This window comes from Ambystoma mexicanum, chromosome 5p (genome assembly GCF_040938575.1).
Source record: "Ambystoma mexicanum isolate Mex_15411 chromosome 5p, UKY_AmexF1_1, whole genome shotgun sequence".
NCBI classification, from domain to species: Eukaryota; Metazoa; Chordata; class Amphibia; order Caudata; family Ambystomatidae; genus Ambystoma; species Ambystoma mexicanum.
This window is the reverse complement of record NC_090930.1, coordinates 1,121,096,607-1,121,168,695: the sequence shown is the minus strand read 5'-3', so window position 1 is coordinate 1,121,168,695 and position 72,089 is coordinate 1,121,096,607.

Here is a 72,089-nt window from a genome sequence, read left to right as displayed (position 1 = left end):
CAAACCACAAAATCTTCAGAACATTGCCCCTGCTCCCAGCAGTCTATTAAGTACACAGAACCAATACGTCATAGTACAGTACTCAATAATCTGCGCAATGGCCACAATCTTCAGAACATTGCCCCTGCTCCCAGCAGTCTATTAAGTACACAGAACCAATACATCATCGTACAGTGCAGTACTCTGTAATCTGAGCAATGGCCAAACCACAACCACACAGTATTCCAACACATCACCGAGTAGACACACTGCAGAACTGTTGACTCCATCATGTCCAGCCATGCACCCAAAACTGTAGGATGTGCTAACAATCACCACATCCATTCAACCAACAATATGTACAATGCTGACACACCACACACACAAGGCAACAATGTGAAACCTACTTGCAACTAGTGGACATACTTTTTGGTGCAAGGCCTCCAGCCATACATCCAAGGCGCTAGGGGCTTACCACAAACAACACAGCATAGTACACCCTATGCAAAATAGTATACCCTATGTGAAAATGCTCATGTCATGTGCAATCCACTTCCCATCTGCAATGGAGCCTGCCAGCATTCACCACAGAAAGAGGTCGCCTCAGGACCTATTGTGCCATAATGAAGGCTGCCTGCAGTCACCATACAAGCTAGTCGCCTGAGGAGGTACCCGCAAATTGGCGCAGGACAAAAGGATACACTCCCCCACCCTTTCCATCCCCTCTTCCCACCACCATATGCCGGAAAGCATGTTTTCCAGCCTCTTCCGGCGCTGCACTATCCTCGGCTACAGCGTGGCGGCGTTACACAAAATTATGACGCATATCACGCTCCCCTCCAGCCAACCACCGGGCGCCTCCAATATCCGCCGACATCACGCCACACTGCAGGCCAATCAGACTTTTGACCAGAGTGAACAGGGAAATGGGACAGCGCAGCGGAGCCAGAGATCAGTAATTTCTTTACACATACATTTTACCTGCTTTTTAAAAAAGTACAGGACTGATTATCACCAAATTTACAAAAGCACGCTTTCGGGACCAAGCCGCCGCTCCTACCACAAATTTGATGAAAATCCGTCCAACGGTTTGGCCTGTACGCTTGCGCAAAGTTTTTGTCCATTCAGTCTATGGAAAAAAAAAAAAATTTGGGACCCCCCTATATCTTTGCCCCCCTGTATGAAACCTCACCAAAACAATTCAGAGCAGCCCATATACTTTATTTGCAAAGTTTTATGCAAATTCATCCAGGCGGAGCGAAGTTTTAAGCCTCCCAAACAGTGGTCTTCCTAGTTGAGCAACTTAACCATGACTACACGGCCGCCACCGCGTGCCGTGTAATTCACTGAAATAACCTTAGTTAACAGGCAGTTAAGTTGTGCAGATTTGACGCAACAAAACTCTTGAAATTCAGTGGATGTGGGAAGTCATGACCAGCTTAACTCGGCACGCTCGCGTTGATGTCCCCATAATGCCATTGTGTATGTCATTGTGAATCCCTTTTCTTATAATATGTATGTGCTCATGGGCTGTGCAACGGGAATGCACCGGGTTAAGCTGGTCATGACCTTCTGAAGGTGTCTCACCCACTAGTCCCCGGGGATCTCTCTCTCTCACGTGGCCTGGGTCCGGCCATCCCCTTTGGATCCAGACCCTGGGGGTGGACTGGAGTGGGAGTAGGACACCTGATGGCGAGACACGGTATCCCCCCTCCCTGTAACACCTTTAACCCATCCTAGCCAGTAGGATATTTAGGAACTCCAACCCCCGCCCCCTTTCCCTTCACGAACACTTTCACACAGACAGCCTGCTCTGGGAGATAACAGACACACACCCAAGCATTGCACCCGACATATCCCTGCTTCTCTTCATCCACAACAACGGACGTGCCTCGCTCCGCAGCATGACTTGGGTGGATTCCACAACCCCAATGGCCTAAACAGCTGATCCAAGGTAAACCTGTGATTCGCTGTATTTATTAAATTGGCGGCTCAGCGTTCTATGCAAAATAGGATTTGCTCATCTGTTTATTTATCCTACGCTTACACAAACTCCCTGCACTCTCCAGTGTGTTTAAAAACTGCCTTCTAGCAAAGAAAAATGTGCTTCTTGTGCATTTCTGACTGCACTTTTACAGTGCTCACGACTTTTAAAGATGGCTGCACTTGGATTCCGGTGAGCTTTGTTCTTCTTGCCAGGACCAGCTCTCCCTCCCATTGGCTGCCCTTGGCTTGATTAGCCAATCAGTGCAACCAGGAGGCTGGAGCCGGCACAATCATCTAAGGCCCACTACGAGGCCCTTATTTCATTCACTCTGCTTCTATTCATCCGCAACAATGGACATGCCTCGCTCCTCAGCATGACTTGGGCGTATTACACATCTCCAACAGCCTAAACAGCTGATCCAGGGTAAGCCTGTGATTCGCTGTGTTTACTAAGTTGGCAGCTCAGCGTTCCAAGAGAAAATAGGATTTGCTTTTCTGTTTATTTAACCTGCCCTTACACAAGCTCCCTGCAATCTCCAGTGTGTTTAAAAACTGCCTTCCAGCAAAGGAAAATGCATTTCTTGTGCATTTCTAACAGCACTTTGACAGTGCCCACGACTTTTAAAGATGGCTGCACTTGGATTCCGGTGAGCTTTGTTGTTCTTGCCAGGCCCACCTCCCCCTCCCATTGGCTGCCCTTGGCTTGATTAGCCAATCAGTGCAAACGGGAGGCGGGAGCCGGCACAATCGTCTAAACCCCAATACGAAGGCCCCTGTCTGCTACCTGTACGCTACCAGGACGCTTCAGGGAGAGAACCCTCAGTGTAAGCCTGTTTGTGCCTTCTGAATTGACATTTTGCTTTTGTGTGTGCTACCGCCCTGCAACATGGGGTTAGGCTCCATGTATCTGCCCTCCTAATTGACATTTTGCATTTGTGTGTGCTGCCATCCTGCAACATGGGGTTAGGCTCCATGTATCTGCCCTCCTAATTTACATTTTGCATTTGTGTGTGCTGCCGCCCTGCAACATGGGGTTAGGCTCCATGTATCTGCCCTCCTAATTGACATTTTGCATTTGTGTGTGCTGCATTACTTCTGTACATTCATCTATGTTGTAAACACCTCATTCGCTTCCTTTCTGTAACCTGAAGCACTACAACCATTCTCTTAAGTAACAGTCCCTATATACCCCTGGCTTTTGTGCGCTATATAAATGATAAAATAAAATAATAAAAATAAATACTATGCTCAGGCAAGGTCAGGCAATTACTGATAACCACTCACACCTGAATTCCATTACGCTTCCCCATATGGATAAAAGACGGAGCACGAGAGCACACCCTGAGCGAGGCAAAGCACTCGAAGGAAAAGTGGGGTACCGTCCTTGGCTCCAAGATCAAAGCAGTGCCAGAGAGATCAAGACAGCCGGTGAGTTGGGAAAACCAATGCAAGACCGGTCTGTGTTGAAGTCAAGGATGCAAGCGACAACATTGCATAAAGAGCGCAAGAACGAAGAATGGTAACACCTGTGATAAAAGATGCGCGGAAAGATTAATTGCTGATGAATGTTTGAACATTAAAGGAGAAAAATACAATACCAGTGACAGAGTGGTCCGGCACTGCAAGGGTGCTCAATCGAAGGTCTCTGTAAGGTAGCCAGTCAAGAAGTGGCAGAAACGAAAGTAGAAGACTGATAAGAATGAGAAGTGAATCAAAGTGGTCCTGCAACAGTTCGAAAGTCTTCAATTTGTGATTCAAAAGGGATCCGAGCCTGAACGAGGGAGATCCATGGTCTCGGCCTGAATGAGGGAGGCTAATTGTTAACATTGTGCTAAAAGGGAGTCCAAGCCGGAAGGAGGGAGACCCATGATGAACACTGGAAGCAAAAGCTTGTGAATGTGAAAACGCTGATAAGAAACAAACTTTAGTGCTTGTTTGTTACGACAAACATTCTATAATAAGAGACTCTTATTGAGACATAGGCTTTGGCAGAAGGCCCTGATATCTACGCTTTGAACTGTATCCTCGTGGCAGAGAAGCCGAGTGTGTGCGAAGCTCGAACGTGCTGCCTTGCCCTGTGCTGAAAATGTGGGGAAGTGAAGCCAACTACTCAACTATCCTGACATTTTATATCTTGAACACTTTTCTTTTTGCATACATTATTGTCCCACACCATTTGTTTGTAGAAGTAAGGATTGGTAATAGGTTTATTAGAATAGGCCCTTTTAAAAAGTCCACTATGGCTGCGTTATTACTATTTGATGGTCGTAGCTTGATCCCATCCTTACATTTAGGCTTAGATAGGCGTTCAACCAACCCATTGAAGTTCAATAAACACCCTTGAATCACACATTTTGCATTTATGGCACTTGCAAAAACCAGTGGAATTGCGTCCATGGAAACGCCAATTGCGGGATAGTTTCTCAGTATCAACGGAGCCTATAGATAGTATTCTTTTTAATTAAGGTGCTCTGGAAAAGGTAATCTGTGGAAGTTCCTCTAAGACGCTCTTCAGATCTCCATCACAGGTCAAGATATGCAAATGTTTAAATAATATTGTACAAAGGTTTTTAGCTTGATGAGTATAGCCAGTAATGCATCTGATTGTATCTTCCCCCGATGTATTATGCTTAGTCTTTAATAAATCAGTTCTGTCTGTTTCTTTGGCTTTGTTAAATTAATTGTTTAGAACATGACGAGAATAGGCTCTCTTCATGAAGCAGGCTCTAATCGATTTAGCTTCACTTTGATAATCACTCTCTCTAGTACTTATGCATTTTGCTCTAAACAAAATTCCATATGGGATTGAATTTATGAGGGTTTTGGGGTGATGACTCTTGCCATGAAGGGTGGAGTTGGAGCTTGTATTTTTATATATATTCAGTGAAACAACCTTGGTTAGGAGAGCGTTAAGATTATCAGATTTAACGCAACAAAACTCATGAAATTCAGCACTCGCATTTCAAGCAAGTCCACCTTAACTTTGTGCCCCCTCTTACTCAACGTATGACTACAATAATGGCATCACAGATGACATCACTGCTGATATCACTGATGACATTCATGGTGGCATCACTAAATACATCATCCATGACATCACTGAGGGTGTCATTAATGACATCATACACAACATCCTTGATGAGATCAATAATTCCATCATAGATGACGTTACTGATTATATAAGTGAGAATATTTTTGTTGCCCACTTTTGATACATATTTTAACGTATTACACTTAATAATAACAGCATGACATGGAACAATAAAGCCATACACAAGTATCATAGGATTATGTGTGGAGCATTCATTTGTAGTACTTAGTGACTTCTACAATTTAAAATAAAAATATGTAGCATTATACAAATGGTTTGAATTTCATATATTAGTAAGCAATTACAATACTTCATTGCAGGCAAAGGGACTAATCCAGTTAAATCTATTTCAGGTATTTCAAAGATAATATGATAAGTAGATGTAGTAGTAAAAAAGAAAAGAAGATGAAGAATAGATAGGAGTCAAAAACATGTTTAATAGTCTTATGAAAATAGTAAATGTTCACACTTAAATGTACAATTCGCCTTACCTTGATAACATTACATGAACACATTGCTTTCTAGATGACAAGTTTTATCAAAAATAATCTCATATAAAAGAAGCGCATCCGCATTGTGATAGTAGAGAAACTATGAATTTGAAGGTTTGGTTAATATTCAAAATAAAGCAGTTACTTATACTACATAAATGTATAACATATGTTACCTTTAAAGAAACATGGGCAGACTACAATGTATTGTCTAAGTATGACATATGTACATATATGGCATGTAACCAAACAGAGTTGTCATATTTCAAAATGTAAGGAATCAAACCAGTGATCATGGACGTAATTTGGGGGTCGCTGGAGGATGCAGCTGCGGAAAACCCCTGTTGAAAACAACAAACTATTTTTTTTAAAGCGCAAGCTCCATGCCTGTACGGCAGGCGTGGTGCTGGCACCACTGTGTCTCAGGTGCACTGGTTGCTTAGCAACCATGAGGTCGTTCGGCATCCATGCTCCTGGGTCAGAAAGCATTCCCTACTGTTCCAGTCTGCAAGAGCCCTTGGGTCAGCATGCTGCTACTCCCCCTCAAGGGCCCTGGAGGGTGACACCCTGTACTGAGGAGCTCTGCGACAGGGCAACTGTATGGCCCGCCTCTTCTCGCACAATTAATTTTGCTCAGGAAGCTCTTCTCTGCCTAGAAAGCAGGCGGCAGGAATCCGGAGAGGAGACGGGCAGAACTCCCTTCCAATCGCCAAGGTCCCCCAGACTTCCCTCGGACACGCGGGCATGCAGAGCCCAGGCAGCCAGGCTCTCCTTCAGTGTGGAGTCCCTTACCTCGGTCAAACAAGAAACCCTGTGGGACACAGCTAGGACGTGAGGTCCCCGCAGCCCCATGATATCTCACTGTCTGCTGATGGCACCTTTAATAATTTGCCAGCATAGTTATTGGAAATGATCCTCTCTCAGCTTATTTTTCCAGTGTTGATCACTTTTTTGTTTTAAGGCAAATACTCATTTGTCTTGTGCACTTTCTTCTAAAGGGAAAAGTCAATTGAACTACAATTGTATATTTCACTTTAAGACATGTTCACTTACTGTGCATATATTAATGGGTGGCAGTTTTTGATATTTCCTACGGGGCAGAGATTCCCACGCTGAGTGACATGCGGGAGCTCTACCCATCCCAGGGTCAAAACAAAACATTTACAGCACATTGTGCAGCAGGAATAGTAAAAGCCATATGGTTTAAACTCTATGAGCTATCCAATTGTGATACAATATGCTGTAGAATCAAGTGTGCCGTTAAAAAGAAACATTTATGAGGATATCTACCCACCAAACTCACAAGTCCTTTTAGAATAAATATATTACTACTATTATCAGGTTTACTAGTGCGGCATGATATAACCCTGCTGCTTCTAAGCACTGTCATAATAAGTGTTATGTTAATAAGAAATGTAACCCTCATAGCCAACACATTACGCGGCAGCCTGAGATTTCGCTCGCCGGCACTGGAAGGACCTTACACTACCCGTGAGACACACGGTACGTTTACTGTCTTCCTGGGTTCCCTCGCACGGACCATGCTTTAACTCCTAATGATTACGGCTTTCATTTTACTCACAGCCGCAGCAGTGACGGCTTTTGCCTGCCCTGATTACACATCGGGCGCTTCACACAAACATCTTAATGGCTCCCATGACTAACTAGCACTACTTATGTGTTTAGCAAGCCACCACACACAGGTAAATGAGTCTTTCATTATCAGATTGTTTTACTTAACAGTAACACCGGATAGTTCATTTATTTTTTCTTTTCTTCTTTTCATTTTCCCTGACACATTACCCTCTATTGAAAACGTCGACTGAATGGTATGTTTTTGCCTTGCTATTATGTTGCATGACATTAATTTTATGTTTTTGCTTAATTATTATGTTGCATGACATTGATGGGTTTAATTGTATATTGAACCAAAATGGATTACTAACAGACTAGCCCTGATGAAGGAAATTGCTTTCCGAAATGCATTGGCATATATGGTCTGATTTACTAATAAGTTGTGGCAATTGCTTCCTCACTAAGAAAATATTAGTGACTTCTCTATTTTGAGAACGTTTTTTTGATAAATCAATTCTGAAAAAAAACGAAAGCCTTTTTTTCCGAACAAGTGCATTACTTCTGCTACATGATTTAATTTACTTTAACTTTGACTAACTCCAGACCCAGGTTGGGTTTAACGGAGAGCGGCTGCGTGACTTAGTATTCCTACTCGGTCTCCTGCTACACATGGAAGTGGATATCATACTTATTCCATGAGGGAACGGAAGTAAGCCAAGTTTCTTGTAGTAATATTAAGTCCTATTTTCCCAGCATGGATTGGGGGTAATTAATAAGATGTTTGAATCCACGCATGCTCCAGCTTAGAATTGCAATTTGTTTCGGATGGACTCATCTTCTAGTTACATTTTTCGGGTGCATTGACATTTGCATTGGGCAGGCGCTGCATTTAAAAGGTCCTTTGCAATTGTGAGGGTGTAATATCAGCAATAGGAACTCTTCCAGTTTGGTTAGTGAAAAGAGTGGGCGGATCAGAATTCGAATTTACTGTAGTATGAAACCAAGTTTTTATAACGAAGATTTCGTCAACCAAATCGTGCTGAGAACAACACGAGATTTCATCCTTATTCGAGCAGCGCTAAGATCTTTATTATCTGGGAATTCAACTTGATCAATGTCGCTAGATACAATATCTTCCAAAGCTGGAATTTCGGAAAATAGTTTCATAATGCTTCTTCTGTTCATGTCATAGCTTGGGTCTGTGCGGCAGCTGATCAAAAGAGAGTACAATGTAGATGTCTTCTTAGATAAAATGAGCGATTGTGTGGGGTTAGATTTAAAATCTTGAAAGGTGGACATGCCTGTGGGCCGTTTATTTGAGTTAATGCTCGAATCATGACTCATTGATGTTTTCCCACAACCAGGTGAGTCTGAGTTGCTATATTTAACTGTCTTACCTACCGAAAGCAAAGAGTTCTTGATATTTGTCTGATCTGTCACAAGTTGTGTTAAAGTGTTTCTAATATCAGACAGTGCATCATGATCTCGATTTTCAGAGTCCTGATTCTTTGGTACAACTAGTTGTTTTTCTCTGCTTGTTGTATTCGACTCTGCAGTACCATTATTCAAATCCGAAGTTTGTATCTTAATGGATTGGTGTGCAGGTTTATTCTGTGAATCTGCAAGGGTGGGGGGTCCTAACATTATATCTTTTGCAATTAGCTGGGGTTTAGTGATGTTAGATTCAAACTTATGTTGGCGCATATAATCATCAATTGCTTTCCTAATCTCATGCCTCTTAAAATCAGCCTCAATCTCTCTGATGGGAATGTTAGATGATGTAGAGATTGAAATCCGTTGTGGCAGAAGGGTCGAAGAGAGGCCGACCCGCCACGAGTCTCAAGATTCTCCGCGGCTTTAATAAGATCGTTCAGCGGTGAATGAGCTAAAATGATAGGTAGATCTGTATCTAAGCATTTATACTTTTTTGTTTGAGCTATCTTAGAGTACTTCTTTGCTACTGCTGAGGAGGCCATGGTGAGACCTTTTCTAGGATTAGTAATTGTCTTGAAAAAATGTTTTGTGGATGAGTTAGTTGCAGCTTTTATTGATTTTGCAAAATCTCTTGAGAACAGTTTTGACATTTGGTTAACACACAAGAGTGAATGCTACCCAGAGCCAGTGTTGGCCTGGGGGTATTGTCTTAAAAAACACAACAACAGGTGTGAACGAGAAGATGTGTGATGAAGTTGTGTCATGGATTTTTTGATCCATTCACTCTTGTGTGTCAACCAAATGTCAAAACTGTTCTCAAGAGATTTTGCACCTTGTATTAGGCTAATACCATTCACACCAAAGAGGGAGGTACGCAGCAGTACCGCTAATTGCTAAGTCAAAATCTGTCCGTTGTTTTTTCTGTCAGACTTCAGATAAGTGAATTGTCTATGTTTATATTATCATCAGTATTTTGAGATTAAAATTACTAATCCTTAATCCCTACTGTGTGGGTCTCTCATCCTGATTATTTTTCTTACATTATATTTAACCTCCTGGGCATATCAGGACACAGCCAGGCGCCCTATGTTATTTATCCATAAACTACACAATGACACTTGTTATGAAACAAGAGGAGACGTACTAGAAGTTAAACTCAGAGGGAGGCACTGAGCACCCGACGCTGCGGCGAAGCGGCAAATCGGTGCTTCAGCGGTGCATCCCTCGGTGCACGCGCGCTTGTGCGTGCGGATTCCTGATTATATGTACGTAAGCCAAGAGGCGTGGCTTATTGATCACCAGTAATTTAAACTGATATAAAACAACAGAATAAAGCAGTGTAAATATTAAAATAATAGTCTCTGAGTGCTTGCAAGCACTGTTAAAGTCTTTGTTCACAAAATGTACCATGATTAAGTTGGTATAGTGTATAAACATCCAAGCCTGAGACATCCAAGCAGAAAGCACAGAGGAACAGAGAAGCAGCGTCTGCGGGCAAACCGGTGCTTCCCTCGGTGCACACATATGAGTATATAACTGTTACTGGGTGGCATTACTAGACATTTAAGGATGCAGTTTGCATATGAAAGACACAACTGGATATATAAAGCTGTAACTTACATATTTTGACCAAACACAGACAGTAAGGCTATAACAGACATGGGTGGCAGTATCCTCAAAGGCTACAATAGCCACTCTGTATTATGGCAGCACCGGGGAATTTACTTGGCACATGATTACCTGACCTGACATGTGCAGCAATAATTGGTATAAGTTGGCAATAAATTGACATATGAGGCTAAAGTAGCATATGTGTTCAAACATAACTTTATTCGGCTTTGAAAACCATAAAAGCAACAACACAATACACATGGCATATGAAAAAAAGAAAACAAAGTTCAGAAGGATCATGTACATTAAAAACCAGACCCAGTATGCATACTTTCCAGACAACTTAACAGCAATAGTTTAGAATCTATTTCAGCACAACGCTCTAAGAGTACTTGTTCTTCTTAGCCAGGCTTGGAAAACACATTTCGATATAAAATAAACTGTATTCAAGTCATTTGTAGTTTTACAGAGGAGTATAGCTGCAGCAATTAGTCTAATATCCCTCAGCCTGAAGAGTGGTAACAAATGGCGTTCCCTCATTCGCTATAACCTGGGCAAAACAGTAAGAAGTGGGTTATTGTTTCCTGTGGTGAACCACAAACCTTGCATTGACAGTCATTGAAACCTGACCACTTACCTTTGAACATAGCAAGCTTCAATGTGTTAGTACGCAGCTCAATATATAAAATATATCCCAAACAAAAACAGTTTAGATAGGGTTCAAATCTCTCTGTTGGTTTGAGTTCGATATACAGAGAGCCGGTGCTCAGTTTGTTGCAGGCCCATCTCATGTCAGTGATGGTTACTTCATAGCACCGTTTTTTCACCAACTCCTTTCCACTGGGAGTCATACCAGTAGGGCTTGTCCAACGCGCATCCATGTCCAGGTCCGCTAGACCTTTATGAATAAACCTAAGCCAGGGCAGGGAGGCCGAACCAGGTGCGCACCAAATTCAAAATTCACACCCAGTATAGCAGTGGTTTGTTCGCCAATACCACAGATATTGTCTTGAGATCACATTCCCATCTCAGTCTGGCCAGAGGTGCCCCTTTTGGTTGCATTAGTAGAGCTCTTAGGAAATTATTGTCAGCCACATTTAGCTGGTCACTCGAGCAATGCCCCTAGAGTTCAGCCCCGTACAAAGTTAGCGCCCAAGCCTTCTGTTTTGTAAAATGTTATAGCAGGTGAGACTGCACCCCTGCCATGGTTGTAGTAGAAGCAACAGACTCCACCACTATATTTCTCTAGGGTTGCAACTGCCTTTGTAAGGTGAGACGACCAGATAAGATCCTCTGAAAACCTAATCCCCAAATAGTCATAGGAGCTCACCTGTTCCAGAGCACAGCCTTCATTTACGATCTTCAATTTAATTTTCTTGCTGGACTTTTGACCAAATACCATTACTTTGGTTTTTCAGTTGTGGTTGATAGTAATACCGCGTCATTGGTGTAGAATACCTCAGGGAGCCTATCATTCTCCAGGTTTGGTGGGTCAAGGCTACAGACTAACATATCCTCGATGGTTACATTGTTGTATATACAAAATAAGAGGGGGGCACGCACACACCCCAGGCGAACCCCCCTCTCTACCTCAAAGGATTCTGTTGTCTTCCCACTCAGTCCCCACCTTACTGATGCCCCAGTGTATTAGGATTGAATATTTGCCAAATGATACCCTTATCTTGTAAAACTGACCCTAACTTGTTGCATGAAACACAATCAAACACATTGGGCCTCATTACGACCCTGGCGGAGTGGGTTTACGCCAGCGTTATTCGCGGCGGACCCGTCCGCCCTACTACGAGTTCCCGTAGCGCCATGGAGCGTTTTCCGCCTGGTTTTTCCGGGCGGAGAAATCCATGGCGCTACGGGACCTTGTTGTTAATTACGCCACCGTATTTTACGGTGGCGCAATTAACGCCTTCCCCACTCCCATTATACCCTATGGGGCAAAAATGGGAATGGGGAAGGGTAAAATGGGGAATGGGGATTTACCGCCCCGCCAAGGTCGGCATGGGGCGGAAAATCCGCCAACCCCCATGGCGCTATCGGCAGCTTTCCGCCGTGCTCCGCGGTGCATTTAGCACCGCGATTTCCGCCAGGGTCGTAATGAGGCCCATTGTGTAAGTACACGAATATTGAGTATATTCTACAATGCTGTAAGGAAACATACTTGGCCAGGATCGCAATTAGCCTGAGACACTGATCCACGGTGCTGATCCTAGCCTGAAACTCAGCTTGAAGATGATTAATATGGCCTCCCGCAGATGTCCACATTTGGAGGCAGTTAGCAACACTTTAGCGTACACCTTACCTATAGAATCCAGAAGGGAGATGGGCCTATAATTCCCAGGATACTTCTAATCCCCCTTCTTAAATATAGGTAAAATAGTTGCCTCCCGCCAGGATTGCGGTACATTTCCAGACCTGGCAACATAGTCAAATACAATGGTCAACAAAGGGGCCCATGTGGTAAGCTCATTCTTGAGCAAATCAATAGGGACTCCATTGGGGCCCGGCACGTTTGCACTCCCCAATTGTTTAATGGCCCCCTCCACCTCTACAATTGTAAAAGGTAGACAGTACTCGCCAGTGTATTCAAAGTTTAGACACTGTAGTACTTCATTGGACTCTCACTGGCCTCTTTTATATAAATTACTAAAGTGTTGGAAACATTCAGTAGGGGAAATAGGACTAGAAACTGGCCCCACAGAATTCTGCTCTTTCCCTCCTACGAGCTTCCAAAAACCTGTCTGGTCGCCGCTTGCAGAGCAAGACAATAATTCCTGCCATTTACCTTTAACATATTTTGCTTTCTTAGTGTCAAGCACTACCTTTTATTTAGTCTGCAGGTTGCTCAAATGTAATTTGTCAATCAACACTGTGCTTTTAAGGTAGGACAGTAGGTCTTACTTTGCTGTCTGGAATTCTTCATCAAACAACCCTTTTTTTCCTAAGGTTATTTTTCTGGTTTTCCCCACCGTTTTGGTGAAAAAAAGATACAAAACCTGCACCATGTCATTATACCAATCCCCAATACAAGATATTGGGCCATCAGCCAGGCAAATACCTGCAACATGTTGAATTATACTTGCATAGATACTGGGCTTGGCCGCTGACAGATCTATAGAGGAACATTTAACAGCCTTTTTGGAGTGTTTGTTGATCACAATGGGCCTCATTACGAGTAGCCCGGTAAAAGCGGGTTCATTACTGGCATGCCGGAATGAGCGGGTCCGTGCACATATGAACCCGCTAATACCGGGTGATTACGAGTACGCGAGCACGCACGTTCCCCCATGCCGGTAGTGGCAAAACCGCCATGCCGCTAAAGGCCCTCCAACTCCCCTATACCGCATCGAGGTACCTGTCCATAGCGGTACCGCCTCATAACAACCCCTAAATACCGGCACGGTAATACCGGCATGGTAATACCGTGTTCGCAAAAACCGGACCTGGAAATTACGTCATCGCGCAGGAACGGGAAATAGCCAGGCGGCCATCTTTAAAAACACAATCCATTGCCATCCTCTCCAACCACCAGTCCTTTTGTGTTGTGCTGTGGCAGAATAGAACCAGGATGTCCAAAGCTACCAGGAAGGCGACCCCCAGGAAGCGCAAACAGCATTTTTCAGACGCTGAGCTAAGTATGCTTGCTGACACCCTGGCCCAGCATGCGGACGCCATCAGGAGCACCGACATGAAGCATGCGGCCCAGACCAAGAAGAAGGAAGTCTGGCAGGGGGTCGCACAGAGGGTGTCGGCAGTGGGAACCACCCCAAGGAGTGTGCGCGACTGCCGGAAGCAGTGGGATGACCTCCGCCTCAGGGTGAGGAAGATCCTTGCAGAGAACTGGAGGTCCGCCATGACGACAGACGGGGGTCCACACTCCCCAGTGAAGGTGACAGCATGGGAGGAGACAGCCAGTACCTTTATTGATCCAGAATCCATAGAGGGAATCGGAGACCAGGAGGTGGGCGCCGCATCATCCACAGAAGAAGGTGAATGACCCATCACATCCGTGTTGGCTAAACCATGATGTTGCACAAGTGAGGTGTAGTGAGACTAGGCAAGGCAATGCATGTTCGAGGCCCACATCAACATATCCAGTCAAGAATGTGTGCCACACCCTGCTACACACAAATGCATGCTGAGTGCCAATCCCAATCCCAACACAAGTGCAACATGACCCAACCATGCCCATGGAACTCACCACACAGACACCATACCAATGCCATCCCAGCAGCCATGCATTGATTGCCCACATGCCCCCTCAGAACACCAAATGCCACACCCCTGAAATAAATTGATGCATGAATGTATGAACATATCACAGCGCAATAGATAATCGCTGCCATGTGACACCATCACTGATGACCTGCATCTCTTCTATCCCCCAGGCACCGATGAGGAAGATGGCAGGCAGTACAGGGGTGCAAGCTCATCCACTGCATGGCAAGGGACCAGGGCCACCGCCACCCCCAGCCCCAGAAACTGCCCAGAGCAACAGGAAGTGTGCCACACTGGGCAGTAACCCTGCAGGAAACACCTGCAGCCACAGTCCAGCAGCAGCCACCCACAACAGTGGTAGGAGTTTCCATGCCCGCTCCGCTAAGCACCGCGGACGTTGTGGATGCAGAGTTGGAGAATGAGGGTGACACGGTCATGTCTGCCACACCCACCCTAAGCCCCATTACCAGCCTCCCCTCCCCTACAGAGGCAGAGAGCATGGACGATCATTGCCTCCACGACTCAGACCTTGGAGAGTCAGACATATGCCTCTTTGAGGAGGACAGTGCCCCGGACGTGGGCCCCACGCATGTGCCATCCACCACCCTGCCGAGCACCACCCTGCCTACCACCACCCTGCCTACCACCACCCTGGCCACCAGCACTCCTGCAGCATACGACTCCTTCGAGGCTCGCCTGTCAAGGGTTGAGGCACGACAGGAGTCGATGCTTGAACTAATGCAGCAACAAATAGCTGATGGTAATGGCTCTATGAGGGCCATTGCCACAGCCATTGCTGCCAACACTGCTGCAGTTGAGGCATCCACAAGTGCCATGAGGGAGTGTCTGGGCCACTCACACAAGCCCTGCTTGCAAACCTGCCTCAAATGCAGCGCACACACCTTGGAGCAGGCATGGGACCGGCCACCGACACCTCCACTGCCACAACCCCTTCTACCTCTGCCCAATCGAGCCCCATGTGGATGACACGGAGGAGTGCACGGCGCTTGGACATGGCACCCCCGGATCCCAAAATACAAAAGAAATAGAGTGGGCTGACAATGCCATTGCACAAATGGACGTTGTTCAAGGGAACAGTGTTTGTTGTACATATGGGGACATTTTGGGTTTGTAGGGTGGGTAAAGGAGTTCACTTGGGTATTGTTGGGGTATGTAGGGTGGGTGAGGGAGTTCACTTGGGTATTGTTGGGCTATGTAGGGTGGGTGAGGGAGTTCACTGGGGGTTGTGAGGGGATTATGGTAACATTATCACGTGTCTGGAAAATACACCCGTTGTGTGCAAGAAAATTGTTGGCTGGACATACTTCTTTTTGTTCATGTCCACATGCAGCCAGTGTGTCACTGGCACATTATTTTCATGGTCCCTGCGTTTCAAAAGTATTTGTCAATTAGTGCTTGGCATACAGCATGGCCATCCCGTGCATCATGTACTGGCAGGGTGGCTCCTTCGCCTCCGTCTCCATCCCCTTCATCCACACCCGGCCAATGCATGTCAATGTCAGGTGGCAGTGGTACATTCCTTCGGACGCACATGTTGTGCAGCATGACACAGGCCATGGTGATCTTTGCCACCTTCTCAGGCCTATATAGGAGTGCCCTACCAGACCTGCTTAGGCAGCGGAACCGCGCCTTCAACAGGCCAAAGGTCTGCTCAATCACAACACAGGTACGAGTGTGCACACAATTGTACTCCTCTTCATGGATGTTCTGTGGGTTCCGCACAGGGGTAAGTAGCCACGGCCTCAAGGGATATCCTCCATCACCTGCAAGCAGATACAAATAGGTGTGTGTCACTCTGTCCTGCCATCTTCAGGGAGCACATTCATGGCAGCAGCTATTTGGTGTGGGCATGCACATGACCCTGCACGTGTACTAAATAGTCACCTAGATGCAATGTATACTGTAATGAGGTGTGGTACACTGGATGGGGTTTAATAGATGATGCAGGGTGTAATCATGCATGCTGAGACAGATGTGCTGTGGTAGAGCGACAATGTTTAGCCTCCAATTAATGCTGTATAATATTTACTATGCATGGTTACACTAGCCACATTGCCACAGTTGCCATCCTATTCAGTCATGCATTGCTTGACATCACCATCGTGGCCTGGTTGTGCCTCTTACTTGTTGTCATCCATATGCATTATTTGTGAAATGTGGCCCAGTGATGTGTTATGTTGCGTTTGGCTGGATCAAGTGAGGAGTGTTTAGCTCTGCATGCTTTCTCCACTCACTGGCTATGGCCACCCCGGTGCACTATTCCCCCCCCCTTTCCCACCTAGGTGCACTATTCCCCCCCCTTCTGCATCCGCACACATCAGTACCCCACAGCACGGCCATGGGACAGTTGTGCAACTCACCAAGCAGCCAGGCACGTGGTCCAGCATGTCGCTCCATGTGACGGGGTAGCGTGGAGTTGCGCAGTACCATGGCATCATGTGTTGATCAAGGAAATCGGACGCAGCAATGGGTAATGATCTTGCTAGAGTCACATACCATTTGCACATTGATGGAGTGATATTGCTTGCGATTGCGTTACACCGCCTCTATGGCATGGGGGACTACCAATTCCACATGGGTGCAGTCGATGGCACCAACACAATTGGGCATGGCTGCCAGTGGTTTCGGCTATCTCCTGGGAATTCCATGGAAGGGATATATGGGTGCTTGCGTGCTTCAGGAGGGCATCCAGCACTTGGTTCAGCATGCGTGAAAATAGTGGTTGTGAAATGCCATGCAGCTGGCCCACTGTGTGTTGGTAGGTGCCGGTGGCCAGGAAGTGTAGCACAGACACCACCTTTAGTAGTGGGGGGATGGCAGTGCATATTTCTATGTGGCTGGCAATGTCGTCATGTATCAGTCCACTATGGTGCTGATGGTGTCACGGTCCAACCGGTACAGGGTGTGGATCTGCTCAGGGGTTAGGTTGAATGGGCTGGGTCTGGTGCGAGGGATTGGTGGCTGCCTACGAGTCACTGGTGGCCTCGCTGGTGGTAATTGCTGGGCCTGTATCAACCTCCTTCTCCTCCTGCGTCTCCTCTGTGCTGCCTGTTGTTGCTGCTGTAATTGTTGGTGTTGTTGTTGCAGTTGTTGCTGTAGTTGTAGCAGTATAGGCATGTCCTCCAGCGCCATGATCGCCAATGCTAGTGGTAGCATTTTGGTGTAGGAAGGGATGTGGTGTGTAGGTGTGCTCCTTTTGTACTGGGCCACTCTACATTGCCTACACCTGTGGGGGTGTGTGGTGTGTGCTCAGTTTCGGCATCGTTTCTGCCTTACCGGCATACCTCGTAATGAGGCCCAATCTGATTAACATCCCTTGTGTCAACCGATTTATCGATCCCCCCACCCCCACGCCCAAACACAGTTCAAAATACAGCTTAATGAGTAGGGATCATTGTCGCTGCATTTAAAGACCTCCAAACCGGCTACCAAGTCTCAGCCAGCCAGACTAATCAAGATATAGGGCCTCATTACAACTCACCCAGTATGGAAACAACGGAGGCGGTAAACCCGCCGCCACCGTTGTTTCCATACCGGGTGATCACGACTCCTGCAGGCGGAGGTGTCAATCCCGCCAGGTCTGACCTGGCGTGTTTACCACCGCCCACCTGCAGGCGGACGAGGAAACACCGGCACCATCACAAGATGGTGCCGGGTTTTCCATAATCCCCATTCCCATTGAGTCCCATAGGACTCAATGGGATTGGGGATTTACACCATTCCGCCTCCGGAATTCCCGGGACACCGGGGTTGTAATGTCCCAGTTATTCCGGGAATCACAGAGGCGGAATGCTAATACGAGTCCGGCGGTAACCAGGTGGTCTTACCGCCTCGCTTACCGCCGGACTCGTAATGAGGCCCATAGTCAATCCTTGAGCTTCCCTGGTGCCCAACGTATGTAAGCTCCGCTGGCTTATCCGGGGAACCTCTCCCATTATAGGCTTGCAGGCCTGCCTCATACATGAGCCTAGCCACTTCAGTGGTGGAGGGATGGAGCCTACCAGGTTTAACTGATTGTAATGATAGAACCCCAAAAGCTGCATCCGGGTCGTCCCATAAACCGTTTAGCACTTCAGTTAGTTCAAACTGGGCATTTACGTCCCCAAGTGCCATATTTAGGGGCGTAATTTTGTTGATTGTTTCATACTTCTTAATAATACGATTCAAAACCTTAAGGCTGTCCAGTGGTGCAGCCCCACCAAGTCTATCATAAATATTGAAAATCCGTATAAACTTTCCATTAATAGTGGCTGCTTACAAGCATAGTATTTTGTCAGATTATGTGGGGATCAGTATGACGTTAAGGTTCGCAGCAGAGCTAATCAAGATTGCCAACCCTCCCTTAGGTCTACCTCTTGTGCCCTTAGTTGCAATCTTACCAAAAGAACTGAAGCCCTGCATTTCGATGTCATCCAATACCCAGATTTCCTGAATCCCTCAACAATCTTTTAACCCCAGCCACATTCCACTACATCATCTTGAAATCAGCCTTTGGTGAGTTTCCTGCTTGCTGTCGTGATCCTAGAGGAACAGTATTGTAGTTTCCAGCATTTTCCTCCAATAGTCAGCCTACACCCTCTAAACCCTCCTGCATTACCCCTTCTGATCTTGGCATCATACTCAGCCCCCTTGCCTGTTACTGAGCATGTTACAATTAAACTATGGTGCATTGGGACGAGTAGAGATATGTGTACATGCGTGTGGATATGTCTGGGATTCGATTAACAGAAGGCCCTCTACCAGCATTGTGTTGGCCAGGGAAATCTCTATAAAATCCCCATCCCCCATGGGCATTCTTTCTCTTACACAGCATGAAATGTCCTCTCGAATTACCGATCTGCATCCCCTAACGTGGCGCAGCCAGTAGATAGTTTTGTTCACCAATGAAGTCTGATTTTCAAAACATCCAATGCATAGTCTGGGGATATCATACATGTACACATTTCTTGGGTCCCTTCTCAGTGGATTCCCCCTCTCATCTACTCGATTCTTTCTGTTGGTTTACCCACCAGAGTAATACCGCAAACAATGGAATGTCATGGTCTATTATTATTCTGCCCTGCTATAATTTTCCTAACAACACAATCGGTGGGAATAGCTGGCATTGGCATTAAAACACCATCATTGCAACCATTGTTTATAGGGATAGAGACACTTCTAATAGGCAAGCCAGTTCCCTCAGGCAATCAGTTGGGGACTCACCTTCTTTATCACAGCCCTTGACTTGGTGTTTGCATGTGTGCTGTCCTAGTAATCCCTTTAGTCCTCAATAAAGGGGATTCTACTACCTGCCTACCCGTCATACGTTGCATGCCCTAGTCACCTCTAAGTGCATTGACCGCGGGCAGCCCAGACACAGAGGCCTTAACTTGTTTCACAGCTTCCTTCTTCAAGCTGGAGACCTCCTTAGTGATACTGCGAAATGCAGGTAACATTTCTCAGTGATGTAAATCATTGCATACACGGTCATTGACGCAGGTCTTTTTACAGGAATACATGCCCATTTCCACGCGCTCATCAGGTCCTACCTGCACTCCTATTGAGCGAGTGGCCAGGCCTTAAGTCACACCATCCATAGCCTTCCTCCCCCCCTTCTTTTTGACTACCCTCTCCCACACTGATGCTTCATCCTGTATCTCTACCACTTCTCCCAATAGCTCAAAGCGATTACCCAAAGGGATTTCTGTCACAGGAATCTCTTTAGCCTTATTCAGCGCCAGCTGTCCCACTGAGTTAGGATGAATAAATCCGGGTGGTTTATTTGACTGGTTAGTTTCAGCTTTGGGGAACAGATGTAGTACATTTATCACACAGCTTGACGCCACAAAGCTATCTAATAACACATTTGAGCAAGGGGTACCCAGATCTATACAGGGTTTAAGCACATGCAAGGAAGTACTCTAAAGAAAGTGCAGCACCACAGGAATGGGAAAGTAAGTGCCTTTATTGGCAGACCCCACAGCAAACCGCCACTGAGCCCTGCTCAAACACCAACTGTGCCAACCTGGAATGTAATCACACAAAACAACCAACATTCCAGGCAAGCACCATTATGACGCATCTGCCCTCCTTAAACAAAACAAAACTGAAAAGAGGGCATTAATCATGGATAGAAACATCAGAAAAGATTAACAACAGAAAGCCATCCGCACATCAACTGAACAGAAAAATAACACAATCACATTTCCCACGCCTTCCTACCACACATAATCCCTCAACCTTGCAGGTGGCACACACACCCTGGCTGGATGATCACTGCTCACTGCACCGGATTGAACAACACCCTCACAGCGAACAGCACCAGCTGCGGTCTCCTCACCATCCACAACCAACCTCTCCTGACAGTGCTAGTGAACCTGCCGTTGCACCTGAAAATCACACGATACACCATTAAGAACACTCTCCCGCTGATGAGACACAGCTACCACTCCCTTGTCCAACACCACAATTCTCCTCTTACTCCACCTCAACCTATTATCAAGCACCACATAACCCGCGCCAACCTTCACGACCACGCAAGGAGACATGAAAACGTTGCTCCCTTTGGGAATAAACCTGGAATTCTTTACACACACAAAATCCCCCTCCCTGACCAAAACCGGTTTCTTCCCACTCTGCTGCAACCTGACACTGCCCTGACGTGCACGCACCCTCTATAACACTCCAGCCATAGCCATATCAATGTCTCCACCACCACCCAAGGCTACCGTCCTCAATCTCGACCCTGCCTTCCTACCCCTCATCAACTCAAAAGTGGTCTTACCAGTCATCACTGACGGAGTCCTCCTGTACGCCGACAGGGACTCAGACAAAACATCCTGCGACACCAACCTATTCGCCAAAGCTAATTGGATAGCCCCTTTAATGAATCCATTCACCCTTTCAACTAAACCATTAGCCCAGGGATTGTACAAGGCAGTACAATGATGCCTGATACCATAGAACTTCAGGAAATCCTGCATCTGCTGGGAAATTAATTGCACCCCATTATCCGTCACGATGCTCGCTGGCACCCCTTCCCTGTCAAAGACTTTCTTAAGGACCCAATAACCACCTCAGAGGTAACACTTCCAAATGCGGCAATCTCCACCCACCGTGAGGTGTAATCCACCAAAACAACCAAAAATCTCTGCCCGTCTCAATGCTACTGCTCCCCGTAGCTGGACGTGTGCTGCCGGAGTTCACTCGGGGCTATTTTCCTGATCTCTATTCCCAGTTCCTTGATTCCTCCTCCTTTTCCTTTCATCCCTCAACTTACCCAAACTTTCCTGGATTTTCGCCCGCGCTCGAGCCACGGGTTCCGTGCCTCTGCGCGCGGACATTGTTCCTTCCTGGTTCCGTCCTGGACAATCTGAACAAAAACGCTGGAATCCGAAGACCCACGTGCGGGCTTATACAAATCCCGGACCGTGCGGAAGAAGTCACAAAAGAAGGTCGCAAGTAAACAGGAAAGACAATGAGAAGGGGAGAGACTTGTGACACACAGTCCATACGCCAACTCATTGAGCACATGGGCATATCCCTTTCCTTCCACCCTGCCTCTGACGGCATCCCAATCTTTCTAAAGACCGTCCTTCATCAAATTGAATTGAGTTCCACATCCTTGTCAGCCTCAGCCTCCCACTCCCCCTTATCAACAGCAGGAAGGACGCACGCCACCTGCGTGCTCACCTCACTCTCTACAACCTCACAGCATGCTGCCACTGGCAACCGTGACAAGAAATCCTCCACCAAATTCTTCTTCCCAGGGAGATACTCTACCCTGAGGTTATATTCCTGTAAAGCCACCTAGCTATCCTGGGGGGCACAGACGCCATTCCCCTGGTGGTATGTACATGCACCAAAGGCTTGTGATCTGTCCTAATTACATATGGGATCCCCCACAAAAATATTCTGAAATGCTTAGAGGCCCACGTCGCTACCAACGCTTCGATCCCAATGTCTGAATACCTCTGCTCCGCCTCTCGAAAAGCCCTAGACACAAAAGCAATGGGCTTGTATGCACCATCCTGCTACTGCTCTAACACTACACCTACCCCCACCTCACTAGCATCCACCGTAAGCACGGTCCTATTCTTTGGATCAAAGGATCTCAAAGACGGAGCCTGGTCCACATCCCTCTTCAACGATACAAACTCATCCTGGCATCCCTGGGACCACTCAAATCTGACATTCGTTTTCAACAGTGCCCTCATGCACGCTGTCTTCCGCGTAAGAAGGAATGAATTTCACATAGTATTCGGTCAAACCTAAAAAAGACCTGAGTTGATCCTTGTTGGTGGGAGACGGAGCTTTCTTCATGACCTTCATAAGCTCCTCCTTGGGCCTCACCCCATCAACTCCCAAAGTATGCCCCAGGTATGACACATTTGGCAACCCCGCCTGACACTTCAATATTTTCACTGTCAATCCTTTCTACCGTAATACCTTCATAACCCGGTGCACCCTCTCATCATGCTCACTCCGACTCCTACCCCAGACCAAAATGTGGTCCTGGAAATAACTGACCTCTGGAACATCACCAAACAACTCTTGCATGAGTCGCTGAAAAACAGCCGAGGACGAAGCCAAACCAAAAGGCATATGGCAAAATCTGCACGTACCAAAAGGCGTAACAAAAGAGGTCAAAGGGCGCGACTCAACATGGCAATCAATTTGGTGGTACGCTGATGACAGGTCGAAGGTAGAAAACCATTTTGCCTGCCTCATCGTCAGCAGCAACTCATTAATATTTGGTAAAGGATGTCGATCCACCCAAATGCTGCCGTTGAGTTCTCTCAGATAGACACACATTCTCAAACCACCATCTTGTTTCCTGGCCAATACTACAGGAAATAGCCATTCTGAGCTCTCATTTTCCTCTATAATTCCCACAGTCTTCAACTTTGCCAGCTCAGCCTTCAACCCTTCCATGGCCAACACAGGAACTCCCCTGATGTTATGCACCTTAGGCAATGCCCCCCTCTTCAGCACAATTCGATGTGAAAATCCCCATAGCATCCCCAACTTCTCAGCAAACACCTCAGGGTATTTATCCTGTGAATATTCGGCAGATAACCCCACTCCAGGTCCTTCTTCCACACTCAATACCGGTACCTGCTTTCCTGGGTGTATTTCAAAGTCTAAAGCCGCCTGCTCGTCCCAACCCAAAACACTGGCACCCTTCTGCGCCACGTAAAGCTCACCCAGCGTACGGCGCCCCTTAAATTCAATCTGTGCCCAGACATATCCCATTACTTTAATAGGTACCTGCCCGTAGGCACTGGGGTTTATATCGGAGGGAAAAGATCTGCCACCTTTTTACCATACTTCTCCACATACAACTCGGGTGAAATCATGGTGTATGGAGACCCGGAATCCACCAACATCTCCAAACTTTACCCATTACCGGCCAGCACCTCCCACGGCCCTTTCTTGGTGGGACCTTCAACATGCAAAATTACCCCTTGACTCATTTTGTTGCACTCAATCACCTCTTGGTACACCAGACTCCCCTCAGACTCAATTATCCCTAAAGTCTGTTTTCCTTGTGTACTCCTCTGTTGCGCTCACCTGGTATCCACGGGGACGCCACTAAGCCTGGTTGGTCGCTGGTATCTTCTTTCTAGTGTTTTCCAGAGGTGGTCTGCGGGGAACGTTCTGCTTGAAAATACAGGAGGGCTGTGTTCAAGACTGGCCGACTGAGGTAAATATCCTCCCACCACCCCGTGTGACTTCAGCCCCTCTCGGCCCTCTCCTCACCTTGTTGTGGAGTTAGGTGTGCTCTCCGTCCTGCCTTCTTGGGAGGGGCACATAGTCTTTTGTGGGCGTGTGCGGCCAAGTTATTGGAGTTTTTTTGTATTGTCTTGTTATTCTTGCATGCCTTTCTTTGTTTAATAATGTCTCTTTTCTCCCTTAGGTGTGTGAAGCTTCCGCGTGGCGAACTGGCTGAGTTGGGCCTTGCCGGTAAATGGTGGCGCGCGATGTGCACTACGATGCGATAAGCAAGCGCTACGTGCAGCACTGCATTGTCTTGCCTTTGCTAACCTGTTTTCTTCTTTCCTTGCAGGTCGTGGTGTTTCCCCAACATGTGTGGAGTTCCGGAGCGATGCTGGCTGTGTGGCGACCAGCCAGGTACGCCTTTTGATCAGTTTGTGGTTTTGCAATGTCTAAAATGCCTTCTTTAATGTTGTCTTTTCCCTTCCTCTTTCAGGTCTCTTGGTCCGGGAGGCATGCAGATCCAGAGGAAGCTGTGCACTGGAGCTGCGAGCGGATAAAAGATGGAGATTGCAGGTAAGATGCTGCTAACGATGTTCCTTTTGTCTCCTTGCAGGTTTGCTTCTCCGAGGCTCGTGGGTTTCGCTGGACACGGGGAGCATCACGTTGCAGACTGCAAGGTAATGCGAAGCGTGCTTTCTTGTTAGGGGTTGGTTTAAATAGCTTCAACAAAGTAGTCCAGGTAAAGTAGTCCCTAGGCCACCACACCCAAAACACTATAAGGCATAGCTTGGTTCCTAGGAGCCAAGCTATGTGGATGCCTCCATGTTGGCTGAAAGCCTCAAATAAAAAGTAATCCCCTGTACACATGTTCTTCAAGGTGTATGAGCCTGGTGCCATAGGCAATCAATTTGGTGGTACGCTGACGACAGGTCGAAGGTAGAAAACCATTTTGCCTGCCTCATCGTCAGCAGCAACTCATTAATATTTGGTAAAGGATGTCGATCCACCCAAATGCTGCCGTTGAGTTCTCTCAGATAGACACACATTCTCAAACCACCATCTTGTTTCCTGGCCAATACTACAGGAAATAGCCATTCTGAGCTCTCATTTTCCTCTATAATTCCCACAGTCTTCAACTTTGCCAGCTCAGCCTTCAACCCTTCCATGGCCAACACAGGAACTCCCCTGATGTTATGCACCTTAGGCAATGCCCCCCTCTTCAGCACAATTCGATGTGAAAATCCCCATAGCATCCCCAACTTCTCAGCAAACACCTCAGGGTATTTATCCTGTGAATATTCGGCAGATAACCCCACTCCAGGTCCTTCTTCCACACTCAATACCGGTACCTGCTTTCCTGGGTGTATTTCAAAGTCTAAAGCCGCCTGCTCGTCCCAACCCAAAACACTGGCACCCTTCTGCGCCACGTAAAGCTCACCCAGCGTACGGCGCCCCTTAAATTCAATCTGTGCCCAGACATATCCCATTACTTTAATAGGTACCTGCCCGTAGGCACTGGGGTTTATATCGGAGGGAAAAGATCTGCCACCTTTTTACCATACTTCTCCACATACAACTCGGGTGAAATCATGGTGTATGGAGACCCGGAATCCACCAACATCTCCAAACTTTACCCATTACCGGCCAGCACCTCCCACGGCCCTTTCTTGGTGGGACCTTCAACATGCAAAATTACCCCTTGACTCATTTTGTTGCACTCAATCACCTCTTGGTACACCAGACTCCCCTCAGACTCAATTATCCCTAAAGTCTCTTTTCCTTGTGTACTCCTCTGTTGCGCTCACCTGGTATCCACGGGGACGCCACTAAGCCTGGTTGGTCGCTGGTATCTTCTTTCTAGTGTTTTCCAGAGGTGGTCTGCGGGGAACGTTCTGCTTGAAAATACAGGAGGGCTGTGTTCAAGACTGGCCGACTGAGGTAAATATCCTCCCACCACCCCGTGTGACTTCAGCCCCTCTCGGCCCTCTCCTCACCTTGTTGTGGAGTTAGGTGTGCTCTCCGTCCTGCCTTCTTGGGAGGGGCACATAGTCTTTTGTGGGCGTGTGCGGCCAAGTTATTGGAGTTTTTTTGTATTGTCTTGTTATTCTTGCATGCCTTTCTTTGTTTAATAATGTCTCTTTTCTCCCTTAGGTGTGTGAAGCTTCCGCGTGGCGAACTGGCTGAGTTGGGCCTTGCCGGTAAATGGTGGCGCGCGATGTGCACTACGATGCGATAAGCAAGCGCTACGTGCAGCACTGCATTGTCTTGCCTTTGCTAACCTGTTTTCTTCTTTCCTTGCAGGTCGTGGTGTTTCCCCAACATGTGTGGAGTTCCGGAGCGATGCTGGCTGTGTGGCGACCAGCCAGGTACGCCTTTTGATCAGTTTGTGGTTTTGCAATGTCTAAAATGCCTTCTTTAATGTTGTCTTTTCCCTTCCTCTTTCAGGTCTCTTGGTCCGGGAGGCATGCAGATCCAGAGGAAGCTGTGCACTGGAGCTGCGAGCGGATAAAAGATGGAGATTGCAGGTAAGATGCTGCTAACGATGTTCCTTTTGTCTCCTTGCAGGTTTGCTTCTCCGAGGCTCGTGGGTTTCGCTGGACACGGGGAGCATCACGTTGCAGACTGCAAGGTAATGCGAAGCGTGCTTTCTTGTTAGGGGTTGGTTTAAATAGCTTCAACAAAGTAGTCCAGGTAAAGTAGTCCCTAGGCCACCACACCCAAAACACTATAAGGCATAGCTTGGTTCCTAGGAGCCAAGCTATGTGGATGCCTCCATGTTGGCTGAAAGCCTCAAATAAAAAGTAATCCCCTGTACACATGTTCTTCAAGGTGTATGAGCCTGGTGCCATAGGCGCCAGGACTGGCCCCAAGAGAGCTTTGACAGTGGATGCCAGGCGTTCAAGGCCTTATTAGAGACCCGAGCCCTGATCCAACCTGGCGAATGGGCTTGCCAGTGGGGATCTGGGATGAGGGTCGTGACAGCACTCTCCCCCAAAGGCCCCTCCCCACGGTGTTCCTTCTGTCTAGCCCAGGTTTAGTTGGGAAGTTCTGATGAAACTTCCTGATTAGACGTGGTGCATGGATGTTCTCACTGGGCTCCCAGGATCTATCTTCGGGTTCAAATCCCTTCCAATCAACGAGATAGTATAATTTAGACCTAGTGTACTTACAGTCCAGGATATCTTTGATTTCGAATTCTTGTTCCCCATCAATAAGTATGGGTTTTGGTGGTGTCACAACCCGGGTACCCGGTTGCATTGGTTTCAAGAGGGACACATGAAATACCGGGTGGATTTGCAGATTAGGTGGTAAATCCAGTTTGACGGCTGCTGGGTTGATAATTGCCTTGATGGTATAGGGTCCTAACTATCGAGGATGAAAGGTCCGGATTCCCTTGATGGATACAATTCTAGCGGCTAATGAAACCTGGTCTCCTACTTGATAGTCAGGAGCTCTCCTTTGGTGTTGATCGGCGAATTTCTTTTGTCTGTCCTTGGTATGAAGGAGATGTTCCTTCGCCTTTTTAAAAGCTTGAGTGATGGTTGTGTGAAGAGTCTTCACCGCTGGCATTCCAAGCTGGCTGGAAGGTCTAGTTCAGAAGTACGTGGGTGTCTGCCATAAAGAGTATAGAAGGGCGTTTGTCCGGTGCTTGAATGCAAGGAATTGCTATATGCATATTCGGCTATCCATATTAAGTCCTTCCAATTCCTTTCTTCGTGGTGCAGCATGCACTGTAAATATTGCTCGAGAGTTTGATTGTTCCTCTCGGTTTGGCCGTCCATTTGCAGATGGTTACTGGTGGAGAGCCGGACGTTGATTTGCGCCATTGCACAACACTTTCTCCATAAGTTGGATACAAACTGACTGCCTCGATCAGAGACCAGAACTGATGGGAAGACATGTAGTTTAACAATGCCTTCCAGGAGCACTTTCGCTAAATGGGATGCATCTGGGAGACCCTTGAGAGGAATGAAGCATGCCATCTTTGAGAACAAGTCCACGACTACAAGGATCGTGTTAAACCCTTAACTGGGAGGCAGGTCAGTGATGAAGTCGAGGGAAAGAGTGTGCCATGGAGCGGGAGGAATGTCCAATGGTTGTAGGAGACCAGATGGTTTTTGTTTTTGTGATTTATTTTGTGCGCAGACACCGCAGGACTGAATATACTGGATGATGTCCTTACGCAAGGTAGGCCACCAAAAGTTCTGTTTCACCTTAGCTAGGGTTTTGGCGATCCCAGGGTGCCCTTCAATCAGTGAATCATGATAACCTGAAATAATATGTTGTTGTAGTTCCTTCTTGGGTACATATAGACGATCCCTAAAAAAGGGCAAGTGGTCCTTGATGGAGTATTGTTCTCCTGTCACGACCTTATCCCCACCGTATGGCAACGGGTCCCTAAAGACCTTATTTGGCCCCCCTCGCATTCCTTGGAGCCAGTCCTGGCACTGTTGGCATCGGAAGCACATGCTAGGACGGGGTTTCAATGGGCAATGGACAAGCATGGCCGCCCCCATAGGGACTAATGTGGAACTACAACTAGCGGTCTAGCATCCAGGGCGGGGCCCACCCCGAAGGCACAGGGCGGGGCCCACCCCGAAGGCACCTGTGATACCTGCTGGCTATTTAAACCACGCCCGATTAAAGGCACGTGATTTGCGTTATTCTGCTCTTGCAGCGTGACGTTCACCGGGTCCTGCTCAGCATCCTGGCCTGCAAGGGCGAGAGAAGACAAGAACCATCGTCATCCTTGACTGCCCGGCGGCATCCTCCATCAACCAAAGTCGTCCAACATCCATTGTCTTCCACCGGCATCATCTCTGGAAAGCAGAGCGTGAACAAGACATTGAGTAAGCTACTTACCAGTCCGTCTGGAAGGCCATCGTCTCCAGTACATCATCCGTCGGTTTTGGTTCCGGTGGGCCCATTCTTCCTGGATTCTTTCATGACCTGCAAGACAAACAATATCACAGGTTAGGCCATTGCAAGGACGCTTGCAACGCCGCTTGGTGCATCCATCCTACCTCCTCGAACACAGCTTCAGCATCCGACCTCTGCCATCAACATCTGCAAGAAGGGGGCGTGGCCTAGATCCATGGACTGAGGACGTACTTCTCCTGAGCTCCTGCCCTGATCCTGAGACCGATCCTCGTAGGAACTTCCAGCCCGAACTGAGGACGGCAATAAGCACATCTCCAGCAGCCTCACCCGAGCCTGCATTGCCCGAGAGAAAACCCGATCGAAAACGGAGCCGGCAACACCGAAAACGCGACCTGTGCGCTTCGGTCCCCGGGAATCCAAGATGGCGGCCGCGACTCCGTCCGAAGCCTGCAGACGAGGAGAGCCCGGGAACTAAAGAAGGCGGCACCCGCGGCTCCGGATGCTGTGAACCGCTGATCATCTGTGCCGCGGACGGGGAGCGGAACACTGCGCCTCCCTTCCCTGCGCTGAGACCACCGCTGAGACCACCGCGGGGCGCTCACCCCCACGCACCGCCGCCGCAGGAGAAGGGGAGTGGGTCGAGGTTGGTGGCCCGGGCCGCTACGGGCCACAGAAAAGACGAGGAACACCGCGGGGGGCGCGCTGGGCCTTCCGGCCCTTCTTTAAACCCGGCTGGTGGAGGCCCTCGCTGCCGGGCAATACTCGCCCCTAATAGACGCCGGCGGGCCCTGCCGCTCGGCCTGCACACAGGACACGGGCCACCCGAGACACCAAGAACCATCCAGGCCATAACGGGGGCCTGTGAGCCCCGCGGCGGGGACCATCACACGGCTCCGGATGCTGTGAACCGCTGATCATCTGCGCCGCGGACGGGGAGCGGAACACTGCGCCTCCCATCCCTGCGCTGAGACTACCGCTGAGACCACCGCGGGGCGCTCACCCCCACGCACCGCCGCTGCAGGAGAAGGGGACTGGGTCGAGGTTGGTGGCCCGGGCCGCTACGGGCCACAGAAAAGACGAGGAACTCCGCGGGGGGCGCGCTGGGCCTTCCGACCCTTCTTTAAACCCGGCTGGTGGAGGCCCTCGCTACCGGGCAATACTCGCCCCTAATAGACGCCGGCGGGCCCTGCCGCTCGGCCTGCACACAGGGCACGGGTCACCCGAGACACCAAGAACCATCCAGGCCATAACGGGGCCCTGTGAGCCCCGCGGCGGGGACCATCACACGGCCCACCCATTTAACGCAGAGGATCGACACACAACGCTGAGGTGCCGGGCCCCAGCATAAGGGACGTCCTGCACCGACGGCTAAGAGTGGCTTCATCCCATCGGACACCTCCCACCTCCTGCCCAAGGGATACACCCACGGCCCGGGAAACCAGCACCATAACCCCCAAAAGGAAGAACGACCCGCTGGCAACCACCTGATCAATATCCTAAAACAACGAGACGAGCGAAGGGGAGCACCTCGCTGCATGCAAGATGCCAGTGAATGGCACTCTCCCACACAATCACTGAAAACGACCTGGGGACCCATCGGGCCACGAAGCCCACCACACCACGACGGCCCCATACTCCTAACAGCCAGTGGTCCCGACAAGAGTAACATTGCGGGAAGTAAGCGTACCGGAGAACCGGGCCGTTGAGAGGCCATAACACTGCGCGAATCAGCCCTAAAACATAGGAACACAATCTGGCCCAACAACAACAAGAAGCAAGGGCGACAGTTGCACAAGCGACCCAACGGATACGCTGCCACTGCAGGCAGCGAGACACTGCACATACCTCTCGGAACACTCTTCTGAGAGCCCTGGTGGACGAGCTTGAAGCGGACATCACATAGCACCTCACTAAAGCCCTCTCTAGAAGGAATGTCACCTCCGAAGCACAAGCCCAAACTCGTCACAATGGATGCCTTCACCTCAGTCCGACCAAAACAACAAATTCCACAAGAAATGAGCGCTGTTCAAGGATCTCTGACTCAGCCGACGGATCCTAGAGACTCTCAAATCCTACAAGCGATAGCAGCACTGCGAACATCCATGGAAGACAAGATCGGCGAAATAAAATCGGACATTCAGCTGATGAGACAAGACACACGAAACCTAACCGACAGAATGGTCACTGCTGAAGCCTCTCTGCAGGACACCGCGGAGACCACACAAGAACTCAAGGCGAAAGTCAAAGAGCTAGAATCCACAGTAGCTCGACTGGAAACGCGCTCAGAAGATGCGGAAGGCCGTGCCCGCCGCAACAATGTCCGAATACTGGGGATACCGGAGGATTCAGAGGGCCCCGACCCCACCGAATACATTGAAACGATGTTCCTGCAGGAAATCGGAGCAGGTAAACTCACCCAGGGCTTCTCAGTGGAGCGAGCTCATCGATCCCTTCAAAAGCGACCACCCCCCGGCTCACATCCGAGACCTATAATAGCTAAAATCCTAAACTTCAGGGATCGGGAGACCATTCTGAGGTTCTCGAGAGAAGGCGGAGAGATCAAAAGAGGCGCGGCGTCAATAGTTATGTATCCGGATTACACCCCGGTAGTACAGCGGGCGAGAAACTCTTTTATACCAGTGAAGGCCTCTCTAAGGAAACTCAACCTTAAATACATGCTGCTATATCCAGCAAGACTCAAAGTACTTTACAACGGGAAGGCGATCTTTCTTGAAACCCCGGCGGCGGCAAACCTATGGCTTGAGCACAACAATCTGGCTGAAGATGCGGAGGGAATAGCGAGCAATAATAAACACCAGGGCAACGACAAAGATCACGCGAGAAGCTGAAGGACATATCAACTACGGTTACTACCTCGGAATGAATCACATCGCTACACCAAGAAGGCGACGCATTCGGGCAGGAGCTCGGAGGCTCTTGTGCAAAAACACTGGCGGCCCACCCCAACCGAAGCGGTGCAGGTAAAACACCTACACACCACCCGGGCTGGAAGACCTGGAGAGGACTGGAAAGCCCGGGAACCCCCGAGCGCTGTGAGTTCATAACAACTGCTGGGGGCAGTTTATTGTTGTTCATTTTCGTTGATCCATCTTACGAGATGAAGGTTGTTAATGTTGATAGATCTCCGAAGGCAAAATCACAACTGACTGGTGGGGAAATTGGCTGGAGGGCCAGGATGGGCAAGACCGCACAAAACAGTGCCGAACTGGCGACGCCGGTCGCCACCGTCTGCATCACTGGAGGAAGCGGGGGCTCTCCCAACGTTTTGCGAAAACAAGATGACTACATACATTAGACTACTGACTTGGAATGTAAGGGGCCTGGGCACCTACCTCCGCAGGAACAGGATTAAATCCTACCTACAGAGAAAGAGAGTGGACATCGCTCTCCTACAAGAGACTCACTGCACTGCCGAAGCGGATGAGAAGCTTAGAGAACACTGGGGGGGACAAGGCTACGGAGCCCCCTACTCTAAATTCGCCAGAGGGGTGTTCATCTGGTTCAACCCCCAGGTACCGTTTCTCCTACGCAAGCTGGTGAGGGACCCTGAAGGTAGATATCTGATCATATGGGGAACAGTGGAACAAAGAGAAATATGTATAGTAAACTCATACTTCCCTAACAATAACATCCCAGCTCACTTAAAAGCACTTAGCGCCCAGATGTCACAATATCGGGATGGCCTCTTCTTGTGGGGGGGTGATTTTAATTGTGTTCACAATCCTGAACTAGATAGGTCTTATCCGCCGGTAAGCGGCTTTCCCGCTGCCACCTCATCCCTGAAGGTAACTGTTAACGAACTTGATCTGGTAGATGCTTGGCGGGATCTCCACCCAAGCGAAAGGACATACTCCTATTACTCATCCCCACACAAACTTCACACGAGGCTAGATTATTTCTTCATAAGCAGGGAACATATGCCTCAGACGGCTAACGCACAATATCTAGGAAGGACCATTTCCGATCACTCCCCACTCCTATTAGACTGGCAACACAATAGCCCTAGACCGCCCATCCCAATGTGGAGAATGCCTGTTGAGGCTCTGAAAGACCCGACCTTCAGGGACGAGCTCAGGGAATCCTTAGAAAACTATATAGCGGTAAACACAGGCAGTGTGGACCAAATAGGTACGCTATGGGACGCCCTAAAGGTGGTAATACGAGGGGAAGCAATTGCAAAAGCAGGGGGCATCAGGAAATTGCTACGGGAGGAACTGAATCAGAAAGAGCTGGAAGTCCAACAACTAGAGTCCACCCCTATTGACACGCTGGGGAGGGAGGAAGAACTGAGTTCTCTTAGGCAGGACTGCTCCAGGGCATGGGACAGGCTGGCTAAGTTTGACTTTAGCGTTAGGACTAATAGAGCACATGCAGAGGCCGATAGACCGGGTCGACTACTGGCGTGGCTCTGCAAAAGAGAACACCCTAGGCAGGTTACTACAGCACTACAAGACGAACAAGGCATAGAACACAGGACCCAACAAGACATAAACAATACCTTCCAGCGTTTCTATGCACAACTATACTCCCACGCACACAAGGTCCCACAAGACCAGATATTAGACACCCTGGAGGAAATTGGCCTGCCCAGATTGTCACCAACACAGTCCGAAGCCCTAGACTCCGACATCACACCGGAAGACATAACAGAGGCTATTAGATCCCTCGCCACTTGTAAGACCCCAGGATGCGATGGACTCCCCCCAGAATTCTACAAGGAATACGAACCCACCCTGACGCCCCTGTTACACCAGGTCTTTACTGAGACATTCGAAACTGGTATCCTACCCGACAGTATGAGGGAAACCTTACTGGTCCCGATGCTCAAACCCGATAAACCCTCTGATAAATGTGACTCCTACCGCCCGCTCGCCATGCTCAACTATGATGTGAAAATACTGACGACGATACTAGCGAGACGTCTGTCCAAAGTGATCGGCGACATAGTACACGAAGACCAAAACGGCTTTATACCTGGACGTAACACGTCCTTAAATCTACGCAGGCTTCAGCACATTATAGCTGAAACCAACACAAGCGAAAAACAACTCGCACTACTCTCCCTAGATGCTATTAAAGCATTTGATTCCATTTATTGGGAATGGCTGGTAGCGGTCCTGGAAGGTTTTGGACTCGGCCAACGATTCATCAGATGGGTAGTGATCCTATATAATGAACCCAGGGCCAGAATAAAATCCGGGAAATATGTGTCGGACACATGGGATATTCGCAGGGGCACTAGGCAGGGCTGCCCACTCTCCCCCATGCTCTACATCCTGGGTTTGGAACCCATTGCAATCTTCCTTAGGCAGCAATTTTTTGATGCAGGAATTAGGCTGGGCGGGACTGACCATATTGTCTCACTGTATGCAGACGATGTCCTAATATATGTTAACAACCCTCATCTCAATGTCCCGACACTACTAGAGATCCTTGATAATTACGCCAAAGTTTCGGGTATACAATTTAGCAAAACGAAGTCCTGCATGTTCCCATTAGCATCCCTGAGAAATAAACCTCCAGAAGAGCTTCCCTCAGTGGGCATAAAATGGGAGACCGAATCTTTCCGCTACCTTGGGATCCAGATAATGCACACCCCAGAACAAATGCATACACGAAACACGTTGGCTGCGATACCCAAACTGCGCAAATCCATAAGTTTCTGGTCTAAGCTTCCATTGTCCATGCTGGGCAGGGCCTCAATAACCAAGATGATCATTCTCCCTAGGTTCCTATATGGGTTCCAGAATGTGCACTTTTATATCACCAAACCCTTCTTCCAGCTCCTAGACACAATAATTAAGGAGTTTCTATGGGGTAGGGGCAGACATCGGGTGGCACTATCTACCTTAGTATTACCGCACAATCAAGGAGGGACTCAGTTACCAAGTCTAGAGAAATACTACCTCGCAGCTCAGCTAAGCCATGTAACCAAATGGCTAGCGGACGGGACCACTTCGGAGAACCCCCTCCTACAAGCCATGATCTCCCCAATCCGCCTGAGGGAGTTGCTCTGGGCCCCTCAAACTCTGCTACACGAACAGCCTTTTCTAACAATCCTAGGCAGGAAAATATGGAGTAGAACCAAGACGGTGTTACAATTGAAGCAACCTTACTTCCAAGAAGTACCAATACTCTCGGAACTCGACAAGTCTGTCACCACCCTCCACACCATTAGGCACTGGGAGGAAAAGGGTGTATACACCTGGGGCGATCTATACTCCGGAGGCACATTCAGGGATTTCGCTGAGCTGCAGGAGGTGGAGGGCATCCACGCTGGCCAATTCCTGTGGTATCAAAAGATCCGCAAGATAGCACGCACTAAATGGGACACCTGGCCAGAGGAACCAGAGGCCACTCCCCTCTTGTCTTTGATGTACACCCTGAGCGAAGGGGGGAAAGCAATATCTCAGATATATAAACTCCTTGCTGACATCCCTAATCCCCGCGGTGATATACTAAAGACCCGCTGGGAATCAGACATGGGACAGAGGTTGTCCGAAGAGGAGTGGAACAGAGCATTGGCTTTCCCGAAAGAGGTCTCTAGAAACCAGAGATTTCGGCTAATCCAATTAAATGTACTCTATCGTACCTACTTAACTCCGAGCAGGATTGCTAAATTCAACAAAACCGACCGGACACAGTGCACTTGGTGTGGGATTGAGGGGGCAGATCTAATCCATATGCTATGGAACTGCACCAAAACGCGCAGTCTCTGGTCGACGGTTAAAAAAACCTGCGAAGAGGCAGAAGTTACCAGATATAAATGGACCCCAGCGGAATGCCTCTTAGGCTGCTACCCTAGACTGGCCAAACTTAAATACGCGGTCAAGCTGATGGACTTGCTGTGCATAACAGCCAAAAGGACCATCGCCATGGCATGGAAACGGCCGGCAGGACCAAATCAAAAAGCATGGCGCAAAGAATTTGAAAGATGGGCGACCGCCGAAACAAGAGCTTGGGAGGACAGCGTGGCTAGATCCACGGATGAGTCAAGCATGGCCCTTGCTGCCTGGAAAGACACCATGTCTAGGCTATTTCACTCCTCGGATGACAAACCCCCCTGAACCACCCACCGGCCCTAGCACAAGACCTGAAAGATTGCCTAAGAAATTCGAAACCAAGCCCTTCCAACATTAACATTCCTGGAGCGCCCATACCCGCGTCCATGTTGCCCGGCAGCTCCCTCCCCGCCTGCAACCCCATCAGTCATCAACCACCCTTGAATCGGAGATAGTTAAGTTTCTAATGTTTTTCATGTTTTTGTTATGTAAAAATTGTTGTTTAACCACAAAGGCTGAATGTCGCTGACCAATCGGTCACCTTGAAATATGTAACTATAATTAAAATGCCAATAAACAAATTTGAAAATAAATCAACATCTGCAAGAAAAGGGGAGAAGGTTATTTGGTGCCTTAACCAATATAGACATTTCTCTCATCCTAAAGACTTACCTTGAAACTGGAGTCGCAGCCGGTCTGGACTCCAGCCCACGCCAGTGAAGAAACTCGGCGGAACGGTGCCATTGACAATGCGCCCCTGCCCAGAGCGGCAGGATGGAGAGCACATCTTTATAGAAATCAAGGTGAGAGACGTCCCCTGGGGAAAATGCAAGGGGAACCCGGGAGGTGGGTCGCAAGGGAAGGAATAGCAGCTAAACCTCCCCTCCTGTCTTCAAGAACTGATCCTCGACAGCACGAACTTCAGTGAAAGTGCGGTGTCCCGGAGAGCATTCCGGCCAGTCGAGGAGCGTCCCCGTGGATACTAGGTGAGCGTTACATCTCCCTGAGTTTGACATGCAAGGAAAGCATCGGGGTTCATTGTCCGTTGAATTTCGTTTCGTAGTTCTTTTTGTGTTAAGGCTGTCGTGAGACATAAGAGTTTGTCTTCAGGTATAATGGGTACTGGGTCTGGAGTTGTATATACCAGTTCATCAATGCCCATACGAGATAAGGCATCAGCCTTTCCATTCCAGACTCCTGGTCGAAACGTGATTACATAATCGAAGAAAAGGGCCCACCGTAATTGGCGCGAGGACTGGGCCTTGGCTGTTTTGAGATATTGCAGGTTTCGGTTGTCCGTGATGACTGTAATAGTGTGTCTGGCCCCCAGGAGGTAGTGCCGCCAGGCCTTAAAGGTGGATTCGATAGCCAGGAGTTCTTTGTCGGTGATGGCATAATTAATCTCCGGAGGTGAGAACTTTCTTGACCAGAAGGCCACAGGATGTAGCTGGCCAGTTTCTGGGTCTCCCTGGGAAAGAACATTGCCATACTGGAAGCATCAGTATCTACGACATAAGGGAGGTCTGGACGAGGATGTTGCAGGCTTCGAGCGGAGGTGAACTTCTGTTTAAGTTCCTGAAAGCTTTTTCTGCTTCTTCGGTCCAAGCAAACTTTTTATTGTTTTTTCGTAACAGTACTGTGATCGGGTGTACAATCTGAGAGAAATCTGGGATGAACCGGCAGTAGAAGTTTGCAAAGCCCAGCATGCTTTGAACCCCTTTCAGAGACGTCAGTGATGGCCATTTCAAAATGGTATCTACCTTGTGCACGTCCATTCTCATGCCTCCTGGAGTGAGGATAAAAGCAAGGAGTTCTACTTCGGTGACGTAAAAAAGCATTTCTCAAGCTTTGCATATAAATAATGTTGATGGAGCTTGGTGAGAAGAGAATGAACGTGCTTGATATGATCTTGCTTCGAGGCTGAGTACACTAAGATGTCCAAGGCGCAAACATCAATTAATTCTCTCAAGACGTCATTCATGAAATATTGAAATGCCGCGGGAGCGTTGCATAACCCAAAGGGCATGACTTGATATTCATACAAGCCGTATTTGGTACGGAAAGTGGTGTTTCCACTCATCTCCGCTTCTAACTCGGACCAGGTGGTACGCTCCTTGAAGGTCTAATTTGGTTTAAATCTGGGCACCTTGGACCTGGTCTAGCATTTCAGGGATGAGTGGCAAGGGGTAGCAGTTCTTCACGGTGATCTGGTTTAGTGCACGGTAGTTAATGCAGGTCCTCTAGTCCCCTTCTTTCTTCGGTACGAAGAACAAAGGACTGGCTGCCAGGGACTTCGACGGGCGGATAAATCCGTTTGCAAGGTACCGGTCTAGATAGGATTTCAGGTGGATGTTTTCTGGTTCTGTGAGTGCATAGATCCTGCCGCAAGGGATTTGTGCACCTGGAACAAGGTCGATCTGACAGTCAGAGGGCCTGTGCGGCGGCAATGTGTTTGCTTGGTCTTTTCGGCACACATCCTGGAAATCGTGGTATTCACTTGGTAAGGTATTAGTTACCCCCAGAGTTGATACTGTCGCTCTGGGAGTCATGGAGATACAGAAGTCGGGTTTCTGCTCTTGATAATAGCAGGCAGGGGAGCAGTCGCCGGGGAAAGTTAATTTCCCTGTCCGCCGTCTATCAAAGGGTTGTGAGCAACTAACCATGGCATCCCTAATATTAGCCTGAACTGAGGTGCCTTGATGAGATCGAACGAAATGGACTCCCGATGTCCATCCTGACATAGCAAGGTTACCCCAACTGTGCACTGGTTTACTGGTCCGGAAGCGATTTCTGTCCCATCCACGGTGGTTACCTTGTCCATGGTCGGCTTGGCACATAAAGGAAGCCCCATCTCTGCTGCCAGTTCTTCATCAATATAATTCCCAACTGCTCCACTGTCTATGTATGTTATCTTTTATGCCTGTCCAGTATTAATTACAGACCTCAGGGGGCTCCACAAGGCAGTCTAGCAAACAATCAACAAGGCAAGATTTCCTACCTGGTCTTCGGATCAGTAACGAGGAAAAGAGAGATCCCGCAGTATCGATCTGTCTGCACCTTCAATCTCAGGCGCAGAGAGAAAAGACTCTGGGAAACCCTCATGGGGAAGAAAACCCAGAGATGGTTTTAGAGTGCGCTGAAGGAGTCTGAGTTTCTCTCAGAATCACTGGACGATGTGAAGCCCTCGGATGCTGGAGAGTAGCGTGTAGAACGCGTCGCCGTCAGGACTACTGGAGGGTAAAAATATGAAAGGGTTAGCGCGTGTCAAGTCTATTCTTCTACCAACTCTTAAGTGATGGACATACCTGATAAGTAACCCAGCTTGGTTTATTGATGGAAAGATCGAATAATATAGAGGAGTGTCCAATCTGAAGTAGGGAAACACAGAAAGAAGTGAGTGTTGACAAATTCCTAATGGGAGGAACCGAAAGGGGGTTGGAAGAGAGCACATACCAATACGGGTTCCAGACGGGGAGCCTGACAGGGAAGTTCCAGGGATATCGCGGTCGTATAGATGGCAGGAGGTTTGAAAGTTCCTGTCTGTATCTATGGGAATGGTGAATATGAAGGGTAAAATGTTTAGGTCAGGGGAAGTAGGGAGTGGCTGTTAGGAGTCGCGGGATATTGGAAGTGTCACAGACTTACGAAGATAGTCGAGTCTCTGACCTGTACCGAGGAACAAGTAGCGGGCTGCAACCTAAGTGAAGGTGTGAGACGGAGCGGGGCTCTCCTACGTGTAAATGTAGAAAGAGAAAGAAAGGTTAGAAATAGCAAGATAACGGGTCCCGAATCTTTGGTCTATAGACGGTAACTCACGGAGCGCAGGCACTGATTGCAGTAGCAATGCATCGTTGAGCGGGAACTGCTGAACCAAGTACTGCTTCCGGGCAGAGAGGCGAGGCTTCGCTCTCGTCTCCCATCCAAAGGACTGGAACGTTACACTTCGCATCGGGCGCCATAATGGAGTACTGAATCCTTAACCTACTAGGAAAACTCCAACGATGCCACAAAGACCTACCCCTGAGGCCAGTCGTGACAGTGTATGCCTCAATGGCATACATTCTAGAAGACCGTTGGTGGTTAATTAAGATCACTGGTATTGCAAAGTGCGAGGTCACTGACTCTTTCTTCTCACTCGACAAACTGACCTCTACGTTTGCCGAGCTTGATAGTTTTCCGACTCCTTAACTTCATCCTTCTCTGTGGCCCCGACTGTTCTCCTTGGAGGTTTTACTGGGCAGTCCTTCTGGAAATGTCCTGGTTTTCCATAATACAAACAAAGTTGTTGTTCTCTTCTTTTATCCCGTTCTTGTTTTGTTAATGGAGGTCGTATCCCTCCGATCTGCATGGGTTCTACAGTTTTTTTCTGGCACACGTGATGCATTGTCCCTTGGTCGAACATACACGGCCCGAGGATCCGTTTTAGACCGGTCTGCTTTTCGATCCTGCAACCTGTGGTCTAGCTGTATGACCAAATTTATGAATTCGGTACAGTCTCTGGGGGGATCAACCACCTGGGCTAAGGCATCCTTTAATTCGCCTCGTAAGCTTCGATGAAATAGCGTGGTTCTTTTGTTTTCTGGCCACCTAGCTTCAGCAACTAGTCTATTGAAGGTGGCAATGTACGTTAACAAGTCCTCATTCTCCTGTTGGAGTGATAAGAGTTTGTTGTCTATTGCTTGTTCTTGGGTATGGCGAACAAAAAGCATTTCTCTCTGGAAACCCCCAAAGTCATGTAACAGAGGATGATCATGGGTCACCAATGGCACCGACCAGTCCGCTGCGCTATCACTCAGGTATGACAAAACAAAAGCTACCCGAGCTTGGTCGTTTGGAAATGCTCCAGGCCTACAAAGAAAGTGAAGGCGACACTGAATGCTGCATACTTCCTTGGATCGCCTGAGAACCTTTCTGGTGGTGCCAGTGGAACTGTTCCAGGTAGCGTGATTTGTACTGGAGTGGGGGTAGTGGATGGTAAAGTGGGGTCTTCTACCAATGGATTGTTCCTGGGCAGAGCAGTCTGTTCTGCCTGTGATTGCAAGAACTGCCTACCGATCTCTTCAGTGCGATCCTTGGTCACTACTAGATCTCTCCAGAGATCATTAGCCTTCCCAGGCAGAATGAACCTTGGCACAAAGTTGCCCTAACAATTGAGCCAATTGGACGATTTCCGATGTCTCCATGGTGCCCAGGTGGATTAGTTATGGTAGGCTTCGCGTTCTGTTACGCTCACCTGGTATCCACATGGACGCCACTCAGCTGGGTTGGTCGCTGGTATCTTCTTTCCAGTGTTTTCCAGAGGTGGTCTGTGGGGAAGGTTCCGCCTGAAAATACAGGAGGGCTGTGTTCAAGACTGGCCGACTGAGGTAAATATCCTCCCAGCACCCCGTGTGACTTCAGCCCCTCTGGGCCCTCTCCTCACCTTGTTGTGGAGTTAGACGTGCTCTCCTTCCTGCCTTCTTGGCAGGGGCGGGTTGTCTTTCGTGGGCGTGTGCGGCCAAGTTACTTCACTGGTGCGGACCCGTTTGATGTCTTTCAGGTAGGTCTTATTGCAGTTTTTTCTGATTGTGTTGTTATTCTTGCATGCCTTTCTTTGTTTAATAATGTCTCTTTTCTACCTTAGGTGTGCGGAGCTTCCGCGTGGCGAACTGGCTGAGTTGGGCCTCGCCGGTAAATGGTGGCGCGTGATGTGCGCTACGATGCGGTAAGTAAGCACTGTGCACAGCGCTGCATTGTCTTGCCTTTGCTAACTTGTTTTCTTCTTTCATTGCAGGTCGCAGTGTTTCCCCAACGTGTGTGGAGTTCCGGAGCGATGCCGGCCAGGTGGCGACCAGCCAGGTAAGCCTTTTGAGCAGTTCATGGTTTTGCAATGTCTAAAATGCCTTCTTTAATGTTGTCTTTTCCCTTCCTCTTTCAGGTCTTTCGGTCCGGAGGCATGCAGATCCAGAGGAAGCTGTTCACTGGAGCTGCGAGCGGATAAAAGATGGAGATTGCAGGTAAGATGCTGCTAATGATGTTCCTTTTGTCTCCTTGCAGGTTTGCTTCTCCGAGGTTCATGGGTTTCGCTGGACACAGTGAGCGCCACCTTGCCGACTGCAAAGTAACGCGAAGCGTGCTTTCTTGTTCGGGTGTGGTTTAAATAGCCTCAACAAAGTAGTCCAGGTAAAGTAGTCCCTAGGCCACCACACCCAAAACACTATACCGCATAGCTTGCTTCCTAGGAGCCAACCTATGTGGATGCCTCCATGTTGGCTGAAAGCCTCAAATAAAAAGTAGTCCCCTGTACGCATGTTCTTCAAGGTGTATGAGCCTGGTGCCATAGGCGCCAGGACTGGCCCCAAGAGAGCTTTGACAGTGATACCAGGCCTTCAAGGCCTTATTAGAGACCCGAGCCCTGATCCTACCTGGCGAATGGGCTTGCCAGTGGGGGTCTGGGATGAGGGTTGTGTCACCTCTCGTCCATATTGGCTCTGCACATTCTAGCGTAATGCCCTCTGGTCCTGCATCGCCTGCATTCGACAGCACCGGCAGGACAATCCTTGGCTCCTGTGAGGTGGCTAGATCACCCACACGTCTTGCAGCCCTCCTTTGAATTGCCACCCGAGTTCCCCTTATTAATTCTGGGCCCTGGCCCTTGCCGTTCAGCTTTTTCTGCTTTCCTCCTGATGTCGCTGCTGCCCTTTCGGTATGAGGGCAAAACCGCCTGCACAGATTCACCCTGAACATGCCTCTCCGCCCTCTCTGTGACAAACTGGACACTTGCATGTGACGCTTCTATTGCCCTGGCAATCTCTATCACTTTTTCCAAGGGAGGGTCGCTCTCTATCCATAGCCTCTCCCTGACCTTGGGGTTACGGGTCTTCATCATTATTTGATCCCTTATGTATTCATCTTCAGATCCCGTGAACCTGCACGTGGCCAAAAGTGTCCACAGCGCGGTGAAATAAGAGTCAATGCACTCTCCAAGCTCCTGAGGTCTGGAGAAGAAGTGGTAACGCTCAAGCACCAGGTTAATCCTTTTGCCAAACCGCCCCTCCAACTTCTTCAAGGCAGTCTCATAGGCGCTCACCACTCTCTCTCCTTCTCCACTTCCTGACACACACACATCCTCTCCTGGTAAGTGTCTGAAAATCTGCAAACCCTCTGTACCGATGCAGTTCAAGAGTGCCGCCTCCTTCTCATCATCGCTGTATTTGGTTCCACCGGCTGCCCTCAAATACACTTTGAAAGCGTCTACCCATTGATCCCAAGAAACTGTCGGCTCACCGGGGACCATCAGAAAAGCCAGAGGGGGTCTGGCATTGGTGTGTTGCATAATGGTATGAGGCTCACTCTACTCCTCCTAACAATGAGCAGTGCGGCTCACAGCACACCAAGGGCACCTGACTCCTCCCTCGGCACACAGGGGTGCAGGGTGCGATCTGCAAATACAGGATGTCCTCGTTCTTCGATCCGCCGGGGTGGGGCCTCTCCTTTTCCCCAAGCCGGGGCCTGCACACGCAGGTTGCTGTGCGGGGTCTGTCCCTCGGATGGATCCTCGTCGCCAGTGAAGAAAGCGCGGCACCACAGGAATGGGAAAGTAAGTGCCTTTATTGTCAGACCCCGCAGTGAACCGCCACTGAGCCCTGCTCAAATACCAACTTTGCCAACCTGGAATGTTATCACACAAAACAACCAACATTCCAGGCACACACCATTATGACATACTCCCAAGTCCTACCTGCTCATTACCATTGCCCTCACCCTTGTTCTCACCCTCGGGCGCTAGCTCAACCGTGGACATTTTGTTCCTTCCATTATCTGGAGGCATTATTTCCTCTTTTGAAGTTTGAGGAGTTTTTACACCAGTCACTACTTCACTTAGCCCAGCAACCGATTCAAAGGAGTCAAGCAAGTCAAGGGCAAAGGGTGACAATCAATAGTTCCCTAGAGAACGCAGGTCTTGGGGTGCTGCCGCCTCAAACCAACCAATATTTCTCCATTGTTTGACTCACAGATGACTGTCATTTACTTCCCTATGCAAACCTGTAAGCTTGCATGATGGACTCTCTTGGGCAGGGAAGAGATCTAGAACAACTGGCCAACAGCTGCCAGAGAGAAATTTGTGACAAACAATCAAGAAACAATATGAAGGCCAAGAAGTTGAACGAATCTCGAGACATTTATCTGTCGAATTGCACTAGGGAGCACTGACCAACCATAAACAGATGTGAAGGACAATTACATTCTGAGAAACCAAACCCTGTTCAAAGCACCTGAAGCACCACAGCTAAGCAAAGTTCAGTATTTGCGGACCAGTGTTAGTATTTAAGCAGTCTCCACAGAGGGCTGGGCCTGTATGTTGGCAGGAAGTTGGTGGTAGCAGCGCAGAGCAAATAGGAAGGATTGGCAAGAAGAGACAAAGTGAGTAAGCCTGTGTATGCCAAATACGGAAAAGCAGAAAGAAGAATGGGGGATGGAGAAAATGAAAGAAGGGAATGAAGAGTGGAAAAACCTGGAGAGGACACAGTAAGCAGAGGAGGTGAAGGGATTGGAAGACCTAGACAGTGGGCAATAGGCGAAGGAGGTGGCAAGTTGAAATGCCTGAGAGGAAAGCAGAAAGGTCTGGAGAGGGGTATAGTAAATAGGGGATGTTGAAAGAGGAGATACCTGAGAAGGTGGGAGGAAGAAGAGAACAAAGGAACAGTCAAGGGAGCCAAGAAGGGAAAACCACAAGAGCCCTCAGGAGAAAAATAGACAGGAAGATAAGTGTGGAAGGGAAAATAGCTATTAGGGTAAGTGAAGAGGGCCTAATCATTGTGAGGCTTAAAGGAATAGTGAACACGTGGCACAAGAGCAGGAGCAAACAGAGAGAGTAGACCAGAAAGGTGACTTTCAGTTTACTGCCAGGAGGTGGCGCTGAAGGGAAGTGAAGGGAGGGACTCCCAGATTACGGTCCTTAAGCAAGCTGGAATTGTTCTTCTTTAATTTCTTTGAGAACCCATCAGAAAATGCCCATGGCTTATTATTGTTAAAAGGTAGGCCTTTTTGTCCATACTTTATGCATCTCAAGTTATCTGTTGATCCCCAGGACGTGACAGTGGGTAAGTGGTTGTAGGGTGACATAGGTTGTGTGGCTCTATGGGAACATTGTTGCTGCTAGGTCAGTGAATCTGTGGAGGGCTACTGTGTTTTTCACAAATGTGCTTATTACTGTCTGTAAGTGTTGTTTCACTGTCCTGTAGAATGAGATGTGTAGATGTGTTGAGTTCAGTCTTTGTTGTTGTGTGTTTACAGTTGATGATCAAGTAGGTGGGTTGCACGAAAACGGGGTGAGGAAAGAGTGAGAGTTTTAAGGGTAGAGGGTGCATCTAAATGGGACAAGGGATGAGGTGGGGTGGAGTGGAAGAGAGGGTGGTGAATAGGAGAGGAGGGTGGATGACAGTTGGAGGAATCAAATGGGGGGGCGATTGGGCGTGTGTGTATTGTTTATTGGGTGTGTGCATGGATGTGTTGGGGGATTTAGGAGGTAGGGATGAATGTGAGTTGTGGAGAGGGAGAAGAGTATTTTGTGATGTGTGGGAGTTATGTGGTGTGGTTGAGTGTGTAGTCACAATCTGGTGTTGAGAATGATTTGGGGTATTGTGGAAAATGATAAAAGGGGTGCATCAATGACTTCCTGTAGATCAAAGGCGGGTTACCCTCTTTAGAAAAGGGATGAAATGGGGGAGTGGTGTGTGTGTGCCTGTGTGCGTGCGTGTGTGTGTATCCACTGGAATGCTTTGTGTGTGAGGTGGTTCGAGCAAGTGATACATTCCAGGGTAGACATGCCCAATAATGTTAATGTTAATGTTAAAGGTATTTGTATCGCGCACCATCACCACCGGAGTGGTCCCCAGGCGCTCTGGCTGATCTGAAAAGGAGAGTGTTTAAAGAGAGGAGGAGTCGGGGTTACTAGGGTGTACTGGGAATAGGAAAGTGAGAGTTTTGTTGTCCGTTGGTGGCTTCAGTTCGGTTTGCACCATTCGCGGAGCTTAGGTGCGGTTTCAGGGTCAGTGTGACTTCCCATGTGATGTTGTGCCGGGCTATTTGTTGTTAGTCTTTTTTTGTAGTGTGATGAAGTGCATGCAGATTGCTGTGCATAGATGTGGTTGTGTGAGTTTCTGTATGAGAAGTGTATGCAGAAGGTTGAGGTTTTAGAGTTGGGTTAGCGGGTTTTCCTTACCTCTTTGTCTTTGCATATCTGTGCTCAGCATCTATGAATGTCTTGTGTGTTTGGTATTGCAGTTTGTCCGCCTAGTTGGCAGGCATGTTTAGGAGTGGCAGTTTTCCTGTGTGTTGCTCTAGTGGTATGACTACCTGGCTGATGCAGGCATGTTCCCCTGCCCTGGGTTGGCGATGTTTGTGTTAGGGGTTTCTAGTCACTCCCTGACTGTCCCTTGGGGGTTCCTACCTACCTGAGTTTCCTCTGTGGACCAGCTGTATCTGGACATGGGTTGTTGGGATGTCCTCCTCCCGCCCTCTGGTTAGGGGAGATTAAGTCAGGGTCATGGGCTAATCCTTGGAATTCTTCTTTTCGTTGGGTGCATATTTCCTAGTAATTTCCTTCTGGTTCTAGAGCAAAGAGCCAGCTTTTGAGTAGTTTCCTGAATGCCAAATGACCTTGTGTTGCGGTAGTTTTTTGGCAGTTCATTCCATGTTATTGCTGCTAAGTGAAAGAATGATGATCCTCTGAATTTTTATTGTGTGGTTTTGGTTCTAAGCAAATGTCGTTGCTTGATCCGAGTGGTCTTGTTGGATGGTAGGTGGTTATTTTCTCCTTCGGGAACTCTGCTCCCTTGCCAAGGATTGTTCTATGCGTAATGCACATTGTTTTGAACTTTATTTGCTGTTTTATTGGTAGCCAGTGTAGCAATTCCAGTGTTGGAATAATGTGTTCTCTTCGTGGTAGTTTGAGCAAGAGTCTGGCTGCAGCGTTTTAGATGCCCTGAAGTTTCTTTAATAGTTGTTCTGGCATTCCTAGGTATAGGGTGTTGGCATAGTCTACTCTGGACATGACAATTGCGATGATGGTGAGTGTTTTGTGGGTGAAAGATACGAATGGTAGGATCCTTATTATCACGTGTACAAGGAAGAAACATTTCTTGATTATGGTGTTTACCTGTGGTTGGAGTGTTAGTTTGTTGTCCATCAAGACTCCCAGGTTTTTATTGTTGATGGAGTCAGTGCTGTTCCTAGCTCCATCGGCCATGGTATGTAGTGATTGTTTTCCCCGCTTTTGGATATGATCATTATTTCTGTTTTGCCCGGGTTGAGTTTGAGGGTGTTGTGTGTTCATCCAGCCCTAGAGTTCTTGTAGGCAGTCTTCCAGCATTGTCTTTCCTTCCTGTGTATCTTGTATTTTGTAGACGATCTGTGTGTCATCAGCGTAGTTGTAGCATGTGAGGCTTAGGGATGTAACAGTATTACGGTATACCGTTAAAGATACCGTGAACCACTTAATCGAACAATAATAACCGTCAAATTGTTTATACCGGTATACCGTTCATACCGTTAAGTGTGCTTTTCAATCTAATTTGGAAAGGCTGCAGTAAGCAAGTGCTGCACAGTCTTGGTCTTGCACTGTTGGATGTGCCGTCTGCCAAGTAGTTTCAGTTGGAGCAGTTTTTAATGCCATTCCATAAACCACACGTGCCTGACACAAAATCAATATGTTAGCAATAGGAAGTGCCAAGAAGGAAGAGGGTTTACTTTGGGTTGGCGGCTTTGGGGTTTACATATTTATAATGGATAATGTTTTCTAAACATAGGACAATGGGGGATTTCCCTGGTTCTATCATTGAATTTACTTATAATTAGTCTCTGTAGTCTCTGTGGGTATTCCCTGCTGCCATACCAAAGGGTAACATGTCCGTGATTACTGAACACCTTTTCGCCCACAAGTAAACTAAAGGCTGTAACATAAAGAGCGTGCGTGTGCGTGTGTATATGCGCACAAGCGTATACTACCATCAGCCTTCATTGATCTGTGGCATGCAGGTTATCAAGATGGCAACATGTTCATCTTCACCAGTAGCCAGTGGGGGAGCTAAAAGCCTAAATGACCACTTAAGAAAAGCTATTCAGTTTGCTTTGCCAGTCGCAGCAGTGCTCCCCCCTGCTCTCCTCCTCTCCTCTCCACACGTGTGTTTGTGTTTGGTGGAAGCAAGGGGTGGCATTTCAGTGGAAAGTATGTTGAAAAGCCCAATTCTGGGTCTGGTTGCCTGGTTTTGTTTGTGACGATAAATCTGACAATTTATGACCTTTTAGAAAATATTTGTTAAGATTAGTTAGCTCCACCTGCTATACCGCGATAACCATGATATACCGTCATTTGGCAAGAAGGTTATTGTACCGTCATAAAACTAATACCGTGACACCCCTAGTGAGGCTGTGTTTTTAATGAGCTTGATTAGTGGTGCCAGGTATATGTTGAAGAGCAATGGTGATAGGGAGGATCCTTGTGCTACTCCACATGTAGATTATCTAGGAGTTGATTTGAAAGGTTTGATCCAAACAGTTTCTGTTCTGTTTGTTAGGAAGGATTTAATCCAAAGTAGGGCTTGATCTGTGATTCCTATTTCTTCCAATATCCCAATAAGGATGTCATGGTTGACTGTGCCAAATGCTGCAGAGAGATTCAGAAGTATATAATGTCCGGGGACGAGACTGTAAGACCAGCAAGAAAATCGGGCAGAGAAAGAACTTGCTTCAATTAATTTTTAACTGAACGATGCATAATCAGCAATTAAACTTTGTGGAATCAGAGCATTCAGTTTGGACTGTTGCAGGTGGAGCTGCTGCCTTGGAAGGCTCAGTGGGCAATGCACAGTGATTTGAAGCAGGCTCACCAGTTAATAGGGAGCCTCTGAAGGGTGTGTGGTGCTATATGGATGTCTGATTGCCATGATTAAACTCCTTTTAGAATCTTTGTGGGTGTAGGCTGTTAGGATGAGGTTTAGTCAAGTCAGGAAAGAAAAAGAGAGATTATGTGGAGCACCATGTGCAAATAAATTAGGTACAGTAGGATGTGCCAGAGAGTGTGCAGATTTCAGAAAGTTATATGCCACTGCATGTATCTGGGATTCATTTGTTAGACCAATCTCAAGGATTACATCAGTGTTTTTTACTTGTTTGCTTTTGTTGTACATGGGCCGAGAGCAACAGACCAGGATTAAAGGACTTGGGAAGACATGCAAGGTTTATACATACCATGATCTCTGTCTTGTCTGGATTCAACTTGAGATATGTATTGGCCATCCAGATGCTTGCTAACCAGAGGCAGTTTAGAAGGTCTTGTCTGGATATACTGCAAGAGAGTACAAGTCAGGAGATGATCTGGGTGTTTTCTACATATTTTACAGGCCTCAAAATGTTCTTGCCACAAGCCATTGGGGAGTCAGAATGGACTCTTGGTGGGTATGAAATGGTGTTCTGTGTGCCTGTGGAGAACTTAGAGGGCACATGACTCTACGTCAGGCTAACAACCTGAAATATTTGCCCCATGTTGTACATTTAAGTCTATTTGATCAGTGGATACATGTTAAATTTAAATAGGAGGGGGTCAGGGTGGAGCCTACTGTGACACTGCTTCCAAGGAATTGTGAGTTTGAGATAAGTGGCAGAACGTGGATTACTTGGTATCTGTCGGAGAGGAAGGGTCAGGGTCATTCTGGAGCTTTGCCAATGAGTCCTACCCCCTTGAGACAGCAGATTAAGATCAAGTGATCGATAGCATCAAAGGGGGTATGGCAGGAACTTGACAGCCTAGAAAGCCCTGTCTACCTGGGCATTTTCACCATACCTGTGAGCTGCGTGGAAGCAGTTCAGGATGGGAGTTGCTGAGTCACCCACTTCAGTCTCAATGGTCTAGACGTTAGGTAAGAGGGCTTAGATTCTAATCATAGGGAAGTATGGAGATGCAGGGACATGCTCCTCCAATACTGGAGGTCTTTTCTGTATTCCCGGCTAGAGGAAGACTAAGAGCCCCTGAGGTAACATGTAGCACTAAAGAATCAAGAACTCCATGGTCATGTGTGCCCCTAGGGATCCCTCCGAAGACGTAATGCCTAGACCTGTTGTTCCAAAGCAGACTGAAGGGAAGGAAAAATGTAACGCAGAGCCATAGAGTCCTGCAGACCAACCAGGGCTCCTGGAGATACTTACGAAATATATTCTAACAGAGAGAGGCCCAGAGAGCCCCACCCTGCAAAGCATTGGCACAAGAGCTTCAAAAGGGTGGTAAGAAACTGGAGCAGAGCCAAACAGCAAGGGTGGGCACAACGTTTGCCAGGCCTTTCAAGCCCAGGGATGCTGCAGACCCACAGGAGCTGGGGAAAATCACTTCTTGGAGCCAATAGGCCGAGCAGAAGGTGCTTTACACCAATGTTTGCTGAACAACCACTAGGGATATCTAGAGAGGGGGGAATGAATGCAGGAATGAGTGCAGTGGTCCAGGAACTAGCAGATTACTCAGAGGCTAGTCAACGGACTGCGGCAGGCAAGCGCAGACTGTGATGAAGTCAGAAATCTTCCTTCATCCCAATGCACTGAGGCTATCTTCGGAGCCAAGTGTCAGTGCTGAGAGCTACATGGAGGTGGTCCAGGGCCTGAGCAGTAAAGACACCCTCCCTATTCAGGGCCTTTCCCTGACCTAAGCAATATGTCTTCTAACCTGTAGGAACAAGCCATCTCCATAATGGATGGACACTATTTCCCATGTTCAGGTCTGTGAGATTTCAAGGACCATGCAAAAAGCTAAAGGCTTTGCTTAGAAGGGGAAGTCTCACAGTTTCCAGAATCAACTGAGGTTCAAACTTACATACACTGAGAATGCCCCCCTATCATTATATGGCATTGGTTAGATCCCCTTTAGCGAGTGCACTGAAGTTCCAAAACCTTCTTGGTTGAGATCTGCACTCAAGAAACAGGAATGTGGGTGCAGAAAAAAGGAGAGTGCAACACACCCGCACCACACAGATCTTACCAGAGGGTGTAGGATTGATGTAAGCCAATACTGTACAAATCAAAGAGAGGAGCAGAGTGTTCTACAAAAACGGAATGCCACAGGGAGCCAATGCCAAATGCTTCTGAGGACCAATGTGCATCTACCAAAGTGGTGGAATTTCTATCTGAAGTAAAAATGAGCTCCTGCCTTCTTATCACTTCAGGAAGCTGTGGAACTACAATAAGAGGGTTTGAGGAGCCAGGAATGAGACACGGACACAGAGGAGTCATGTTTGTGGTTACAAACCTTTATTCAAAGTAAAAGGGGTTGGAAAATGCCTTCCTGTCCCTACTCTAGGAGGTATTTCCCTACCTCAACTCAAACTAAGGGTACGTCCGGTGTCAAGGTGTCAAGATGTCCAAAATAAATCTACATCCTATGTCCAAAATCCTATCCTCGCCCTCACACTCTAATAGCTAACACTAAGGTGTAAAGGGAACTCTCTCTGCTTCTTGAAGTGCACACATTTTAAAATGCAACAAAAATGTTCAAACTCCAACACAAAAGTTCCAAATGGCCAATGTTCACAGTTCAAATGGGGCCAGTCCCTTCCCCGGTAATCTTTCCGCAAAAACAAAATGTTCAAAACTAACTCCAACCAAGGATTCCAGTGGTCGGTGTTTACAGTTTCAATGGGGATGACTCCCTTCCCCAGGAGTCTTCCCATACAAAACAAAAGTTCAAAACTAACCAGGTTCTGCTGATGAAGGGAATAGCTTTCTCCTCGTGTACTGCAACACACTCTTGGGCATATGGCTCCCTTCCCCGGATCTCATATTCAATACAGTTCAATTCTCTAGAGTATTTATCTTCCTTAGAATTCTATTTTCATAGAAACACCATTTGGGTGTGAGTTTCAAACTCACAAAACATCTGGCATTTTTCCCTGCCAGGTGTTCTTGTATCACTCCTTATGGGTGTGAATTTCAAATTCGCTCTTCACCTGGTATACTCTCCTGAAAAGATTTTACAAAACAATCTCTCTCTTTCTCTAAATGCCATGCAAGTCAACATCCCAGATTCACTTATGCAGCTTTGCACACAAGTGACTTTTGCCTGGTGTACTCTCCTGCCAGAGCTTTTTGCACACTTGTAATAGCTGAACAAAGTTCAGGAGGGGAGGGGTTATCCTTCTCTCCCCTTGACCTCTCTCGTACTTTGCTTCCCTTGGATGTGAGTCCCAGACTCGCTATTAGTGATTTTGCAAAAGTTCACAAGGTAAGTGTTTCTCCTTCCTTCCCCTCGACCTCTCTCATGCTTTGCTCCTCCAAACTAGTATTGTGGGTCCCAGACCCTTCTTGGGGTTGCCCAAGTTCATACTGTGGGGTGCAGACCCCAAACTCACTGTCTAGGGCTTTTGTTACACTGCCCAACTGTGCTTCGATGTCACAACCCTTTTCCGTGGGCTCACGGGCTTTCTCTTTATGGCGTATCTGCATCTTCGGTGAGTGTCTGTGTTCTGGATGGCACCTCAGTCTCTGCCGCCTTCAGGAAGCATGACTTGCTTCCTCGTACTACGCTCTGCAAGCCTCTCTAAACCACATTTAAAAAAAAAAAGGTTTTATTTATTTTATTTGTAATATCTAGTTTCTTACAAACTATTATTACAACTTTTATTATCAACTTTCCTCATCGGTCTCTTCATTTCACATTTGTGAATTGTCAAAGTTCGAAAAGGCCATTCAGTTTACCGTTTTCTCCAGAAAGTTTATAACTGTAGGTGAACTGAATTCCCACTTAAAATTCGCAACCACAATTCATCCATTCTGTCAGTAAGTGGAGCGAACTTAAACAGGTGTAGAGTTCTTAGGTCTTTAAGCAAATGACATTCGGTCAGTATGTGTTTTGTCATTTCCAGATGATTCGCACAGAACTTACAGAAAGGATCCTTTACATTGTCAATGTGCCAGACAAAACATAATTGCCTGGTCTTGAAAATGTTTGTTCTTAGACGCAGAAAACCATCTCTGTGATAACGAGACGGGAATTTACTCAAATATTTCGGCAGTTGGTCCAGCTTGTTCGAAGTCAGCCCCAAATCCAAAGCAGTCTTTAATTCGTGATATTTTTCCAAGTTGTCAATCCATAGCCATTGCCTCAGTTTTTTTTTGGCATTTTGAGGACGTTCTAATAGCATCTCCATGGTGACATTTGCGGCTTGCATATTTGCTTTTACTTTTTCAGACCACAGTTCCTGTAAGGTTTCCATGTTTGGGTTTTTTTGTGAGCAGTTTAAATGCCGGTTCTGGGTTTTCGATTGACATCTTTCGCAACAAAGCCATCGATTTCCAAATGACTGCTCCATACATAGGCTCCAGTCCCAATTCATGACGGATTACTGTCACTGATAAGTATTTAGGCAGTCTTAGCGCACGTCGCCAAAACAGACCTTCAAATTTTGACCAGATCTTGTAGTCAATGTTCCAGCCTGACTCGGCTCCAAACGTTATTGCTGGTATCACCTTTTGTAAGAAGAAGGTTCGTACTGGAATCAAAGAAAATTTACCATATTGTGAGTGAATTCTAGCTCCTTGTAGAGCTAATGTTTTGATTCTTTTTTCAAGTTCAGTCACCCAACTCCATTCTCTTATTGACGTGCTGAAGGATATACCTAAATAGCGGATCACATTCACTACCTCAATCGGGACGTTGTTTATTGTCCACTTGAAGTTCTTATTTCTGTGACCCTCAACAAGGCCGAGCTTCAGTATCTTTGTTTTCTCCACGTTGATCTTCAGGTCATTTTCCACCATGTATATGTTCAGCGTATTTAATAACCTCTGTAAGCCTATTTGCGTTTTGTCAATCAATACAAGATCGTCTGCATAGATCAGACAACTTACAGGATTTCCGTTGACTTTGGGAGGGAAGCAATGAGTTTTTTCTAGCGTTCCAGACACATCCGCGATGTATAGTTTGAAAAGAACCGCTGCCAGAGGGCAGCCTTGCTTCACTCCCTTGTTTGTTGCAATCGGTTCAGAGAGGTCGCCATTTTCGTTTAGCCTAATTCTTATAGAGGTTAAACCATGCAGGGCCTTTATGGGATTTAGTATATTATCTGGGCAGTTCCATTTCTTCAGCTTTCCCCAGAGCTTTGCCCGATTTATTCCATCAAAAGCTTGTTGCATGTCTATAAATGCGAGAAACAGATTTTCTTTTCTTCGCAGGGTTTCTAGTTTCAGGAGGTTCAGTATGGAAAGATTGTTTTCAGTTCCGACTCCCTTGGTGAAACCGGTTTGCCTTACGTTATTTAGCTCAAATTGAAGGGCCCAAGCTGAGATTTTTTTCTGTAAGAAGGCTGCAAATACTTTTCCAATGGTATCCAGTAAGGCAATTGGTCGGTAATTGGCAGGGACGTCCCTATTGCCTTTCTTATGAATTGGGACGATTATTGCCTGAGACCAGGATGGTGGAATTTTCTTAGATTTTGCTATTATCACGAACAATTCGGCTATGAACTTGGCCCATTCATAAGGATGCTGTTTTAGCATTATGTTCGTGATGCCATCTGGGCCAGCTGCTCTAGAGTTTTTTAGTTTTGCTATGGCACAGATTATGTTATCCACCGTCTCCATTGTATCCCAGCCCGAGTCAACAGAGTTGTTTTCTTCCTCCATCAAGCAACCATGGGATGAGAATACTTTCTGGAAGTGACTCATCCATGCCACCTCGGATACTCCATTTGCCATGGTTGCGGCTTGATTTAGGTGGTCTTGATTTAGGATTTTCCAAATATCTCTGGTGTTTTGTGTTCTTATCAAGGAAAGCATCGCCTCACTGCGTTCTTGATCTCGCTGGTGTGCGAAAGCTATTAACCAGTTTCGGTACCTTTGTTTACGTTGTTTGGTTATACTTGCATTGTTGGTGCCAAATCTGGATCGCAGATCTTTTAGGTCTTTCCTCAGTTTCTTCTTTTCACTATTCAAGCTGGTGCTTCACGTGTGTTTGTGATTAGATACTGGAGGAGGATTTCTTGAGGGGTGCGTACTCAAATTTAGAAGGATTGCTGGATAATTTATGAACTCTGAGCTTTCTTTGTTTTCTGACTGAAAAACAGAAGTTATTTGCCGAATCTGTTTTGTATTCAGCCTAAGCCTGTTACGGCCAGAGTTCACTTCTAGTTGAGTGCAGGACGTCCCACTCAAGCGCTTACACCGAGGTTGCCAGGACATTTTCAAGGGGTAGTGATCACTATTATTCGTCGGTGTTATCTGCAGGTTGGTAATTTTGTGCATCACGTTGTTCGAAACCCAAATGTAGTCTAATGTTTTCTTTAACCCCATATTTAACCACGTAATATGTGACGGGGAATCGCCAGGCACGTTTCCATTGACCATGGTACAATCTCTGGATTCCATTGCCTCGGCCCATCGTGCTCTTCTAGAGGTATCCCTGAAGTCTTCGTGGTAGCAAAGAATGCTTTTCTGTTGGTTTCCATTGAACCAAGTTGTATTTAAGTCGCCACACACAATTATCCAGAGGTTTTGGAGACTCCTCAGATTTTTGTCGATTATTGTTGTTATTGATTGAATGAATGCCCCTGTCGAGATCTTTGCAGGGTTCCAGTATACGTTGAGTAATAATAGATGTTGAGATGTGTGATGCTCATTTTCAGCTCCACTTGTTTTTCTTTCAAGTAGGGTTGACTGGACATATCCGTTTGGGTTTGTTGAATCCACAACTTCCCAGCTTGTTCCTATTTTTATCAGCGTCAATAGCCCCGAAAATGGGCGACCTCTTATGTTCTTACTTGCAGGGTTTATCAATATTTGATATCCGTCATTTACAGGAGGTTGACGCATCCAAGTTTCCTGCAGGCATATTACGAAATTATCTGAAAGGTCCACTGGGAAGTTGTATAAGTAGCTGGAGCCTCTGGTGTTCCACGAAATCAGAGTGTTGACGGCTTCCAATCCATCGTTGTCTAGTTAATGTTTTTTTCCAGATTGTTGTATGGTCCTTTTGCTCATGGCAGAAGTCGAGTTTGAGTTCAAGTGCTTACGAATCTGGTCGCGTCGGTGACTCAGAGAGCTCTTGGACTCTCGCCTATCAATGCCTTCTGCTCCAATCAGTCTTGTCGGCTCGAGATATTACAAGATCTCGAAACCAAGGCATAAAATTTCATCCTTTGCCTCAATCAGTGACCTTCTAACTGCTTGGGAGTTGACGTGTAGCAATATGCAGTCAACCCGTTCTTCTGAGATATATTCAACAATTTGAATGTCATCAGAGGTAATTGTCCTTAGTAGAGGCACTGAGTGCAACAGGCGCATTACGTTGCCACGATTTAGATTTACATCAATGTCATCTGCCAACATGTTTGTCAGTTTAATTTTTTTTGATGATGTATGATGTTGCCCAGAAGTGGAGGTCTTCAGTGTTGAATCTCCAATTTTTTGTTTTTGAGCAGCGGTACGCTTTGGATTGAATACAGTAACTAGCTTTCCCTTGCTGTTGGAGGGATTAACCATTTTTCCGCCATCCGTTTGGTTATCTAACTTCTCAAAAGCTGGGGCGCGATTCACACCCATTTTTGCGGGGAGACGTAATTGAATCGGTTTTGTTTTGAATCTGTTTTGGTGGCTTAGAGTATGTGGTTCCTGAGAATTCATTCTATCAGTGGAGAGGTTGTCGTAGGAAGCGCTACTGCATTCTTCACTTACATCATGTGAGTAAGTGGACAAGTTGCAGAGTTCTTCGAGACCCTCGATTGTCGAGTCGCTGCTAGAGGCTGAAACGATTCTCCTCCGCTTATTTGGATTCGATCTTGTTGGCTTAGACGCTTGTGTTGTCGGAGATGAGTCATTGAGTATTTTTAACTTTTCTTTTCCGTTGTCATTCTCTTTTGTTGGCTCCAAGACGGGAAATAACAGTTGTTTATTTGTCGATTTCCCTAAAGGTTTTTCTCGGGCAAATACCTTTGAGATGGAGGGAGTTGTTAGGTTTCTAATAAATTTCCTTGAATTTGAAGTTTGCTTCGTAATAACTGTATTTTTTTGTCTTTTCTTTCCTTTTTTTATATTGGGCACTGCTTGCTACCCCTCCTTGCCCTTCATCTTGGATGCAGCTTGGATTCTTTCCAATTTGGAGGTTTTTTGCACCTCCATAAAAGATTCTGAATGACGCCTTTGAAGTTGAACAGCTTGGTGCCGCTGCTGGCAACTCCCAGAGACTGGGGGGACTGAACTTTTTAGGCCATCACATGCTTGCTTCTCCTTTTTCGATTGTGGGGCCTCTACTACGTGTAATTGAGATTTCTCATGGTTAACAGTTTTTGTTTCACTTTCTTTCATTTTTGTAGCCTTTGTTGCGCCTTCGTCAGAGTGTGCCTGATGGAGTATGCTGACTTGTGCGCTAACTGGGCTGTTGTTTCCGGTTAGTGTTGATTGTGATGTAGCCGGGTCACCAAGACTTATGTCTTGACGACTGCCACTTCCTGGGTGAGCCAAGTTTGGAGATGCTGGGCTTGAATTCAGGAAGGACTTTTTCATAAAGTTCAACAGCTCCTCCATTTGGATCCTGGCTTCATTTGAATTTTTTTCAATTAGCCGAAATATTTTTTGAAACCATCTTCCATCTCAATATATTCGTTTGTTCTTTTTTGTTGCTGATAATTCAGATTGAGTTCCATCAATGATATTTTTTCGGCTAAGTGTCCAACTATCGCTCCATTGTTGTGTAACGTTTCATTCACACTTTCATATAATTTTATGAAAGGTATTAGGGCCTGCGATGTCGCCGCTAAAACGTTATTGTGAATCTGTATTGCCGCAGCAACGGATAGATTAGATTTGGCTTCTGTGATTGATTCCCTAGGACTTGCCGCCTTGCCCTTACAATGACAGTTGGTATCGCAGTGTTCAGCTTGTCGGGGCAAAAGTTGCTTCCCACGGCATGACTCTACAGATTCAACTGTGTGTGCGTTTAGGGGAGTGGAGCAATTTGGGGTATTGTCTCTGCCTTTGTTTATCAAGGACTTTGGTCGGGATGTCACTCCTCTTAGTTTTTCGGCTCGCCCATCTCTGAAATCGTGACACCGATGGGATCCGGGGACTCCCCTCTCCCATCTCGGCGAGCTAACAGCTTCATTCTCATTTTGCTCCTGATGGATTATTTTTTGTTGGAGGTTCGCGTTTCCTGATTCCGGAGCGCAGATTTGCTCAGAAGTCGACATTTTTCTGTTATTGTGGCTTTTTCCGTATTTATCTTTGGAGTAACTTTCTGCCAGCTTCGCCTTCATAGATTCGAAGTCAGCTTGCAGCCTCAGAGTAAGTCTGGCCTCCCGTCCGGGTAAGTCGGTTTCATTGTTGTTCAATCTCAACAAAGGGGTGGATTGTACAATACCTGTTCGCATATTCTCTTTATTGAAGGCCACTAATTTGTCAATATTTGTTGGGTCCAAATTCGACGTTATATCGCTCACCAGTTGATTGATGATTGGATGGCTCGTCTGGGTCAGAAGAAGTGATTCTGTGTGGTCAACAGATTGATCTAGAGCCGGTTTCCGAAAATGAAATCTTAACGTTTTGGTGTTTTTTTGAGTGCGCACGGAGTCCGAGTTCAGAAGCTCGGCGTCAGTCACCTCAAATGGGGAATAGAAGGAATCTTCTCCTTCCTCATTGTTCCCATCTGGTGGGCCACATGATTGTAAGATTTTTCTTGAAGCGTCAAAATTTATTTTACGTGCAGGCTGAGCGGCTGTTTCTCCCTTTAAGCAATCCTCATGTTGTGTGTTTTGATGAATATATTTGTGCTTGTTCAGAGTGTTTTTGGTAATTTCCGCACTGCGCAGATCGCATGGGACATATGGACAAGCAATCCGCTCTCACTCATTAGCTTCATTACCGGGAAGCTTTTTCTCTGCTTTTCCCGCTATTCCAGCAGCATCTAAAGCTGGGCTAGCCTCGTCATTAGGCACTGCTGGCTGGATGCTATCCTCCACAGGGAACCGTCCATTCGGTTCTTTTTCGGAGGTTGACAGTGAGACTGGAGGCACTTTTGAAGGCAGAGAGGGAATGGTGGGGGACTCGAGAGTGACAGGTGTCGATGGAACTTGGGCCGCCGGACCTTGTGAATAGGGGCTCGGCGAGCCGGACTCATTCCCCACATTCCCCACTCCCAAGTCACGGATCTTGGGTCGACCGTCGGAAAGGTTTTGTCTACTTCGGCGGTCGTCGAATTCAAAGGCATTTCGCTCCCAGGACAACACAGTGTTTGTTTCACTTTAAGGCGAGTTAAGGACCGAGTGTCCATGATCAAAAGTCTTACCTGACAGCTGGCTACCTGCAGCGGGCTGCAGCTGACTGATACCCAGCGCGAAACTCAGCGCGCGCTACGCGCTGACCAGGCCTTTTTATGGAAAGTTGGCCTTTTTTTTCTTAAAGGCACACTTCTTGCCTCACGATCCAAAGAAACAAGAAAACAGCCAAAACGAAGGACACAGAAAGTCGCGGCAGCTCCTCTCGCTATGGTGACTGCAGCTGAATGAAACTCAGCGCGAAACTCTGCGCGCGCTCTGCGCTGACCAGGCCTTTTTATGGAAAGTTGGCCTTTTTTTTCTTAAAGGCACACTTCTTGCTTCACGATCCAAAGAAACAAGAAAACAGCCAAAACGAAGGACACAGAAAGTCGCTGCAGCTCCTCTCGCTATGGTGACTGCAGCTGACTGAAACTCAGCGCGAAACCCCGCAACCACATTGCTCATTGGGCTGTCCTCTCGCGCCTTGTAGCTGTCTGGACTCCTATGCCACCACCAGTACCTTGCTCTGCCGTGAGCTGGAGAACTCCTCCTGCTTTCAGCAGCACTTCCCCAGTGAGGGAGCCTCCAGCATCCCTCTGGCCCACTGCTGGCCCCCAGGGTTTCACCTCCTTTTTTGGGCCCAAGAGATTCCCAGGGTTCCCCCAGCAGTCCCCAGATCTCACCAAGCTGTTGGGGTGCAAGGGTTCCTCCTTCACTTCTCTGGGATAACAGTCCAAGGCCCCTTCTCCTGCTACAAATGAATCCTGCAGCCAGGCCCTCCAGGGAGGGCCTCTCTCTCACTTCCCGAGTCTTTCCTTACTTTTATACTGGCTCTGGCCAATAGGATTTGGGAAAGGCTAGACTGCTGATAGTGATTCTCATTAGGATCATTATTGCTCCTCCCCTCTTTCTCATCTCAGTTGTTGGGGAAGGACTGGGCCTCTGACAATGGTTCTCATTAGGAGTGATCATCATTCCTCCATACTTCTCCCTCATCACAGTACTGGGAAAGTGATCTTCATTCAGGATACTCCTATTCTTCCTCGCCCGAGTACTTTTTAGGGGAATGGTAGGATAAGTACAACCCATTAGTCTATTAGGAAAGGGATGGTTCTTAAAGGTTGTAAGAAGGGGGTTTAGGGTATATTGATTGGCAAGGATACTGCATCTCACCCGATGATGTTGTGTCACTGCCTTGAGGGATGCCTCCCCCATGTGATCCTCCCTCATAAAGCCACCTCCAGGGTCAGGGTCAGGTAGCAGCTGGTGTCCCCTGGCCACATGGGGAGAGGTCACCACCGGGAAGAAAGTGATGACACCATCAGATTAATCACAAAGGGCAAATGAGGCCCCTCACATATGGGTGGGAATGAAAGCCAAATAGATTTGCTAATAAAATCAGAAAGTGAAGCAGCACCTTTTCAAGGCTGGCCCTACAGAGGACAGGAGGCAGCCGAAGCTGGAAGCAGAATCGTAAGAGCACTTGCAGCAGAGTGTGAGTAGTTAGAAATGCAAGACGGACACAAAGCTAGAGTTTACTCACAAGTTGCCATTTTATTAAATAAAAAGGTGTGAGACAAACGCCCATCTTTCCATAGACTAACAGGGATATGATATGATATGATATGATATGGCATTTATAACGCACCTATACACAAGTGTTTCAAGGCGCGACGAGGCAAGGGGGGGGCAAAGGGAGGACAGACAATGATCCTATTAGGCCAGGTGTCATTCAGATCACGCAAGTGCAAGGGAAGGGGGAGAAAGGAAAAGTGCATGGCAAGGGGGGAAGGGAAAGTGCAGTACATGGGAAGCGGAATAATAAGACACATAAAACAGCCAGCTAGTGGCCAGTGCAAGGAAGTGCAGACGTAAGTGCAGGTAGGGAGACTGAAGGGATACAGAAAACTGGCCCCAAGTGCAGGGGTTGCCAGGGAGGCAGTGCAGGTGGGTAATTGACAGGGCCTGGGCCAGAGATCAGAAGGGTGGCCAGGTAAACCAGTGCAATTTCAGTCAGGAATTCAGCAAGGGAGGGGGGGGAGAAGCAGAAGCAAAGAATAAGGGTTTGAGGTGTTTCCGTAACCGGAGATGGTTCTCCTCGAGTTTCAGGGAGGCAAGAAGGATGTTCCAGAGAGAGGCCCCTGCCGAAGAGAGTGATCTGCCACCAACTCGTTGCTTTGAGAAGCGAATGACCCTAAGGGAGTTGGAGGCAGATGAGCGAAGAGCTCGAGACGGAAGATATTTAGGAAGAGAGAGTTGAAGGTAGTGCGGCCCCAGACCCCAGAAGGCCTTGTGTACAATGCAGAGGGTTTTGAACTTAATCCTCGCAGCCACGGGGAGCCAGTGCAGAGATTTCAGTCCAAGTGAGATACAATCCCTGGGCTTGAGGCCAAGGACAAGTCTCGCAGTCCTGTTCTGGATAAGTTGCAGAGGGCGGAGAGTGGATGCAGGCAGATTTAGATAGAGGCTGTTACAGTATCCCTGCCTACCAAACTAAGACTAAAGAAAAATGACCTAGTGCCCAAAAGGTATCTGACCCTCACACTAATATATACAACAAAATTATACATGGTTTGTTTGGCTAGTGTATGTTCCACAAAATAACATCTCAATTCAAACTCAAAAGCTTTAGAAAATACTCCTTGTGACCAGGGTTGAACTCCTTTCCCCTGGATCAATTCAGGAATATCTTGAGCCAAGTTCAGATTCCAGAAAGTTCAGGGCAATAACAAAGTAACATTCAACGTAGAATAAAATGTATTTTCCATTCAATATATTCCTCCACCTGGCAAAGTGAATATATCGCTTCCAAAGGCTTGTTCATAGATCAAACCAACTGTTATTTTTCCACAGTCTCTTGCATTCTCTGCACCAAACTGCTTCCTATGCTTCTATAGCATCTCCCGCACATAGTCCTGTAGTCACCATTATTACATCATCATCAGCTTTTTTTTTCAAGCACTCCAAGAAGGAATCCAGAACGAAGACAGAAGAAATCCCAATTTGCTTCAGAAGGATGGGTTATTGTATCACAAGACAGCTCTTTTCATCCCAACGTACAATCTACGGACTCAGGTGCTAACATGGTGCCATGAGTCACCTCTGGCAGGTCATAAGGGCTTAAGGAACACAGTGGAATTGATGAAAAGACTCTTCTGGTGGCCAAAAGATGTAAGACGATACGTTTCCTCCTGTCCGGTTTGTGCTGCAACAAGTCTCAGTCAGGCAAACCGTTGGGTCAGTTGCAGCAACCCTCAGTTCCCTCACAGCCCTGGGAGCACGTATCTACTGATTTTATTGTGGATCTCCCCCTATCGGAAGGTCACGAGCCATCATGGTTACAGTGGACTCCTTTAGTAAGATGGCTCATTTCACAGCTCTCACCGGTCTTCCCACTGCTCCAGAAATGGCAGCTGTCTTTCTTCGAGAGATAGTTCAACTCCACGGGCTACCCAGAACCATGCTCTCGGATGGAGGGTCACAATTTACCTCTCGTTTCAGGGCCTCCTTATGCAATCAACTAAGTATACAGAGGGCGCTTTCTTCTGGATTTCATCCCCAAAGCAATGGCCAGACAGAAAGACTGAATGCCACCCTCGAACAATACCTCAGATGCTTCTGCAACTGGGAGCAAGACAACTGGTTCTCTATGTTCGTATAATAACACCTGCCATTCTGCCATCAAGATGAGTGCCTTCTTGTGCACTTATGGTTTCCACCCTTCACATGTACTTGGGATGAAGAAGGGTTATTCAGATTCCCCAACAGTGGACAGTCTCTTGGATTTAGACTATACGATCTACTCAGAAGGAAGCAATAAAAGCCCTAGAAGAAAGTCGCAAGAAGAATAAGGAAGGAGCAGATTGTGCCAATCCTGAGTGGTCTCCCGGTACTTTGGTCTGGCTCTCAACTAAATTTCGCCCTCGTTGGTTACACCTCGGCAAGTTTGCTCCTCGATACTTGGGTCCATAACCAATAGCTGAACAGATCAACCCAGTGGCTTACAGATTACGACTACCACAGAAGATGAAAAGAGTGCATCCGGTATTCCATAACTCTCTGCTGAAACCCTTTGTTCCAGACCCATATCACAGTGCCAGAGTTACACAAAAGATTTCCATCACCATCAGAACCTGCAGAATATGAAGTATCTCATATCGTGGACTCCAGATACCACCGAGGTACTTTACAATATCTAGCACATTGGAAGGGGTATTCTGTGTCTGAACGGATTTGGGAACCTAGACACCACATCCATGCACCTCGACTTCTGCAGATCTTCCATAGAAGACATCCTGGCATCCTGGATCCCGATGAGGAAGGGTCATACTGTCATGTCCAAGCCCTGGAAGGTATGGCATTGATGGGCTTTTGCTTATCGTAAGGTTTGATGCCATTCAGAAGCATCAGGCACGATCTAGCCTTCGACCAAGATGGCCGCCGCCTCACAGCGTTTCTATAACAACACACAGAAGCTTGCGTCCTGTGTGTTTTATCGCTCCTTGGTACCTATTGGCGTTCTGTGTCTCTCACCTTTCGCCGCCCTACCAGTAGCGAGTTTTCGCCTTCCTTCCTCGCGGCTGCTTTCGTTTGCCACTGCTCACTCTCTTTGCTCCTCGCCCTCCGCTCGGAGTATTACTGCCTCTCTATTCCAGCGCTTCTCCTAGCTGCTCTCTCACCCTCCGGGTTACCGGCATTGGATCTGCTTTTCCAGCTGAATCTCTATCCTCCTCACGGCACACTTCGGGGTGTACCGTGAGCTTCCTCCTGTTCCTGTGCTCCTGCACGCTCTGTAGCCATTCTGGCCTTCTCACTCTAGCTTTCTATTTCTCACTCGTTCATTCATTTCTCACCTTCCCTTCTACTTACCAAAATTATACTCCCGGCTGATTTCTCCTGGGACATTAAGCAATTGCAAGGTTGCTGCGACAAACCTCCGCCTGCCTCACAAGAGACCAACCTTGTTCAAAGTGGAATCGTCCTCCAGAGCTGCAAGAATCTATCAGGGTTTTTTGGTGTTTAAGAAGCTTTTTCCCTGAATCTGAGGTGGGCTTTCTGGGGGTCCCTTTTGGTTAGGAACTTGTTTCCTGCCAAGGTGGCCTCCAGCAGAGCCTGTCCTTCCCTACACGACAAGAGGGTAAAGGTAAAGAAGAAGACCAAGAAGACCGCTTCCTGAAGGAGGGAGACCTCACAGACACGGAACACGTCATCTGAAGAGTCAGGTGAGGAGGGGTCACGGGAGAGTTCCATAGACAATCTCAACCACGACAATTTCTGGGAGGTGGATTCGCTTGTTGGGTCATCTGCATTCATCTGTGGAAATGAGGAAGATTGGTGCCCAGGATCACATCCTCAGGAAGACATTGGCATCAAGGCTACTGGAACTATGGCAGTTTCTCAATTGACACAAAGCTGTTTTTGAGTCTTTGGATATATTGAAGAGTCTCCATGCTCACACGTGATTGTTACTTTATCTGTTCCTATGAAATTAGATTTGATTCAGATTTCATTAAATTCATTCCGATGGTAATTTGGCAATTATTCTAGCAAAGCCTGAGAAGCTCTGTGATTGTTAATAACTATGTGAATTAGGTATAGGATGAACCGATCTGGGTCATCAGCCACATATACTCCTCCTGTTCTGGCTACTCTAGTTGGACGTCGTGACATTCTTCAGTGGAACGAGGTCAGCCTATTTCTATTGGCTCTTCCCGGTGGTTACTTGGGCATTGACTGGAGAGGTGCATAGGTTGTCCACAAGAGAAGCAAGGGATGGGACTTGTTGCTGGATCCTGCAGTCCAAGACTTTGAAGGACGAGAGAGAAGTGTGTGCTGAAACCCTTGGGGGTCCTAATAGTTTTCCTGGTGCTATATCATGCTTACCCAACTTTTGGTGAGCACGTGGAATTGCTCATCCTACGTTGGTTCACTACTGGCTCCCACTTATACTCCAGATGGTCCCTGTTCCATGGAAAATTCACTAAATGGGTCGGTATAGCTACCGGTTGAGGGACTAGTAGAAGTGCTAACTGATATGCTAAGGCCTGTTATAGAGTGGGAGAATATAGTTGTTGTACAATGCATTGTAAATAAGTTGTTATGGATTGGATAAACTGTTTGAGGGCCAATAGTTTGATGGCACTTTCCAAATCTCTTTTCATGATCACATCCTCAGATCTTCTATTTAACTGGCCATGTGAGGTGTCTCCAGGGGTATCGATTGTACATCCCTAACTTGCCTAAATTCGACTGTGCGTCCCTAAGTATTCGTTGTTCTATCCTGTTCTATCTAATAGTGCCTCTTTAGAGTCTTGTGGGCTGTCAGCCTATTTAGGTTTTGTACCTAGTACATGACCTGCAGATCTTCAATAATCAGGGTCCATGATATAAAATCCTATGATCCGAAGACCAGTCTAGGGTGATGAAGACCCTCTAAAAGTCTGAAAGGAAATCTAAGAAATCTTCTCCTTCTCAGTAGGGCTGTACAATTCTGGGTGGTAAATACAGATGTTTCTCCTTATTAAGAACAGTTAACTCCTTTAGGGGCTCTTCATGTCTTTTAACTTCTGCAGTTGCAGCCTTGCTTTCCACTAAGTAACTCAGAACATTTTCGAAGGAGGGTTGTGTCATGGTTTCCCAAGATTTAAGTTTTGGACTTCTGTAGATAACTCTGTCTGGGTTTAGATAGAGTGGTTTCATTGGGTCACTAGAATATGGTGGTGTCCCTCCTAGTTAGGTGTTCCTAGGTGTACCCACTTTTGCCTTTCTGCTAGGATATTAGGTAACTGGAAACAACAGGCATGAACTACTAACCAAATTAGTTATTTACACCCACAAATAAGAGTCAAGAATAAAACCTACATTGCAAGTGGCAGAGGCATTAGCTATCTTGGGACTTACAAATAGTGGGCAGACATCCAAGATTCAATAGAACATATGCATTGGGACAAATGCTGATCAAGGCAATGAGTGAACTACGGATAAGAAAAGACAAACTCAGTATCATTGGCAGAAAAATGAGTTTGAGAACCAAATAACATAATTAAGCCAAAGAGTTAATGTAAAAGATAAAAGGAAGAGTAGCGAGTCCTTAGCCTCGAGGAGCTCCATAAGAGAAGAGGAAAGTTTGGAATGTAAATCATTTCCAAAACACAGAAAAAGAACAATTTTGAGAATATAGAAAATACATGTCAAAGAGGTTACAGAAATACCAAGTGAAGACAAAGAAAAACGAGTGGGATGATCAACGGTGTTTAAGGCAGAAGAATGATCCAATAAAATAGACAATAGCATTCTTAAAGTACATTGGCTGAGTTGCACAAAATCTTGATGCCTACAGACCAGGATGGACGGACGTCTAGTGTAAAGTTGATATAGAGGCCATTTCATGTTTAATTGACACTGAAGCCAGTAGTGAGTCCTCGATTCTGACTGTTTCCCAGATATCCCCTTATTCTCCGAAAACGTGAATGCTCTTAGCATTGACAACACACATGTACCATATCCTGTTCAAGAACCTGTAGCCATCACCTTACAACCAATGTTAGATGAACATGCCTTTCTACTGAGCCCTTCATCACTGGTTAACTTATTAAGTAGAAACTTTTTAACTAAATTGCATGATCCACTGCACTCTGGACGGAATGCTTCAGGTGTCATCAGCAATGATGCAGAGGCAGTGTTGATCACCCAACAGGTCACTCAAGTAAAACCAGAGCAAGAAAAAGACACACATTATCCCGAGACACATTATGGTCCTTACACAACAATGAAGTAGATTGTATTAGAAATGCAGATCTGGGAGCAGAGCCAAGATGGTGACAGGACAGGAGACAGGGGGTTGTCCATAAAAAAAAAACATTTTTAAAAAACGAATGGTGAAATGACCGAATTTTCTGGGTCGAAAAAACAAAATTCCTTCTTGCTTTTTGCACTTTTTTTAATAATGCAGGGGGAAACCCCTGCAACCCCCTCACTTCCCTACCTTAACTAATACCCTTACCCCACCCACACCTATATTTTAATAAAAATGTACCAACAGTTTGAAAGAAATAGGCCAAACAAATGTGGTCCTTTCTTCCTCGATTTTTTCGGATTCAGTTTTTTCTACAGATACCGACACAGAGTATTGAGGTTCCGATCCACGGATCCAGACACTTGAGCTTTTGGATGCCCTAAGCAGACCGTGGCCCTCACAAGCTCCGGAGCTTTGCAGAACTAACTACAGCTATCAGCTCTGCTGGGGTTTGCACTCTGCACCACTGCTGTGGAGATAGAGAAAGATGCAATATAACCAAGGTGCTCCATGATGGTCACCACACTGCATGCATAAACTGACAGAGGGCGGGCGGCGGAAGCTGCACTCGGCTGAAGAAGATGCAGAGTGGCATGGTGATTCTGCACCTTCAGTTATGCCACAAATATGCATTCAAGGAGGTTGGTCTTGGGACTGTCATGGGCTGAATAATCTGTTGCAGTCTGTACATTTGTTCACCAATGTGCTGCCAACGGTGAGGAGCTCAAGAGGTAGGAGGTAGTCTAAGTTTTTCATATAGAGATAGGGGTTATCAGACAATGTTTAAGTGACCGTATGCATATTGCAGAGTGTTTGCCTGGAATTATTTTCAAACTAACTGGTGGTTGCTGCTGGGGCCTCCCTTCCTTCCACTGTGATCTGCTGTGTCGCTAACATGATAAATTAACAGACTTAGAATGCACACTCCCTGGGAGACAAATAATTTAGTTAGCTCAAGCATTGTTTAGCAGGAGTCTGAACTGTTAATCTCTGTAGGAGCCTGCCAGAGACAACTTTTAGTACATATATTTGTTTGACAGAGAGTTCTTAGTCCTAGTATCAAAATCATTGGAAAGTAAACCAAACGTGACATATTGATGGTGTTTGAGGTAGACAAGGGGCACACCTTTTGAAGGTTACTGCTCTGGCCCTCTGGGCTATGGCCTCATAAAACTGGGTTTAATAAATAAGTATGCTTGGGATTATACATTCTATTCTCTAGAGAATACTTGTTCTCAGTTGTATATCAGATTATTTTTATATGGGTTACAGGAGTCGTTGCAAATGTTCTTATTGCGGGTGTAAGGAAAGGCTTGGTATCATCAATGAAGACCCACACAAATGAGGCACAGTTCAAGGGTGTTTATTAAATTTTAAAGGGATGGTTAAACGCCTATTTAAACCTAAATCTAAGTATGGGAGCAAGCTGAAACCATCAAATAATAATAACAATAATAATAATAATGCAGTCCAAGTCCTGTCTGTCAAAATAAAAGTGCCTATGCTAATAAGCCTATTTTCAATCCTTACTTCGTAATACAAAATGGTTTGAGACAGTAGTGTATGCAAAAAAAGGAAAAGTGTTGAAGAAACAATATGTCAGGACAGTTGAGCAGTTGGCCTCCGTTCTCCACGCTTTCAGCACGCGACAAGGCAGCATGCTCGAGCCTCGTGCACCCTCTGGTTTCCTTGGTACGAGGACACAGTTCAATGGTTCAGCTGGTCTGACACCACTCTGACAAAGTTCACTTTACTTGTCAAAACACACAGTATTCCTTCTTTTCCAGTGACTGCTGGTACTTGTAGTTCCTTTTGTCACTCTAACAGTTCAATATCTCAGTATCAGGACCTTCTTGCCAAAGTATCTTTGCCATTCAAAGGCTCTTACTGCAGAGAGTCTTATGTAGCAAACAAAACACAAAAGTTCCTTTCCTTTGTCAAAATTCTCACATTCATAACTTCACGATTGGTCTCCCTTCTTCGGGCTTGAACCAAGGGCCCCCCTTGTCTGGACTCAGACCCCTTTTTCACAATGTTCACAATTCACAACTTGGTCTCCCTCATCTGGGCTCGGACCATGGATCCCCCTCGTCTGGGCTCAGATCCATTTTCACACAATTGTCACAATTTGGACTGCTTCATCCGGGCTCAGACCAGGGATCCCCCTCTTCCGGACTCAGATCCCCTTTGACACAAGTTTTACAAGTCTTTACAACTCTTTAACTTTCACTTTTGGTCCTTCTCAGCTGGATCCCTTACAGAGACCTTGGATTGGGCACACACACAGCGCCGGATGACTCTGTCTCACAGCTTTGCTCTTTTGGACTACATGTCCCAGAATGCACATTCAAGGTTTTTCTCCCACTTCACCAGATACAGACACTTTTGGGATGTACACAAAGTCCTTGACACACCAGGTTATCCCGCCTTTGCTTCCCTTGAGTCAGAGGGTCTCCATCTTTTACCCTGGGTGTTAGCGGTTCCTCAATGGGGATTCGCTTGAGGTCAGGGTCCCAGCACCTGCCCCTCAACTACTTGGGTTTGTGAAACTCACCCAGGGAGCCAGCACTCATTACAACACTACCAGAAAAGTGTAGCTGGAGTTTTGGTTCCCTGGCGCAAGGCTCCCCTGCCACACTGTAGCCCTCTTTGTACTCACAGGCCTCAGTGTCTTGGCAGTCCACCCCCCCCCCCCTTCTGGCTTCCCGAGGTTCTCCCAGCTGCTGCCTTCTCCTTCTCCTTCGTCTTGGCCTTCTCGTCCTTCCTTTTCTCTATCTCACTCTCTACTTGTGGTGTTCCCCAGTGCTCTAACCTCTCTCCCTGGCATTTCAACCAGTACCTGGCACCTCTGCCCAACGCATTGCTGCTCTCTGCTCCAACTTTCAGTGCTATGCGGATGACACTCCATTTAGCCACCACTTCTCCCTCTGTCATCTCCGACTGTCTGTCTGCAATCCAGGAGTGGTGTGCCACCAATGATCTCTGCCATAACGCCAGTAAGATGGAAATCCTCCTCATCGGTACACCTGCACCTTCCTTTCCTGTCACTCTCTGGCTGGCCTCCCTTGGCCCTCTTCCTGCTCCCATCTGGGAGGCTAAGAACCTCTGGGTCATCTTCGACTCCACACTCTCTTTTTCTCCGCACATCTATGACGTCTCTAAGAAGTCAAAACCAAATGCACCTCCTCAGAGGTATTCTTCCTTTCCTCACCTTCCCCCAGAAACTCACTGTCTCCAGAGCTCTGGTTCTCTCTATGCTGGACTACTGCAACAGCCTCTTTCTAAATCTCCCTGCTTCTACTCTCCATCCTCTTCAACTCATTCAGGACAGGACTGCAAGACTTATCCTTGGCCTTAAGCCTAGGGATCGTATCTCTCCAGCCCTGAAATCCCTTAATTGGCCCCCATTGGCTGCAAGGATTAAGTTCCATACCATCTCCATTGTCCACAAGACCTTCTGGGGCCAAGGCCATCTTTACCTCCAACTCTCTCTTCAGAAATATCTACCTACGCGAGCTCTTTGCTCCTCCACCTCCAACTCCCTGAGGGTCAGTCACTTCTCCAAGCAACAAGTTGGTGGTAGATCTCTTTCTTCGGCTCGGGCCTCCCTCTGGAACAGCCTATGTGCCTCTCTGAAACTTGAGTAGAACCATATCCAGTTCCGGAAGCACCTCAAGACCTTCCTAATTGCTTCTGCCTTCTCTCTTCCTCTCCCCTGCTGATCTCCTGTCTGGCACTGCACTGATCACCTGGCTACCCTCTGAATTCTGGCCCAGGTTCCCTGCCCACCCAGTTGCACACCCGCACTGCCTCTTGGCAACTCCTGCACTTGGGGCCGTATCTGCAACCCTACAGTCCCCTTCCCTGCACTTATTGGACACCTGGTGTCTGCACTTACCCGTGCACTGCCTTTTTGCTGGCCGCACTACTTGTTATTTGATCCCATGTACTGCACTTGTACTTCCTCCCTCTCCCCTTGCACTTTTCCCCCTACTCTGCCCTGTACTTACACAATCTAAATGTCACTTGGCATAGTAAGATCGCTTGTCCTCCCTCTGTCCCCCTCCCTTGCCTTATCGTGCCTTGAAACACTTCTGTAAATGCGCATTATAAATGCCTTATCATATCAGATCATATCATATCATATTGTAACGCTTACCTGGACTCCTTGGGAGCGTGAGGCCTTCCCAGCCTGGGGACCTGATACCTTGGAGCTTTTAGGATTCTTTTCCTGTTTGAACAAACAAATGACAACAATAGAAATGCTATAACATCTATTAACTGAGATAATACTACATGAGATGTCTATTACCTTAAATCCCTTCCTTCAAACTCTAGGGCTGAATTCCCTTCTCATCTGTGTTTTATTATTGTGGAGCTCTCCATCCTGCTTTTCTACAGGGGCGCGTTGAGATGAAGAAACAATGGTAACTTGGGTTGCTGATGAACTCTATAGCTTCTTGCCTTGAAATGTCTATTCTTTTAAGAATGAGCCTTGGATAAGTAAGCTGGTGAAGATACTGTAAACATTAAGGGCTTGAATTGATTCCTACGTTGGAGAGATCTCTCTTTCTAATTACTTTTGTCTTTTTTCTCTTTTTTGCAGGTTCTAGGAATTTGGGAAAAGAATTATGGCTGTGGATGGCTGCAGAGTTACTCAGGATGTGAAAACGTTTTAAAACGTAAGTTCGCCAATACAGAGTAACTGCAGACTTCAAGGTGGAGCATTGTAACAACTGTGAGATGAAAACTTGAAGAACCTTCAGGTATGTAAACGCGTATAAAACGTCTTCTCTTTTAAACTGTTAAGTTTGTTTTTTAATTAAATACCTCTTCTGTTATCTGCCGGTTTTCGGAAAGCTGAGGAAAAACCCTTCGGAAGATGCAGTAGTTGCTGAAAAAACTTCGGACTGAACATGCTGCGACTTCGATTGAAAACTGCTGATGCTGCGGCTGTGAGTGAAACCTCTGACTGAAGATGCTGCAACTGCGAGCAAATAAATGTTCTTAACTGAAGATAACAGTTTTCGGAGATAACTTCTGTCAGGTCAGTCTCTTCTGTGAACTATGGTACTCTGTTTGTTTGTTTTGTTTTGTTTGTTTATTTGTTAATGCGCACCAAACCCTTAGGTAGACGGGCGCAACAGTACAGGAATTCTCGAAGCTTAGCTACAGGCAGGTACATACATGTGCAAACGATACAATATAATACAGTACAATATAATACAG